The sequence below is a fragment of the Talpa europaea genome, assembly GCF_964194135.1.
Source record: "Talpa europaea genome assembly, chromosome: 7".
NCBI classification, from domain to species: Eukaryota; Metazoa; Chordata; class Mammalia; order Eulipotyphla; family Talpidae; genus Talpa; species Talpa europaea.
The window spans coordinates 109160884-109232972 of NC_140074.1; the positions used below are offsets into that span (position 1 = coordinate 109160884).

The following is a 72089-nucleotide window of genomic DNA, read 5'->3' on the forward strand; positions in this document are numbered from 1 at the left end:
TTCCATTGTGAGATGTATCTACCCAGAGATTTGTGCTACAATGGGGCTTTAGTTGGAAATAGACTCTATAGTGGTTAATAATGAAGACTCTCAGGTCACATTTCCTGGGTTTAAAACTAATCTTTGACAAAATAAAATAAAATAAAACAAAACTAAGCTTTTCCATCTGGTAGCAGTGGGTCCTTAATAAGTCACCACCTCACTAAGTCACAGGTTTCTTTAAAATAAGCTGAGTTAATAATAAAACCTACCTTACAGGGTTAATGTGAAAGTTAACAAAAAAAAGTACATGTGGAGCCTTTGATGGCTGGCACAGAGCTAGTGCTCAATCCGCACAAGCTATTATTAGTAGCTATTTTCCTGACAGCTTCATTTGACCCCAATGTGTCACCATCACTTTTTAAACCAAATGTCTGTAGTCTGGTTCTCAAATGTGGGTACTCAATCTCAGCAGGCTTTGGGTTTGCCTTACTAGTGGGTCACCCTGGATACAGGGCCTTGGGGAATATGGATGCACATGGTGTCTAAACCAAGGGTAGCCTTTTGCTTGTAAATCATAATTTGTTGCCTAGAAACTAAAAGTAAACATTGCCAACAAGCCAGAAGATTACTGAATTCTTCAAAATTCTCACCCTTCTGGACCCTGTCTCTCCTTTGTATTTGGTAAAAGGGGTGATCGGTACAGGCAAATGTGCAGCAATTTTCCTCAGAGGAAAGGAAGCCGGATGAAAAAACTCAGGGAAGGTGTAGGGTGTTTTGTTCCTTCTGTTGACTGTACAAAGGTATACAAGAAGCAACCTCAGGTAAACATAGTTCCCAGTGTTTCCCACATACAGCTGGAAGAAATGCCTTCCTTTCAACTCTCACGCACAAGGAGAGGGTTGTAATCTCTATTTCAGACTCGAGTTTTCAGATCAGGATTCAAACAGCTTCCTTTAGAGGTCTTAATAGCCTTGAACTAAATGGCCAACATTATAAATTACAAGATTATCCTCCAAATGTGTGTGCCAATGAAATGAATGAAGAGTGACATGGAAAAGAACAAGATGATTCTTCAAAAGGATTCAAAGGCTCATATCAAATCACTTTCTAAAGAATTAAGAAATAACATAATTTGAGGTCAAGGGTAAGCTCTTCTTTTGACTGTATGATCCATTATAATTATTCTAAATGCGGTTATTTTAGCAGTGCTATCATCCTGGACACTTTTCTGAGGGAGCTGGCATTTCTGGTTTAAAGGAATGAGGTTGGACAACAGGTGTTAACAAAAAAAGAGTTGATTTAAAACACAGCCCTACCATCTGCCCAGGAGCAGATATGATCTATGCCAAAAGCAGAAGTGGGTTTTCCAAATGGATTAATCAGAAAATTTGGCCACCTAGGTGGGTGACAAAAAGAATCATATGAGAAAGGTTATAGTCCCTCACCTAATACCTGCACTTTCACTTCATTTTTTAAATTATTGCTTTTTTTTAAGATTTATTTTACTTATTTTATGCATGCAAGAGCTGGGATGTAGGCCAGAGGTGTGGGCAGGGTGTGTGTGTGAGAGGATTCACCAGAGACAGAGTTAGGAGCAGAACAGGCAGATCTACTGAAATACACAGCTAAGGGGAGCAGTGGGTGGAGACAGGAGAGGTCTGCTGTGCCATATCGGTTAGCTCCCTGGCAGGGGATCAAACTCCTTGTGCTACAGTGGTTGCCAATAGCTTCATAGTGCTGAGACTTAACCCCTTGCACCACCAGGGAGGACTTCCACTTCCCTTTTTAAACAAACATTCCCTGAGAGGACTGAGAAAACTCCTTCCGGGCAGAGACCTTGCCTGTTTACTGCCAGCTCAATGCCTGGTTCATTAAGACTTGCTGAAAAATGTTTGCCAAATTTAATATTTGCCAAATTCCCTGGAAAGAAATATGAAATGTTTAGAAAGTGCATACAAGATAAAGGATAGTTATAATCCATCCATCCTACAAATAATCCTCTTCATTTGCCACAGAGTCACATGCATTTTGTTACTTTGAATAACAAATATCCATGCCTTGCCTTCACCATAGCTGAAGCAACATTAGTCAAAGTTTCTTTAGCTCTGTGGTTCAGGGTCTGGGCACTTGGTGTGCATTATCTCACTTAGTCCTCACAACAACCCAGCCTTCTTTTATAGATGAGAAAACTGGGTCAAATAGGTCACAAGAGCTTGGAAACCTGTTATAACCCCAATAGGTCTGTTAGTTTCCCACCCACAATCTTGAAAGATATTATTAGGTATTTATAAGTGGAGTACATCCTGTTTTATCAACTCTGGCTTTTTCAGGTGAGTCTCCCTCAGGCTAACCTCGGGTCTACCCAAGGCAAGATGGATTATCTGATACATTGGACACAACAGGTCTAAACCAGTTATCTGACCTTTTATTTGCAAAATGACTATTCACTCCCCCTAGTAAAAAAAAATTCCCTTCTGTTCCTCCTATAGCTAGTGCCCCAGAGGGTCAGTGGCTGTCCCTTTCCTCAGTCTTCTCCCTGCAGATGGCTGGCATTCTCACTGGCAAGCTCTTTCTTTTATAATATCATTGAAATATAAAATGAAATGAAACCTGAACCTTGGGTATGACTTGTCACCATGGAAACAACTTCAAGCCTGAGTGCCTCCAAGAGCTGTAGAGCTTTTCTTCCAAAGGCTCTGGAAATAAGGGACTGAGAGCTGGAGAAAGCTAAAACAAGCTCTGATTAGATTAGTGGCAGTTTTGCTAATAAATACAGAATGTTTAATATTGGATTATGTCATCAGCAGCAGCACTGTCAACCTATATTCTCAATTTTCAGTAGTGTGCTGGCTTAGTGCAGAAATACCAGCCAAGTGAACGACAGCTCAAATCACTCACTGTTGGGAGGATCATTTTAAACTCTATTAAGGTGGCTCAAAGAATGTGGTGGGGAAAAATACATAAACAGTAATAAATTTCAAGAACATTCTGTCGAAGCATTTTTTACTTCTGGGAATGGGAAACCAAAATTTTCCCAAGAGGCTCCATTATTAAAGCCATAAATAAAACATCCCTGATTTGACTCCTTGGTTTCTTAACTTTGGAGAAATGGCTCAGAAATGGAGGCAATGGCCCAGGAAGTTTGAGGGCGAGTGAGTCTGAGGGCGCTCTGCTTCCCTTGCCACTTGTTGCCTGCATATGAGACCACAATATCAGGATAATGAGCAAATTTTACTTTATTGAAGATCAGCAAAGAGGGTTACTCTAAACATTTCAAACAGGATCCTAAAATTCAAGGATGTTTTTCTAGCTCACACCCTTCCTTTTTTCTTTCCATGAAGGCACACACTCTCCTCTACAAGTTAAAGCAAGCAGGGTGATGCAGGGGATACTAGCCTGATTGCTTAGGTGCCCCGGTTCCAGGTCCAGGTTTTGTTATTTACTTGGTTCATTACCAAGAGTTGGTTATTTAGCCTCCGGGGTGTCAGTCTCCTCCATAAAGGTGGGTTAGAGGGATGAATGTTGGATCCTGACTACACTAAGTCCATTATACTAAGTTCCAATCACTCAGCAAAAGAGAATGTAATGTCACTTGGTAAAGTCTATTTGATCTGGGCATTGTGCTTATATGTGCTTATGTGCACCTTATAATTTGTGTGGTTGCTGGTATCCACAATTCACAAATGATAACTAGTCCTTGAGAATTGTGGTGAATTCCTTAAAGTGATCAATGCATAAGCATGCAATTAGGCCTCCAATACCCATCTATCCAAGTCCAAAGACAACTTTCTTTCCACTTGACCCTGTTAATTGCTGAGCATGATAAACCATTAACAAGATTTTAATTTAAAACAAATATACCTAAAGTTCTAATTTTCATAGAATGCACTAATAATGCCTTGTAAAGTTCAGTTTCTAGTTATTTCACTCCTTAAAATGATCCCACATCACTTGGGAATTAGAAGTATCTTCATGTGACATGAAGTCTGGAACTATCTCCAATGGCCCCATAGAGAGTCATAGTTAGGGAGAATTAGTTACTAACATGTGGGCAATTCTTTAAATTTTTGTCTTTTAAATCAGTCTGAACTAAAAGTAACATCATTTTGCCCTTCAAAAGTAATATATAATAATAATATTAGCAATTAACAGGCCTGAAATCTTCTAAAATAAAGTTATAAGACAACAACTCTTTCTCAGTTCTAAATTCGTGGCTTCCAATGGAAAAGCCAGGATTTCCATTTCATGAAAGAAAGAATAAAACATGAGAGAACAAAATAGCCAGCATTCGTGGCATTTTGGGTGTGTGCTTCATCAGATCTGCCAGAAAATTTCCTATTTAGTAGTTATTCCTATTTCCTGAATGGCCAGCTGGGTCCACAGATAGGGCTGTGGGTTTCGGAATCAGAACAAAGGTTTAAAAATCCCCAGCTCTTCCACAGGCATTTTATTTATGCATTCTGAATCTCAGTTTCCTTTTCTGTGAAATGGGGTTATTTGCTTCACATGACAGTTGTGAAGTTTAAAAATTAATGTACATAGAGCAAGTACAATAGTCTTCTCTACTCCACTCCCAGGTCAAGACCCGAGCAAGTGTATAATAGTAATCACTTTATTATTACTCCTTGCTGTGTGCCAGGCACTGGGTTGGGCCCTTTCCAAAGATGATCTTTCATGAAGGGAAACCAATATTTATTTTTTGTTTTTTTGGTTTTTTTGTTTTTATTTTTTTTAATTTAAATTTTATTTTTATATTCCCCATACAATTGCAACCCCCTTATTTTGACCCCAAACCCTCCTTTCCCCACCCCCACCCCCCATAGAGTGTCTCTGGTTCATAGCTGTTTGTTGATTTTGATTTTTACTTTCTTATAGTTATTCTTTTTCCTGGTCTCTTATTTAAGTTTTCTAGATTCCTGCTATGAGTGAGACCATCCGGTATTTTTTTCTTTCTGGCTTATTTTGCTGAGCATGATCCCTTCCAGCGCCATCTATGTTGCTGCAAATTGCATGTGTTTATCTTTTTTGAATGCTGAGTAATATTCCATGGTGTATATGTACCACATCTTCTTGATCCAGTCATCTATTTTTGGGCATTTGGGTTGGGGAAACCAGTATTTAAAACTGCTGCTCTATCTGCAGAGTTTGCCCCTGTGCCCTGCTTTAGGCACGAGCATTTATTGGGTTCAGATTTAAGGATTTATGAGCAATTGCTTCTGCAGGAAACAGCTGCCTGGGAGGGTCAGGGATGATGTACCAGTATATTTGGCCAACAGAAGGGTGGGCCATGCATAACCTTTTGTTATCCCATTGGGCACAATTAGTACCTTTTTTTTTTTTTTTTTTTTTTTGCTCCCTAGGGCAAGTTTCCTGACTAAGCTAGGCACATAATAGATGTCCAAAAAGTACCTGCTGCAAAAATAGTAATCTGATCACTCAAGATGTAGCCATTTGCCTTATGGAGGAAACATTTTCTGCTAATCTCTACTGCATTCTCCTTTTAGGGATACTAGTACACTAAAGAGATTTTTTTTTAAGTTGCTAGCATTTCCACCATCCACATTTATTCAATGTCCACCAAGCATCTATTAAATATCTACTATTGAGACAAGGAATAAATGTATGTATAACCCACTACAGACTATTAAAAAGCAAAAGAAGCCCAATGTATATTCATCTATGGAATCCACAATTTTTCAGGCAGCATTGACCTTTGTGGATTTATGTTGATTTTCTACTTTGCATCCCCTGAACCCTTGCTTATTTAGCAGTCAAGGTGAGCAGCCTGGAGGAGACAGACTGACTGAAATTTGGAACATGTATAGGGAAAGAACACCGGGCTATGTGACAAACTATGATTCCTGAAATTTCAGGAATTGCAAAACCTCTATTGCATCATCTATAAAATGGGGATAATCTATTGCCATTGCTTCCCCATAGGGTGGTTAGGATCCCTAGGATAATGTATGGAAGTTTATCACTGAGAGGATCCTAAGTGGTCATGTAGGCAAAGCACCCAGTGCAGGGTCTGGTGCAAACCAGGCATTCAGGGAGTATTAGTGCTTTTCTTTCATTTTCCCTGGCCTAATCCATCTGGACAGCTACCCTGGGGCATGAGAGCTTAGAAGGATGGGGATCCAAGGATTGCTGGTTTGAAACTGGTAGTCTCCAACACAGGTTATCTATTCTCTCCTCCTTATCTGCCAGAGGCAATGAATTAACAGGCATATCCACAGAAGCAAAACAGGTCATGGGAATATACTCAAGGACAAATAAAAGTCAACATCAGCTGGGCCCCAAATGGGCAGTAAAAATTCATGGGAAATAGAGAAGGTATTTTACAGGGAATAGGCTTTGAAGATATCACCAATGTGAAAACACAAATATATATCACTTGTGTGGTTTTCATATCATTTTTCTTTGCTGGCTAACTTCTTACACATGGTAGAGGCAAGTCTTTAAAAACTACTTTAAAATATAGTACAAAATGATGTCTAAGCAAAAATGTTTAGCTGTGAAATAAATGAAGGCACCAGAACAGAAACCTCACTTCTATGACTGACTCCACCAGACTGTGCTTACGGACAAAAGGAAAGACGCTTGGAAAAGTAAACAGTTCATTTACTAAGATTGATTCCCTCTCCCAGTGCCTGGAAACTACTAGACATTCAGTAAGTTTTTATGAGAGAAGACTTGACTTTCCATACATTAAAACAGAATATCTGTTTCCCTTCTCCCTTGTTAGCCATTATTCAGAGATAATGTTGCCTCTTTCTGATAGTTGTTTTCATTTTTCCCCTTCACTTACTGTAATCCTATTTACACCAGAGAAATTAGTGTAAAAATAAAAGTTCACAGAATCTAAGAATATGAACTTATTAGGCAGCAGTCATAAAGGTTCTGATATCTAAAGCAAGAAGAAACATTTGTAGATTAAAGCAGCAGAGCTGGCTTTTATTCATCAATTGGCCAAGGGTCCTCAGAGAAAATAATCTGTAGGGTCTCAGTTGACAGATCTGCGAATGGGAATATACAGATGACCTCCTGCAGGCATTTCAGTTACTTCAAATGTTGAAATGTCAAGATGAAACATGGTAGATCAATTAAGAGAAGAGCCTTCCAAAGAATATTTGAAAACTTTATTTTCTCAAATGAGCACCAACACAGATTGGAAATATGACAGAAACAATGCACTTTTCTCTAATACTGAATTACTATGTACAAATATAGGAAAAAGATGAAAACAAATTACTTGAAAATAATTATCTTTGTTATTGAAGCAAAGTGACCTGAAAAATGCCACCCTCCCCCCAAAAGTAAAATAAAAATAACAAAACCCAAACCCAACAAATACAGTTTGTAAACACAAGCATAAATAGACAGATTCTGTATTGAAAGATAGTCTCTGCAGGTTGGAAAAAGGGAACCAACTCTCACATTCACCAAAATGTTGAGAGAAAAACATACGGGCAGATAGAATTTGGTAACATGAGAATAGTTTGTATCTTCTTGGTGTTACCTTTCACTGCTGATAGAATTCATGACTTTATTTTAATTTTTCAAACTACACCTGTCTTTCATCTACCTAGACCACTAGCATGTTTTCTCATCTGAGGCAGATTCTTTAAAAATGTTGATTGTGTTCAAGATTTGATTTCCCAGCCCCTACCTGAACCTGGGACAATCATATTCTTTAAAAAAAAAAAAAAAAAAAAAAAGCTGTTTTATACCTACAAGGTATGTGTATTACTTTATTAATCTTCCTTCAACCCAATCCAGTTCATTTTTAACATGATGTAATAGCTATAACAACTGGAGGCCCGGGGTGTATGATGAATACATTCACATTTCAGAAACACAATTTGACTCTACTTGATCTTTACAAACAACAGATTTCCTCACGGCCTGTAAAAATTGAGCACACAAAGAAAAAGGAGCAAACTGGCAACAGTTCCATGCGCAAGAAAAAAATCCTTGTGGTTTACGCTGTTGGTCCACTCAGAAGCAAAACAGCCAGAGAGAAAGAAAAAAAACTTATGTGCCCAAGGTGTAAACTGTAGGTAGAGTGTCCCCAAAAAGAAAAAAAAAAAAACAAAAACCCCAGGAGGCACAATTCAAAGTGACACACATACACACTCTCTCTCTCACACACACACACACACTCTCTCTCTCTCCCTTAAAAATAAAATTCTAATTTGTTGGACATTATCCCAACAAAAGGAATCTAAGTTGTCACTAAATTTAACTTTATTGAATATATTTTCTAGCCAATACTGGTGCAAGAAAATATTTCGATTTTCATCTTGGTAATGTACTGCAGAGTCTGTTTTATTGGGAAAAAAGTGCAGGGAGGCATTGCTTTATAGTCTCCATCCAGACTAAAATTATACAGATCTTCTTTAAAAAAGAGTATATTGGTGATCACTGTTTCCCTTAAAGTATACTTCAAGAAATGCAGAGGAAACTATAGTATTTAAAAATCAAAATAAAAAGTGCTCTCAGGGGATCTGAGAAAACAGCACCAAATATATTATTTAAAAAATTAAATATTATTTACAAAAGTATATTTCACAAGCAATTGTTTCTTTTATATATTTCCACTTGAAAATCTTTTTATAAAGGGGACACCTTTTTCACACACTGATACGTCAGTAAGGATTGATGCGATCCTATCTCCACGGTCCTACTGTCACAGGTTGGGGCAGCGCTCAGTCAGGTCCAAATGACCACCTGTGGGCATCACGTTCGGCTGCATTTGATTCAAGTCAAGTCAACCCATCAGCAGGCCAAGACGAATATCCTGGGGGGGTTGGGTGTAATCCAGGGCAGCCAAGGCCGTATGACCGAGGGTAGCACAGGAGAGTTGAAACTAGGGAGTCTGCCAGCTGGACTTCAGTTAACAATGAAGGCAGCTACTGGCTGAGGTATAGAACTTCATGCCTTTCCCTTTGTCATTTCTCCCTTTCCCCTTCCCTGCTCCCCACACCCTGCCTAAAATTTACCATCAAACTCTAATTCCTGAACCTCTGGAGGGTAAACGGGGTGAGGTCTTTGGTTATGCTCTGAGTCAATAATTTGGTGAGGAAATTAAAGAATGAACCGACTGAGAACATGAGTCCCCATCGCTCAGCTGTGGATGATCTATTACCGCTAGACATCAGACAAGCCATAAACGAAGCTAAAGTTGTAAGAAGCACTTTTGGTTTCATTGACACAATGGGAAAGCCTAATGAGTTTTCTATTTTCCTTGTGGTTGTGGAAAAACCAATGCTTTACTGAGATCTCTTGCACCAAGTACGGTGACACGCACCCACTGGATGCTCAGATGGATAGTAATTGAAAAATAACAGAACCCGGGTCTAATTGGTGCCTGCTCTCATCCATGCAACACTCAGAGAGGTCCCGCCCCCAAAGAAGAACAGTGGCACATCAGTTTCCTCTGCCCCTTGAAAATTCTGGAGCACCCATGTCTGGTTACTGTGTCACCACATTTCAGAGATAAAACACTGACCCATATTTAATACCCATTAGCAATAGCCAGGATATACCCTCAGCCAAGGGGCTCATCAAGATCTATAAATGAAAGCCACTGCCTTCTGCGGGGAGAGAAGAAAATCCATGATTTCTGTGCTGGCAAACCAACATAGGAATGTTAAAGTTGAAAATGTTTTGCTGTTTTTTTATATAAATATAGATAGATAGATAGATAGATATCTTGGGTCTGGGTCTGGGAGTTAGAGGAACTGTTTCTCTGGGAGCAAAAATGAAATACTTCTGAACCTCATTTCACTTTTTAGTAATGCAGAGAGAATAATTTATCTCCCTGGGCTACTAAAGCACCAAAAGATGTGGGCAAGAAGCCTTTGGAAACATATTTGATTTCTAAGAATCATTCAGTCTTACAGAGGTGGTCGACTGCGAAATCTGGAGCTACCCTGCTTTCTGTCAGTCTTGCTATCCTTCCACCACCATTTCAGGTCTCCCAATCTTCAATGAGTACCCAGAGACACAAAAAGCAAAAGGTATTTCCATCTTGGACTCACTAACTGAACTTGGTTTAATTCTTAGATGTCCTAGGTTTGCTACTTCAGTCTTGGTTAACCATGAACTCTTTTGGTGACTTTTCCTATAGGATCAGACTATTTGGAGAATGAGATGCTGAGAATTACCTAAGGTATCCTACATAAGTCGTAACAATAGTAATATATTCAGTCTAAGCAGTGAAATGAACTCAGCTGAATGAGTTTGGGTCATGCACCATGTACTGGCTGAATTGCTCTATGTAGAACAGACTTCACAGTGTTGATTAAATGTAACAAACTCCTCTCTATATATCTTTCTCTCTCATGAATCTTACAGGGATTTGATTTCCAATTCCCTAATATGATGGACTTTAGATGGGAACACGAGGGGCAGGGGAGGTTAATACTGGAATTTATAACTTTAAGTTTGACATCAAACCTGAGCCCTCCCCACTGCTGGACCACACTAACAGATTTCTCCACACAAAGCATTCAAATCCAAAGAGAACAGCTAGGGACATGAGGAGCCTACCTGCCAGGTTTGTGACTTTGTTTTCCATAATCTACAAAGATAGAACTAGAGAAAAACACCTGCAACTTTATGTACAAAGAATCGCTGATCACCGAAGCCACTGCTAAAGAACAACCACCGAACCTGTAATGGTCCGCGTCTAAACTAATCCCAGCCATCACCCCACCACCCCCTTCCTTGCCACACAATATTCTCCTCTCACTAAGTCATTTTTTTTTTTTTAAGATCAGAATTTTTGGCATTTCTAACTGCTTCTACTTTTCTTTTTTCCTGGCCCAATATCTGTGTCATTTCTACAGAGACTCCAAAACTGCAGCCCCCTTTGCTTCTTGTTTTCCTCATTTCCTGATTTTACTTAGTTGCTGGTCAAAGCCTTTGGGATGTTTGGATCTTGCACCCACTGCAAATGACAGTTCCCTCTCCTCTCACCTACAGTGGCTGGAGAGGCAAAGGTCACCCAGAGGAGCTGGGAGGCATCAGAGTGATCAAACCCCATTTGGAACTTTCTCAAGTCACTCATTGCTGCCAGAACACTCCCCAACTCAGCCCAGGAGAAGCAGGCTCCTGCCCTGCCAGCTAGAATTAGGGTCACTTCTTGTGCTCATTTGCTAACCTGGCACATCTGGTGTCAGGAACAGAAACTTCTGGTCAGAGAGAAGGCAGTCATGAGGTATATTTTTCTTTGTCCTTTTAGACAAGTCGATTATTTCAAGCCTAAGTTACCAGGTCTCCAGGAGCAGCACAATTTTGTTCCTATTCTACCCTCCCACCCCCTGCCCACCCCTGGGGCCCTTAATGTTTCCCCCCCTTCCCCTCTTCTTCACACCCCTGTGCTGTGCCACTGCTCTCCTGACAAGAGGTCCTCAAGCAGCTCTTGCATGGGCCCTGGGACCCTTATCAAGGTGGGCTGCCCCCATGCGGTCAGGCATCTGTTCCTTTTGTTGTTTTGTTTTCAGCCAACACAAGAACAGAGAGAGAAGCCAGGATCAACTCACAAACGGATACAAAGCAAAGAGACAGAGAGACAGCGATTTAGAGGCCGGTCACCAAATAGATGGTGTCAGGGTGGGAGAATGCCCAGATGGCAAGGCCCCTAAATGGATGGAACCGAGTGTTCAGTCACTCTCTCACGCTTGGGTAGAATGTTCAGTTGGATGGCGTTCACATAGACACTGGGTTGGGTGGATGCTCTCCAATCAGTCCCAGCCATTATCCTTGATCATGTGTGCTAGCTCAATGATGTATTTGCCTTCTTTATATTTCTGGCTGCTCTCAAAGGCATGTTCCTGGGAAACACAAAGGAAGAGAAAAAAAGACACTTAATGACCAGAGATAAGCAGGTGACTTTGTAGCTCATTTGATTCCTCTCCCCACCCACCCCTCCTTTTTTTTTTTTGGCTTTTTCTTTATTTGCGTCTTTGCCCAAATATCACCATCTCAGTAAGGTCTTTCCTGGCTATTCTACTGAAATTCCAATTTCCCCTGCAATTCTCCCTCATCCCCACTCCTTTTCCTGTTGTCTCTATAGCACTTATCACTTTCAAACATATCATACCTTGCCTATCAACTTTGTTTATTATTTGTCTTCCACTACTAGGATATAATCTTCATGGAAATCAGAGATTTTTATTTGTTTTTTTCATTGCTGTATCGCCAGTGCCTAGAAGACTGCTTGGCACATAACAGGTCTTCAACATAAGTGATGAATGAATAAATGTATATACTTGGTTTCTGATCCTAACCAGAATCTACCCTATGGATGTATCTGTAAAGTTTGTGTGTCATTTCTGCTAGTTTCCAGGAAAACAGGGAAGTCTGATAATAATGTGAAACAATATTTTGTTAGGCTTACAGAAAGAAAAAAGAAAAATATGGGATGATTTCACTTATCTGAGGAATATGGAGGAACCCAATAAGGGATCAGGAAAAACAACAATAATAATAAAAACAACAAAATTATCAGGCAACCATAAATCAGAGACATTTTGTGAGGGGGGGGGGAGAAAAAGGGATCAAAACAGGGGAGAGAAGAGCACAAGGGAATATGGTGATGGTTTACAGGTGAATTAGTGATGGGAATTTTACAAGGAATACACCTAAAAGGAGAAAGCATACAAGCATACATTTACGAAAATGAACAATGATGTAAAAGATATAAATAAAAAAAGGAAAAAAATATTTTGTTAGGCTTAAAGAAAAGACAATTGGAGAGAGAAACAAAGTATTGTGAGACCAAATGGGTTTCCTTCTTATTTCATTTATCTTGCTGTTTTTATGCCAGATGTGATGTCTGTTTTTCCTTCACTGCTTTTCTCCAGGGAGACAGGAGCTGTATGGACTCCAGGCTTTAGAACCTGGGCGTCTACCAGTCGTACCCAGCTACCTCACCTCTGGAGGGAAAACTCACTTAGTAGGTTACCATTCTAAACCCAGCACTGTGAGCTCTCCCAGCTAATAAGCCCCACAAAAGTCCTGCACAGGCATAGGATCAAAAGGTCATTTTATCTGCAGACACAGATACACAAAAATATCTTGGTGTATCGCCTGAAAAATACTGGCACTAGATGGCTGAGCCTGACACGCAGCAGAGATGGCATCAGCCCTTTCTTCCGAGTCCATCACATTAGTAAGTGCTTAAATTCAGCTAGCAACGGGTTCTTGGCCGCATCTGCATGAACCCTATCTTCTGCTCTAGAGCTCAGGGATTCTAGGTTTCAGAACAAGTATTCCAAATTGAGTCTCTTGTTGAGAGAAGAATTATTCCCCAGAGTAGAGAGGGGAGGGGGGCAAGGAGAGAGAATGTGCAAATGCTACACTCACACAAGAGCTGTGGGCTCAGCAGTATTTTTCCTGACACTTCATTATTCCCCAGCACTGTGTGTGCGTGCGTGAGAGAGAGAGAGAACAGAGGAATGTGGTTCAGGAATAAGACCTTCTGTTATTCTACACTAGTATGTTCAGGGCAGGGAAGGGGGGGCGACAAGGAAAGTAAGGGAAATAAGAAAATATTAAAAAGGCAGAGGGGGAAAAATTCAATAGCTCCCCAGTCACAGGACACTTGCAATATGTCACAGCTTGACTCCAAAGGACAGAGCAGTGACTCTTGAGTCTAAAGAAACAACCCAGATTGAACGCCACTTCTATTGCTTCTCGACGTCAGAAGCAGCACTTTCCATTTAATCATTTAACGAAACTGAAACAATTATACCTACTTCAGGTTTACAGTGAGGATCAGAAGAAATAACGGAATGAGAAGGGAGCACTTGGCCTGGCATATGAGAGGTGATCAGTAAGGATTTGGGGATGTTTCTCTAGTGTTCGGTTCATGTCTCCATAGTTGCCCAGCTCTTTTATCTATTTACTTGCATCTTTTCTCCCTGGTATCATGACTGCAAACACCCTGAGGGCAAGGACTAGCTCTCCCTTACTTCTGTATCCAGCAAAAGAGCTCTGAATAAAACTTTGCCAAAAGAGTTTTACCAGTAAGAAGCAAAACCATGGCAAAAGACAACCAAGAGGCAGAGAAAGAAAGAAGGGGCAGTCCATTTCTGGATAAGCAAAAGCAGAACTCTGGCACCCAGGAGGACCCAGAGGGGGCCAGTGGCTGTTACAAGAGGAGCAGAAAGGCCAGTTTTACCCAGAAGGAAATAACCAAGGCAGCCAGAGGAAGCTGTGTCTGAACCCTGCTGGCATCACAAAACACATTGTCTTATGTTTTCTTTCTCATCCTAAACATTCTAAGGGAAATGTGAAAAATGGAATCTAAATTCAGTGCTGTTCCACTGCAGACCACCTGCAGGACTTAAGATTTGCACATTTTTCCAAAATTTAAATGGAACCATACTTGGGCTTTGTCTTCCTTTATTCAACACATCATCTTTTTTTACTCAACATCCTCTCTTAAATAGATTTCATATTTTTAGAGCAGTTTTAGGTTCACAGCAAAAAGGGCCAGAAGATATGGAGATTTCCTATGCACACCCTGCTCCCACATACACACAGCCTCCCCCAGTATCAAAATTCTGGAGTGATGCATTTGTTACAATTAGCTTGTTACCTACAATGACACATCCTTATCACTCTGTGGGCAGTTTTGACTACTCCTCCAGCTCCTTCCAAAGCTAGCTAAAGGCAACTGACAAGACAGGGAATTTGAGGCACTTTGCATGAATAAACTGCCCCCACCCAAGACAAGATATTTTCGACATCACTATAATGACAGGAGGGTAGAGGAAAGAACTGTGTGCTATGTACACATAGGCACACACAAAAGTGAGGAAGGTCTGCCAATAACAACACAATTCAGGTTTGCTTTCCAGTGGATGTATATCCCTCCTCTCACCCTGGCAAAAGACTGCTCTCTCTCCAAAGCCCAAAAGCAGATTAGTACCACCTGGATTTCTATTCTGGTTTGGCTATATAATGTAGACAGCATTGGTATACCATTCACCTCCTGAAACCCCAGTTTCCTCATGCATAAAATAAGGATTAAATAAATAACTACCCACTAGAGAAGACATGGAGCGTGAGTAAAATAACGTATGGCTGAACACAGTAAGCTGTCAAGAAATGTTATGCTATTATTTATTACTGTTTCGGTGGTGGCGGTTTGTTAAAGGCAGGGGTACATGTTTGTGCATCTTAGGAGTGGGTGTGAAGGAAGAGGAGGAAGCAGGGAATATCAGCAGAAAGGGAAGAATGAGTGGCAGCAGATGAGCATGGAATTGCTCTTTAAGCTCAATGTCTTAGATTGGTCTGAGACAATCCACAAGGGCATGGGAATCAACTAGAAGAAAGCATTCTCCTGACTCAAGGCTGCCTTCCTGGCCTTCTCTCCACCAACCAGACTTCTCAGTACTTACATATTTCCAGCCCAGAGTGGTTTTGCAGTTTTCACAGTAAATGTCTGCGACTGCATGCAGTCCTGTGAGCAGCACTCGCTCTTCTGCAGGCCCGCAGCCCACGTTAACTCTATGCCAAGGGATAGAGAGAGAGAGTGGGTATTACTCACATGTTCACCATCAGTCGTTCAAGCTGAGCTTCCAGCAAAATATTAACTGAGATCAGCTACCTCAAGTGACGCCAAGACAGAGAAGGGCAACGTTTACAGTAACAACCCTCAAGAGGTAGCAAGGAAATAGCTCTAGTGAAGTGAATTTCAGATTTGCAAGCTCTGATTCACTAAGTCTACTGAGAATAGTCTTTATGGCTGGTAATTTACTTGGTATTTTTCTTACAAATGCTTTTAATTGTGATTTGAGGTGACAGGCTGACAATCACTCTGAGAAATCCATCGTACACGTCCTCAGAGTTTACTAAGGACTGACTCCAGCCAAATACTTCAAACATTATGACAGTCTTGTCCTGAGCAAGCCCTGGGTATCAAATACACCAGAGTGTACATTATCATCTCAATCTGAACATGCTAGGTCTCCATCTTCACAGTTCAGCAGGTCTGTGTGAGTTGTGCCTTCCTTTCCCAAGGAAGGGGTTACAGATGATGTGCCCAAGGACAACTGACAGTCATACCTGATTTTTTTCAGGAGGGGATGGAGACTCCACGCACTGGACCTTCCCTCTAGCCTTAGGTCCTTCAGCAGATCTTGGTGTCTTGTTTATCTACTTTTTTTCCCAGTAACATCTCAGATTTGGTTATAAGACCTCCATGGAGAGGTTTCTCAAAACACTCTGTCTTCTTCCTTATGCAACTGCAGTCCCTGATGTTCCTTCTAAGGGTAATGAATATAGTACTTTTATCTAAGATGCAAGCCCCCCACCCCCAAACTCTCCAAAGAGAACTGGCTACCAGTTGTAAAGCCTGATGGGCCACAGTGTTTATATTATGGCAGAGAGGGAAGGGTCTCTGAGTGTTGCTGGTCCCCGCCCCTAAAATGTGTACCAAATAAATGTTCCATTCAGAGACACTCACACTGAGTTAAAGAGGTATGCTCGTCCTTGACTTCCTTGGAACGACTGAAATGTAAGAAAACAAATCAATAGTTAGAAATCCATTTCACCCACCCATTCAGGAAACCAGTCCTAAATGACAATAATTATGACCTTCCAGAATTGACATAGCAAAAAGGGTGCAGTGAGCTAGTTAATAGTCCAGCTGGCAGATGGCATGGGGGCGTTGGTGGGGGGAGGAGAAGGCAAAATAAACAGAGCTACAGAGTTCAGGCCTGCCCCCATTTGGGCTGTCTTCACCAGATCATGTGAAAAAAGATATATATATATATATATATATATATATATATATATATATATATGTACACATAAGCCAAGCTCTATAACATCATTTAAATCTTCTTCACTCTTCACATCAACTGATGTAACTTATCTATCTCAGATAATTAGTTTTCATTGGCTTTTCATTTTCTGCCATCTGTGCTGGCCATAACTTTTCTCATGGAAACTAGTGCAAACACTTTGCTTGTCCTCTTGGTTCAGCTCTGCAGAAGACAACAAAGAATCCCCAGCATAAGAATAAACTGTCAGACCTACATTTCTCACTAGTCTTGTCTTCTTGTAGATCCTCATTACTTTTTGTAGATTCTAATTTCAGTAGATCCACTGAAAGGGGAGCATGGGAACTCCCTTTAAGAGATGTAAGCAATGTGGCCTCTAAATCATAGGGATACTTATTAAGCAGTAATCCCATTTTTACTTCTAGCTTAAATATGAGCTTCTTTCCTTGGCTGGAGGGTGGCAGGGAGCAGGAGAAACAGGAGCCAGGGCTTGCCATGCAATCTGACATCTACTTCCATTAACTTGGGCCCTATCTGTGTTCCCTCCTCTGGTTACACTGAAACGTCTTAATGACATGAATCAGCCATGTTCTGCATTGCTGCCTGCATTTTTAATGTGGTCTGACAGTAGTACCCTGAAGTAAACATCCTACTCTGCTCTGAAAAAAAAAAAAAAAAAAAACCAAACTCTAAAAACAAACAGGGGACTCTCCCATGACCTATGTTACTCAATGACCACAGAAATCTGGGGGTGACTGGTTAACAGTTGACCAAAAAGGTAGGTGAGAACCAGACAGGACACAGGTCATTACACATGGAGCAGTCACTGTTAGAAGCACAGGATTTTCAGTATGAGGGCCGCCAGCTGGAGAAAAAGGCAAAATTCTTCACTTATAGAAAAACTGTCTTTGGAATAGCTATATATATATATTTTTAAGATTTATTTATTTATGCATACAAGAGCTGGGGTATAGGCCAGAGATGTGGGGGGGGGGGTAAGAGGATTCACCAGACACAGAGTTGGGAACAGAACAGGCAGGCAGACTGAAATATACTGCTGAGGGGAGCAGCAGGCGAGTCAGAAGAGGTCTGCTGCACCATGTGGGTTGCTCCCTAGCTGACCGGGGGATCAAACTCGTGCTGTAGAACCTGCAGATTGCTTCACAGTCCAGTGCTTAACTCCCTGCGCCACCAGGGAGGCCCCTGGAACAGCTACATTGTTGGTTGAATCCAATATTCAAACACACTAGATACCTTCACTCCCCGTGCAGCACCAAGGAGCAAGCAGATTTTCCACAGCTGCTGCTCAGACCTAAATCCCAATTCTTGCATTTCTTTGGACTTGGGTAACATGGGAACTCGCAGACTAGAAATGAGCACTCAGCTCTATGATGCTCTGAGTGTCCTAGCCTTCAATCTTGGAACCTGCATTTAGGTGCGACAATGTTCCAGTGACACAAACCCTAGATTTAGCCAAGGACAGCCATGGCAGCAAAAGCTTCACAATCTAGACCCACCAACCACGAGTAGCAAGTCCCTTCACTTGCTACTTTTCCACTGTGTCCTTTGCTCTAGTCCTAGTCAGGTGGAACCACATGAAGTTCCTGGAACTTGCATTTCATAACTTTGCCCATCAAGTTTCCTCTGATGGGGAGGCTCTTCCCCTGCCCAATACTAAGGCTTGGCTCAGCCTCCTCTCTTTCGTAAGGCTTTCCCTAACCTACGCAGGAAGGTGCACCCATTGGCACCTATGTTCTGGATTCCTCTGGTTTCCTAATTTCTTTTTCTTAGCACAAAGCATAGTGGAATGAAACTATCTAATTATCTAACTCCCTTACTGAGCTGTGCTCCCTAACGGAATGGGCCAAATCTTTAATGTCTCTGAATCACCTGCACATAGCACAACAATCTGGCATACAGGAGGCATGTGTTAAATATTAATTCAATGAGTTGGTATTCCACTAGGAATTGCCTGTAATTTCCTTTTCCTCCCCTTAGGATGGTTTTATAACTGTCCCAATCTCAACTGTACACAACTTTCTGATGAGTTTTCACATCTATACAGACCTATGAAGCCATCAAGGTTATGGACTATATATATACCACATCCCAAAGTTTCCTCATGCTCTCTTAATCCAGCCTTCCATTTTCTCTGCACACTCTTTTCACTCATCAAAGGTAGTTACTGCTTAACCGCTTACTATCACTATAGTTTGCATTTTCTATAACTTTTAATCTATGAAATCATTCAGTATATGTAGTGCTTCTTGTCTGGCTTCCTTTATGCAGTATAATCCTCAGATTCACTCATGCTGCTGCATAAGCTCCTTCCGTTGACTCATATTCCATTCTGTGCATTTACCAGTTCATTTATTTTTGGTTTGATTTTAATAAGGGGTTTGGACAAGTTGACTTCCAAGTCCCCTTTTAGTTCCAAAATCATATTCTCTTATGAATCCATGGTCCTACATTATGGATAATGGGGACTGTCGTCTTCTAAGAAACATTTATCAAGACATTCAAGTTTTGTACTTAGGAGGAAGTAGCTGTGAGGAAAACTCTAGAAGAAAGCAGAGAGGAAAATGACGACACAGAGTGTCACCATTTATTTCTCAAGCACTTATAGATCACGGCTAGCAGTCAGGAAGAAATTGGAAATGCATGGAGAGAGGCTGCATTGTAAGACATTCCAGGACAGTGGTATGCCCAAAAGGTACACAAGAAAATCCCCCCCACTGTAGGGTAAAAATACTAGAAATTTTATCTTTTTTTACTATTTTTTTTTTTTTTTACTAAAGAGTCATAACATACAGATTGCCAGTGGGATCTTTCCTGGGCTCTACTGTGTAGAGAGGCACATGGGGGGGCGGTTTGACCATGGTGTCCTTCTGCCACTGCTTTTAGCATATCATGAATACTGTTGTTTAGAGCTACAGAATGTCAATAAAGCTGACATAAAATCAGGATCCTTAAACAGCACAATCCTTGCAATTTTTTGTAATGGGATAGAATGCCACAAAAAAGTTCACTTATAGCAAAGTACTTTAAAATGTAAAGATAAGTTGTATATTTTTCTTTTGCAAAAAGATGAGCATTCTAAACTAGCTGACCTTTGTGGCAAAAAGTAAATTATAGCAGTGTGCTACTTCATTATATTTTCCAAAAAATAAACATACTAAATCTGTCCCTTCAGAGTAAAGGTAACATTATAACAGGGAATGTGAATGTAACTCATTTTCCAAAGAAATTAGCGCTATTAGCGCTTTGGAGAGAACTGGTATTAGACAATGTTTTAATATTATGTGATGGATGATATTTAGAAGAAAATATAGAAGAAAGTCTTTGTGACTGTATTAGAAAAGATATCTTAGAGGGCCTCCCCAGTGGCGCAGCGGTTGAGCGCTGGGTGGCGAAGCTGCCCGTGGCCTCTGCGGCGCCGGTTTGATCCCCGGCTGCTCCCCGGCCACCGGAGGAAGGTCCCACATGGCGTGCAAACCTTTCCTGCCGCCCGCTGCTCTCCTCAGCAGTGTACTTGGGTCCTTCTGCCTGCTCTGCTCCCCGCTCTGGCTCTGGTGAATTCTCTCACCCTCCCGCGTTTCTGACTGTACCCAGTGCTTGTATAAACAAACAAACAAAACAAAATAAATAAATAAAAAACATGCCTCTATTAAAAAAAAAAAAAAGAAAGAAAGAAAAGATATCTTAGATACGACACCAGAAACACAGTTTATAAAATGGAGGGGAGGAGAAAGGGGGAAGACTGCTTAATAGAACTTCATGAACTTCATCAAACTTTAGAACTTTTGGTCTGAAAAAGACAATGTTAAAAGAATGAAAAGATAAACCATTGTCTGGGAGAAAACATCTGCAAACCACATATCTGCTATGGTCTTGTATCTAAAATTTATAAAGAACTCTTAATGATAAGAAATAAGAAAACAAATGAAATTTAAAAGAGTTTTAAAATGGGCAAAAAGACTGCAATAGATTTCAAGACATGTAAATAGGCACATGAAAAAATGCTCAGCATCACGAGTTACAAGGGGAAATGCAAATTACAAGCACAATGAGATTTCTACACACCTATTAAAATAGGTATTAAATATTTTTTAGCTGACAAAACCAAGTGCTTTCAAGAATGTGTAGCTGCTGGAATTCTCATACACTGCAAATAGGGACAGTCACCTTGGATAAGAGTTTACCAAAGCTAAATGAAAACTGACATTCACACAAAAATCTGTATGAAAGTGGTTTTTAGATGTTCTGTTCATAATCATTCCACATTGGAAACAATTTAAATGTCTCAATTCGTAAATAATACATCCATATAATCATACTCTAATAGAAAGGAATAAACTACTGATACATACAACAATATGGATGAATAGGCAATGCATAAAGAGATCAGTTGTTGCCAAAGTTTAAGAGTGAGGGGAGAGTTTTACTAAAACCAGGTAATAAAGGAGATAGAACTTTTCTATTATCTCTATTGTAGCAGTGGTTACCAGACTGTATTTGTCAAAATGCACAGGATTATACACTAAGGGGGCATTTTACTATGTGTAAAATTAAAAATAAAGTTCAATAAAATGTTATCAAAGAATATTCTCTGAAATTCTCTGTATCTGTACACTGTATTCCTATACAGCAGGTCATGGAGATTGTTTAATTGATGAGAAAAAAAAGAATAACCCAGTGGATGTTGAATGAAAATTATCTGAGGACCTGGTTTCATTATATTTCCTGTCACTTAAAAAGGTTCTTTGTAAGAATCTATCAATGATGATAAGTGGAGACTCACTGTACTTATTCAACTGTAGAAATTTGTAAAATTGCCAAGTTTCCTAATCTATTTAAACATATTCCAAACAATGAATTTCAGAGGGGTTTGAAGCCTGTAAATCAACAAACTGCAAAGTTCAATAAAAACCTTTGTGGGCCTCCCCGGTGGCGCAGCGGTTGAGCGCTGGGTTGCGAAGCTGCCCGCGGCCTCTGAGGCGCCGGTTCGATCCCCGGCTGCTCCCCGGCCACCGGAGGAGGATCCCACATGGTGCGCAGACCTCTCCTGCCACCCGTTGCTCCCCTTAGCAGTGTACTTCAGTCCTTCTGCCTGCTCTGCTCCCCACTCTGGCTCTGGTGAATTCTCTCACCCTCCCGCGCTTCTGACTGTACCCAGTGCATGTATAAACAAAACAAACAAACAAATATAATAAATAAAATAAAAAAGCATGCCTCTATAAAAAAAAAAATAAAAAAAATAATAAAAAAAAAAACCTTTGTATAGGGGCCTCCCCGGTGGCGCAGCGGTTGAGCTCTGGGTTGCAAAACTGCCTGCAGCCTATGCAGCGCCAGTTCGATCCCCAGCCGCTGGTCGAGGGTCCCACATGGCACGCAGATCTCTCCTGCCACCCGCTGCTCCCCTCAGCAGTGTACTTCGTCAGTCTGCCTGCTCTGCTCCCCGCTCTGGCTCTGGTGAATTCTCTCACCCTCCTGCGCTTCTGACTGTACCCAGTGCTTGTATAAATAAATAAATAAATATTAAAAAAAAAAAAAAAACACCTTTGTATAATCTGATGGATAGCCTGGAAAAAGGGATTGTGATTTTCATAAGCACAAAGATGCTAATGTTTTATAATTGACTCTACCTTTCTAAGGAAGTTTTCAGCCAGAGAAACTGTTAAAATGAAGTACTCAGCCCTTAGGACATACCTTTGAATTGCTGTTTCAGAAAGTGGAAAGCCAAGAATCTTTTTTTTTTTTTAAAGAACATGTTCAATCACATATACCATCAATAAAATAAGATTAAAAACAAATCTATGATAAAATTTAGTTTTCCTTTCATCTTTTAAATGATATAAATCATTAAAATTTTCTTTATTCCCTTGTACAATGTACATGGCAGCACAGGTACACCATTTATCACTGTCTACACAGATGTTAGGAGTATATGCTCACACATTTTACTGATAGGAGTGTGTGATTTTAAAAGTTTGGAGATGACTATTTTGGGGGGGCTGGTAGGCTTAGGGCAGGGCCAAAGAGTAACTTTTTCTAGTCTGCCACATCTTAGAATTCCTAGAAGTAGGGGTGGGGGAGGGTGCATGGCCCAGGCAAGAGGCCAGCCAGGCCCAGAGGTGCCTCAAAGGGCCACCACGGTTGTTCCTGCAAGCCTGTTCTAAGAGAGCTGGCACGGGTTCACACTCTGCAAAGGGTGTCAAACCCAATCACGGTTGTCTTGGTGGCAATACCTACTCAGATGCCCCCTGAGGGACAGTATCTAGGAACCTGTTTCCTCCATCTGGCACACAGAACCAGCTGGATTTCCTAGGGCAGGCCTCTGGAAGCTCCTCTATCATAACTTTCACACTGGGCCCCTGCCAAGTCAACATTTATGATGGGGAAAACAGGCTCTGAGAACAACAGGCATCTTGCAAATAGACACAGACAAGAATAGCCCCGGCTGGGTTGCTATATCCTGTGGGGCCCAGTACAGCCTAGCCTGGTGTAACCAGGCACAGCCTGGCACTCCCAAGAGTAAGGGTGGTACCGAAGGTGGGGAGATTGAAAGGAAGTTAAGGAAGCAATTAGAATGAAACAAGCAGAATTTCAGGCCAGGAGATCCCAAACAGACTGTCAGAACACATTTGTTTGCTATCATTACTCCCAGGCAACAAGGCAGCTCTTTTCCATGTTGTGTATCAACCAAGGCTGGTATTCAGGACTCCAGGAAAGGGTTGGTTTTTTGTGGGTTTGTTTTTTTTTTTAATTTTTTTTTTTATAAATTATACAAAACTTTTCTTCTATCCTTTAAAGTAATAGTTCCAGACCCAGCCCTTCCAGCCAGCTCAAAGGAACAGAAATGACTTTGAGTTTCCTGTTTAGTAGCCAAAAACCACTGATTTCTGGCCCCTTTGAAAGTCTGGAAGGAGCAATTCCTTTTAAAAGGAAGACCACTGAAAAATGAATACTTCAGGGTGGGGAAGTAGCAACAGAGGAACCATATGAGTTCCTTCACCTCAATGACAGGGACAGTCTTCACCTTGGAATCTTGCTCATTTGAAGAGACTCAGGCAGAGCCTTTCAAATTCAGGTCCCCCCGTCACTGGGGTGGTCAACCATAATCAATTTGGGTGTGTCTCAGAAATTGCACAGAGAGATGAGGGTCACAGAACCTGCCAACCTAGCTACGACACCTGCGAGCTAGACAAACCCTTGCGTATCTGCACAGGATAAGAGGATCTAGTGCTGGCATCAGCAATTCAGAAGCAAGTCCTGGTTTTACAACTTCAATTGACCAGCTACTTCACCTTAGGAGAATTATTTGCTTTGGTGACTTTGGTTTCCTCTGCTAGAGTGACAGAACCCATAACTGGGCCTCTATGTATGTGTTGGTTTTGAGTATCCAAAGATTATCCAGAGATTATTTACCCATGTAAATTACATGGGTTCCAAAGAGGCAGACTATCAGAGTTTGAGTCCTGGCTTTGACATATAACTAGTTAGTTTACTAACTCAAGTTAATAACCTCTGAGACTCAATTTCCTAATCTGTAAAATGGGTACAATAAAACAGTATTTACACATACCGTATTTGTATCAGAAATAGATACCATATGTGAAAAAGTACTTCATAAACTTCAAAACATTCTATATATTATACATATATATGATGATACATATACATTATATATATTATACTATATATATATATATATATATATATATATATAAAGAGAAAGAGAGACAGCGTGTGCCTGTGTGGGTGTGTGTGTGGGGAGAGTCATTGTTTTTAGAATTTGCTTTTATCATACAGCTGTAAAATAATCTGTCAGAAGAACAGTGAGGAGCAAACTCTAAGCCAACGATTAATGCCGTCAATGGACTCCACCCCCACAGGGTGGATGAGATGATCAGAAAGATCGCATCTTACTGATGTGATCTCATGCACAGAAGACTAAAAATCCCAGCATGCCACGAACCTGACTTCCTAAAGAGGGGAGCACTGCTAGGAAGTACAGGTGGAGCTAAGTGGCCAGTTTGTGTTTGAAAGACTATGCCTGTTCTCTTGCTTTTCTGGCATCAGCTCACACCCTGGTCTCAGCTTAGATAGTGCTGCTAATAGGACAGATGGCATCTAGTCAAGTGCTTGCCAATTAATATCTCCCTCCCTTTCTTTTTACTCTTTCCTTTTAGTCCCCTTGTATATAAACTTTTTTTTTTTTATTTCTCTCTGCATGTCCACTTTTAGGTCTTGTCCTGTGTTCTTAAGCGTGCAGGTAAGGACAGAAGAACCCAGATCACCCCTGTTTACCTCAATCCCTGTTTACCTCAAGGTTATCTTATAACAAACTTACTGGTATAGAGTTTTTTGAAAATCAAAGTGTAGCTTGCATTACCATAAAAACCACCTTTTAAGCATACTGTACTGTGGGTCTTGGTATATTCACAAGGTTGTACAACCAAAACCCTATGTAATGTTTCACACCCAAAAGAAACCTCTTATCTTTATTATTCACCTTCCATTTCCCCTACCCATTCCCCCAAGAACCACAATTCTACTTTCTGTCTCTATGGATGTGCTCAAGACACCACTATCTACCATAGAGGATGGCTGTAATGATTTCTAAAGTACCTTCAGGGAGCTCAATAAGAAAGTAGCACAAGTGCTAGATAGAGCTATGGACAAGGATTAGTAAAACCCCTTCCTTTGGGGTACTGGCTAAATGCCTCAACAGATTTGACACTGGACAGAAGGATCAGATCAGTCCCCTTTCCTTTCTCTTTCTTTTCTCTATCCCTTGTTAGGCCTTGTGGAGTTTTTTGTTTAGGGTCAAAGTAAGTCACAGGATTCATTCCAAAGAGCTGAAACACAAGCATACTGGCTTCTGTTTGGGTTTCTACCCTTGAGGAAGCATATGGAGAAAGTGGGAAGGGTGATAATAAGGAACAATGAAGATGATGAAAACTTCCAGAATTAGAAACTGAATGTAACTTAAAGAAACAGACTATTTAGCTGAGAGAGAAGAAGATTAAAGGGGACTTCTATCTTATTTGGAAATCCCATAGAGTCAGGAAATTCTTCCCTATAATTAACCTAAGTCTCTCTTATTTCCATCTTAAGTCCATTTCCTCCTGAGTCTGTGGGACTTCCAAACCAGGATACATGTCACCAGGAAAGACTAGGGAAAAAACAAAGCCATTTTTATATGCTTATAGTTCACAGAAAGTTTTTACAGATCCATTGCTATACCTTGAGATGGGTGAAAAGATGTGTGCTGCCTGGGGACAGAGGCGGACTCTGACAGCCCTCCTCCCATAGCTGTGAGGATGGTCTATCTCAAATTCACTCTCACATTCCCTAAACAGATGGAGGGAGGGGCAGGGAATGGACTGGCTCTAAGGAGGAAATATCTGCTGTGTGGAGTCATAAAATTCCAAGGGCATGGGAGCACACACTCATGCAAGGAACTAAGGAACAGCAAAAACAAAAAAGTGGTGAGGGGTCTGGGTGCCACATTTGCTGAAAGGGGAAAATTCTGGGACCTAAGCTTCTTAATGATCAGTCCTTTCATACCAGCTGCTTTCGGGAATAGACTTGGTGAATAGAATAGAGTAAGATTCTGCAAGGTCTGCTTCCCATGGTGTGATGTCTGCCTGTTGTTCAGTGGAAAGGACACAGGATTCAGAGCTAGGCAGGACTTGGGCTCAGCCCTTACTAAGCTGTAACCAATCCTTATTAGGGCTGTTCGTAACCTTGGGCAAGTTGCTTTATCTTTCTGAGTTCAGGGTCCCATTTATAAAAGGGAGAAACATGCCTATTCCATAAAGCCCTGTTACAGAGGGATGGTCTATTAAATAAATGTTGTGTTCATAAAGCCCCATGCTTCGGCTCATAAAAAGTATTTAATAAATGTTTGTTTCCTTTCACACCACCACAGAACCAGGATTTAAAATGGGAGTTGCATAACTAGTCTGGCAGGGCTGGGTTGTTCTACCAAAGCTTCCCCAGATTCTTTCCCCAGTCTCCTTATAATTACAGACCCCCACGGGTCTTCTACCCTTCCTAGCTGTCCTAGAGGACTCCACTGTGGCTTGGGGCTGTGTGGTTGTTCTCTGCTGAACCAAGAGCAGGATAAAGCTCTCTAGTCTGTGGCACAGAGTTAGAAGGGCAGATGCCAATGTAAACAGGCAGCCAGTGGGAAAACAGATGCTGTCAGCTCTCAACATACTACATTCCCTCCTTGTTCTCCACAGAGTGAGGGAAGCATGGAAAATATGTATTCTCCAGAAGCATAAAGGACATGGCATGCCCATAATCAGACAAGCCCTATCTTCTATGGAAGAAAGACTGGGTGTCACTACCTTTAGGCATGCTCAGGAAGCTAGACTCTGAATTAGACTGGAAGTAGTGAAACCAGGACATAAGAGCAGTCAGTCAGTCATAGCTGGGGCCTCAGCAGTTCAAATATAGAGCCAAAACTTTAAGGGGGGATGAAACAATGGAGCTCGAAATTCCCCTCAAAACCATCAGGCGTCTGGGTCTCCCCTGGTGGCACAAGCAGTTTAGCGCAGCGCTGTGAAGCTGTCTGCAGCCTCTGTGGTGCAGGTTCGATCCCGGCTGGCTGGCGAGATACCCACATGGTGTGGCAGACCTCTCCTGTCATACCCACTGCTCCCCTTAGTGGTGTATTTCAGTCAGTCTGCCTGTTCTGTTCCCTGCTGTGTCTCTGGTGAATCCTCTCACCCTCCCGCACCTCTGGCCTGTATCCCAGCTCTTGTATAAATGAAATAAATCTTTAAAAAAAAAAAAAACAACCATCAGGTGTCAGAAAGCAATTCACTATGTTTAAAGTTAAAAAGATAACTAGAAGATAAAGCTAAAGTTAAAAAGATAATGCAAATTAATATACCAAGGAAGAACAATACCAACTGCTGGCTTTATATTTTAATTTACACTTCTGATCCCAAGGCCCTCCAGGGGCACTGGCGAATGTAAGTGTCCTTACTCTACAAAGGATGTCTCAAGTCAGTGGGCAACCATGCTGACAACTATAGATTTTCAAGGTAAGTCCTCCCCTGCAACCAGTCCAGGCAAATGACCAGAAAAAGTTTCCCTCCAAGATTAAAATCACACATTATAGTGGGGATTACTTTCAAAATAGTTTTTTTCTTTTTCTTTTAAGATTTATTTATTTATACAAGAACCGGGGTACAGACCAGATGCACAGGAGGGTGAGAGGATTCACCAGAGACAGAGCGGGGAACAGAACAGGCAGACTGACGAAATACACTGCTGAAGAGAGCAGCGGGCACAACAGGAGAGGTCTGCAGCACCATGTGGGACCCTTGCAGGCTGGCCGGGATGGAACCAGCGTTGCAGAGGCTGCACAGACAGCTTCACAGCACAGTGCTCAACTAGCTGCACCACCAGGGGAGGCCCAACTTTTGAAATATTTTCTAACAAGCTATCACTATATTGAAATTGGAGAGCTTATAAGATTGAGGTGGTTCATTAAAATAAATTTGTAAATTGTGAAAGAACAATAAATTCACAGGTATTAAAGAGTATGTATTATAAGCCAGGCAGGATTCAAAGTGTTCTAAAATAAGTAATTTCATCCTTTCAGCAATCTATGAAGTAGGCGCAATCATCATCCTCCTTTTACAGATAAGGAAAGTGAGACAAAGAGTGGTTATGAGATAACCAAGGTTAACCAGTGCATGACAAAGACCCAGGCAATGTGAATCCAATATAAGGGAGAATGAAAATGTGGTAAAAGAGTGGTATCCAAGTGACTTTCTTTAAGAAAGTGGCCTAACAGGGCCTCCCTGGTGGTGCAAAGGGTAAAGTCTCAGCACTATGAAGCTATCAGCAGTCACTGCAGCACTAGTAGGATCCCCCACCAGGGAGCTACCCACATGGCGCAGCAGACATTTCCTGTCTCACCAACTGCTCTCCTCAGCAGTGTATTTCAGTCAGTCCACCTGTTCTGCTCCCCACTCTGTCTCTGGTGAATCCTCTCACCCTCCACACTTCTGGCTTGCCCCCCAGTTCTTGTATGCATAAATAAGTAAATCTTTAAAAAAGAAAAAAAATGGAGCCACCAAAAACCCCGAATAGCCAAAACCCTCCTAAAAAAAAGGAAGGGAATGGAGGCATCACTGTCCCAGATTTCAAACTATACTGCAAAGCCATAATAATCAAAACTGCATGGTACTGGAACAAGAACAGACACATGGACAATGGAACTGAATAGAAAACCCAGAAATAAACCCACAGATCTATGGTCAACTAATCTTTGACAAAGGAGCAAAGAATATGCACTGGAACAAAGAAAGTTTGTTCAATAAATGGTGCTGGGAAAACTGGGTCGCTACATGCAAAAGAATGAAGCTTGACTATTACCTCATACCAAGCACAAAAACCAACTCAAAATGGATTAAAGAACTAGGTAAGACCTGAAACCATAAAATATATAGAAGGAAATATAGGTGAAACACTACATGACATGCACCTCAAAAACACCTTTACAGACGCATCACCCAAAGCAGTGATAGTGAAGGCAAAGATCAACAGCTGGGACTACATTAAATTAAAGAGCTTCTACACAGCAAAAGAGACAATAAACAAAACAAAGAGAAACCCCACCAACTGGGAGAAAATTTTTGCAACCAACACTAATGATAAAGGACTGATCACAAAAATCTACAAAGAGCTGATGAGACTCAACAAAAATAAAAAAAAAAAATCCAGTCAAAAAATGGGCAGAAGAGCTAAAAAGAAACTTCTCCAAAGAGGAAACATGAATGGCCACCAGGCATATGAAAAAATGTTCAACATCACTTGTAATCAGGGAAATGTAAATCAAAACTACCATGAGATACCATCTCACACCAGTGAGAATGGCACATATTAAAAAAAACTAGCAACAACAAATGTTGGCGAGGATGTGGAGAAAAAGGAACTCTCCTGCACTGCTGGTGGGAGTGCAAACTGGTCCAACCACTATGGAAAGCTGTGTGGAGATTCCTCAACCTACTAAAGATAGAGCTTCCATATGATCCAGAAATTCCACTCCTAGGTATTTACCCAAAGGACACAGAAACATTAATTCCAAAGAGCACCTGCACCCCTGTTTATAGCAGCACAATTTACAATAGCTAAGCTTTGGAAACAACCCAAATGCCCAAAAATAGATGACTGGATCAAGATGTGCTACATATACACAATGGAATACTACTCAGCATTCAAAAAAGATGAACAGGGCCTCCCCGGTGGCACAGCGGTTGAGCGCTGGGTTGCGAAGCTGCCCGCAGCCTCTGCAGCAACAGTTTGATTCCCGGCCACCGGGCGAGGGTCCCACATGGTGCGCAGACCTCTCCTGCCGCCCGCTGCTCCCCTCAGCAGTGTACTTCGTCTGTCTGCCTGCTCTGCTCCCCACTCTGGCTCTGGTGAATTCTCTCACCCTCCCAAGCTTCTGACTGTACCCAGTGCTTGTATAAACAAAACAAACAAATAAATAAATAAAACATGCCTCTATATAAAAAAAAAAAAAAAGTGGGAAAAAAAAAAAGTGGAAAAAAAAAGAAAGTAGCCTAAGAGAATTAGATAAAAAACAATAAGATATCAGATGTCGGAATGTACAAAGTACTTGCTATTCAAGTGACTTACCTACTTTCACACAGTTTATAACTCAAGGTCAGAATTTAAACATATAGCTTTTCTAGAGCCCCAAGATTTTCTACAGCACACTCCCTTGGAAAAATTTGTCTCTTTAAAGAAGGATGGCTAGAGCCATTAGAACCAATGAAATCTCAGGCTATTCAACTTCCTTTGCTCTGTTTCCATATTTACTTAAAACAGCCTAAAATTAATTATCTCACTCAAGTGGGTTTACCTTCAAGGAAGATAACACACAGTCTAAGTTTAGGATTACCTGTTCCAATGTATTTAATGGATTAGAATTCTGTTCGATCAATTAGCTTCCTGTGAGTTAGGCTAAATTACTTCACCAGAGCTTAGTCACCCTTGAGTGATTGGGTATAATTAAATTTGTAGACCTGGGACACAATGTGAAGGACCACCATGGGAATATTCTCTGCAATCCAGCCTGAAAACAGTCTCCTCAGTTCACTACTGAATAAATGATTCTCATTTCACAACTCATGAAAAAAAAACAATTAAAAACATTGAAGGCCCTTAAAATCTTTTCATTCTTTAATACCTTGTCTTTCATGGCAAGAATGCTTGGGGAGTTCAAAAAAGAACTATTAATTGCAATCTGTAGGCATCTCATACACTGGTTTGCAATTTGGGACACAGGAGGATCTTCAAAATAAAATATGTGACTACCCAGTTTTAATTTCATAGACCACTGGAATTTGAAAGAACCCCACAGATAAACCATTCACCTGATGAATGGCTCTTGTCTATCCATTTCTACCAAACCTCTACTTAGGTGTTTTCAAGAGTAGGTACCACCAGAAGTAGTAAATTCTACTTCCAGTAGTTCTAACAGTATCAACATTCCTTATAGGAACTGAACTATGTCTCCCAAGAGCTTCCTGAATCCTCTATCTTTATGTACTTTGGCACCAAATAACACTAAAGGTTTAACTTGATGTGTTATCTTGTCCACATCACAATTTCCTTCCACGGGCTAAACTTCTCAGTTTAATAGCATGGTATAATGAAATGATTATGTAGTAGGATGAACTACCTTCAATTCCTAGTTCTGGCACTTTCTCTGTGTGTTCTGGATATGTTCACCTTGTTGATCTCAAGTTCATCACCCAAATGTGACGATAATGCCCACATCACATAGAATAATGCATCTGGCACTTACCAGGCATTCAATAAACAGCACTCATCCTCCCACCAGTTCTTTCAGGTTTTCTGGTGATAGCATGGTTTTATCCTCAAGTTTACCACTGTCACCTATACCTCTTCAAAGCTTTCTTCTCCAGCAAAAGTTAATCAAAGCACAAGGTCTTACTTAAACAATTGGGCCTCAGGTTGCACATGAAACTAAAACAGCTTCTTCCCTATCATGGCAGTTGTCCAGCATTGGGCATAAGCATATTAGTATATATCTACCTCTGTATTATATTAGTATGTATCGACCGCTGTATTTGTATGTTCCTAGGGATTAGGTTTAGGAGTAGAGTTAGATGAAATAATTGTGACGAATTAGACTATGCTATTTAAAAGGGTCATGGTGGGGCTTAAAGAAATTACAGCCAAAGTGTTCTTATTAAAGAGACATAAGCTGGGTACAGGTGACTCTCCATATTCCTTCTACAAACAGAACATGACTGGGTCAGAATAACCAGCCCACTCCACCCTGTCAGGCAAAGCTAGATCATCTGTCTCCAACTAGCATGACATCCCTGGGCAGATCCCTGATCCTCTCAACTGGGAGTTGCATCATCTGTGAAATGAGGGGGTTGAGTAAAGCCTCTTACAAGGGTGAACATTCTGTGAGTCCTTATTCTCAAGAGAATAGACGCTTTCCACATTAAACGAACGTTTCTGACTCAGAGCTAGGCCTCTTCTGTCATGTTTTAGACTTCCTGTTTATCTACAGAAAAGTGCTCATGGGCAGGAGTGACCTATCTTATCTGACTTTTCCTTGCTTAAGACTCATCCTCACATAGATTCTGGTGCTGGACCTTCTTCCCTGGCTAAAGTAAAAGCTGCAGGCACATTGTGAAACATCTGGCACTGGAAAATCATCTCCCAGGCAAAAGTTTTGTATTACTCTAAAGTAGTCTATAATTGTTAAAAAAAAAATGTTGTGGGGGTGTGAAGGGAAGAATCTAAATGTCCAATAATAAGCATATGTCTCAGAATCTTGTGATATTGTTACATGATGGAATACTGTGCCTTCACAATTGCAAATCAACAAATATTTAATGAGCAGTTGTGTCCCAGACCTTGCTGGGCACCAAGTGAGTTGGGTCTGCCTTGATGTTGCTTACGATTTAGCTAACTAAGAAATGGGACAAAAATACATAAAATGCATGTCACTGTAACACATTTTAGATGTTATAGAGGAATCTGGATTGTTTTGGGAATCTGGATTGGACTGGAGAGAATGAGAACATTCTAAGTGGACTGATTACAACTGAGGGCTTTCCTTGGACATAAAGTAAGGTGAAGTGATCAGGAACCCTTGGCACAGCCTCACTGCAGTCTAGCTACATCCCCATCTCTTTCCCAGGGATAATTTCCTAGGACAATAACTCAGAATAAGTCAACAGTGGTCTCCAGATGTTTGCAACATATGATAACAAAAACAGTATCTTGTATCATCCATAGTTTGATATCACCTTGGGGCACTGTCATGAGTATTATCCAGATTTTATTAAGTAAAGAAGGACCACAGCCAGTGGAGATAAAGCTGGTCCTAAAAGTCAAATCTCAAAAAGCCTCTGCCTCTAGGGTGCCTACTTTGTTTTGAAGTGTATGTGAGCACTGTCTATTGTGCATGTCTAAACACAGAATTCTTGTCACCGCTCTATTCACTGATTTTTCCTTATTGATGGGGGTGGAGAGGGTGTGGGATCCTTAACAGCACTGGGCAGCAAATCTGAAAGCCGAACTTGTTAGTTTTTAAACAAGGACCAGCCAGTTGGACCACAGAGTGGGTGTTTCCAGGCAAATTCCATCACTTTCAAGTTGTTCCATGAACGGAGCCCAGCCAGGACAGCAAGCAGCCAGCCTTTGATTAGGTCTAGAGAAGGACTCAATTAGCATCATGGAAACACAGAGCAGATTTCAGAAAGGAAAGGTCAGCTTCGAGCCCTAGCATTAGCTATCAGCCATCTGCCAAGCAGGAAGCCCTACTCAGATCTATTTTTAATCATCTTCCCTAGGCGAGGGCTCCTGGGAGAATGTAGAGGCCAAGCTTATTCCAAGACAAACATCTAATGCCTACCTTTCTATATACATTCTTAAATAATCTCCGGATACTCAAGACCAACACATACATAGAAGCTCAGTTCTGGGGTTCTGTCACTCTCGCAGGCACCTAAAAGGTAACCTTTGGGGGTCACGGTGGGGGACCTAACTCCACAGACCAAAACAATTCCTACAGTAAGGTTTCAGGTAATATGCTTTGGTTGCAAGTGATAAGGAAGAGAGAAGAGGTGGGAGTTTAATTCCAGAACATATTTCCCAAAGCAGTTAACACTGGCTAAGATAACTGTGCAAACTTCCTAATCACCCCCACTTTTATTTTAAGCACATCCATCACTTCAGAAACGTAAATTAAAACCAGTTTATCCAGCAGTAATTCATTTGTTACTCAAGATATGGATGGGCTTAAGAAAGGAAAGATCTCAATTCCCAGGGATCTGGCCTGTGCTATGGCCGGTCCATGCAGGCACAAGAACATTCTGTCCACTGGCTTCTTCCCATCCTGACTCGCAGCAGCACTCATGTCTCAGTTCCACCCAACCCAAGGAATGAAACATCTCTGTGAGGTCTGGACAGGGAGTCTGGCACGGTCATGGCAGATTTTGCAGAAACAGAGCCTGGCTCAGGAGGAGGCCCCTGCATTCTCCCAGCCCACACATTGAACAGAGTCTCCTTGTCTCTAGACACGTTCAGCCTCCAGTTTCTACCCTAAGGTAAAGTCTAAGTATATGTACAAATCTGTGCCTTAGCCAAGTCAAGATATATCTGCCAATAAAGGACTGGGGCCAGGGAGCTAGGCACCTTCCAGAAATGGCCCTGTCAAACACAATACTGGGGAGGTACAGGATGAACTGTGTCCCCTAAAAAAGGGGTGAGGGAGGGGTGTTATCCATCTATCTACCCTCCCTCATCCCTCCTCTTAGGAGTTTATCTGTCAGTGAGTAGTCAGGCCATGGGAAAGCTAAGCTGAAAGGGCACCTTGGCTGTGGCTGTGGGATCTTTGCCTGAAGACATGAAATAGGAGACTAGGTATTTGGGGCAACTTAACACCAGCAGGAGACCAGCCAGAGGACCAGGGAGGTAGGGACAGGTAGCCATGTGCTTCACAGAAGATGTAATTCCCCTTGGGAGCTGGAATCCCTCCTCCTCTCAGCAGCATGGAACTCTGCTCTAGTGAGCTGGGGCACACATGTCCATGAAAGAAAAAAAAAAAGGCACCACTGCACAGGGTCACCCCCCTGACCCAGTTGGACTACAAATTAATTAGGACTTCTGGGTCCTGCTGACTCTTAAGTTCCTCTTCTTGTCTGGTTTCAGAAGCAAGGGGAGTAAAATACCTTAAGAATTAACAATTTTTCAAGCACCCAGGATGGGCAGGAAAGATTAATTTTTCTGCCCCATTGAGGATGCCTGGACTCTTCCTCCACTGCCCTCCTGTTTGCCAAGGTTCTATGAATCAGAAAACCCTATTTTTAAAAAAAGAACAGCAGAAGAAACCTGGCTGCTCTGGTTGGTCCAAGTTCAAGACCCCAGGAACAGGAGGTGACCCAGAGTTTTTGGAGTCAGTCTGAGTAGGAAGAAACAAGAGAGTAGGCTATGTTGCGTTCCTCTGCTAATTTAAAGCAAGAAATAGGCTGTGTGGTAGAGCACTTAGATGGTATGGATTGGAAGTCATCAGACCTGAATTCCAATTCCAGTTCCATCACTTCCTAGCTGGGTCCCTTTGGAGAACTCTAATTGTTCAAGCCTTACTTTCTTCATCTGAAAATGGAGTAATAGCATTTTCCTCTCTGGATTGGTAAGACAAAAGAGCCATCACAGTAAAAGTGTCCAGCACAGGGCTGGCACTTGGTGAACACTCATTAAAATGACATCTGTCATGATTATAAGAAATTTTCACAGAAATCCCTTACTTTTTAAAGAATGTTAGTCAAAAACATCCTGTGGGCTTTCGGGGAGTCATTATGAGTAGAAAGAGCTAGACAATAGGTAGCACAGACTATGTTTGTACAACATGTGTAGCTATTTTCCAAGAACAGAGACTACCATCTTAGAGCAGTGGCTCCCAAGTATTAATATTAGCTAGACCGGAATGTCACAGGAAGACATTACACCTCCCTGGTGGCACAGGGGTTAAAGTCACAGCACTATCAAACAACCGCCAGCCACTGCAGTGTGAGTTCAATCCCCGATTCAGATCCCTGGCCAGGGAGCTAACCCACATGGCATGGAAGCCCTCTCCCCTCAGCAGTGTATTTCAGTAGATCCGCCACTATTGTTTCTGGGGAATCCTCTCACCCTCCAGCCCCCCTGCACTGCTGGCCTACACCCAAATTCTTGTATGCATAAATAAATTATGAAAAAATACAGATTCCCACTAGGTCTGGGACCAGGGTGAGGTGAGCCAGAAATCTACACACCATTTAAGGAGGTACTCACTCTGCTCTGCTGCCCCTATACATAACCTTATACAACCCTGGGTATGAGGGACTCCTTAAATCTTTAATTCTATGTTACTAATAAGTCCTTTACCAAGCTAGGGCCATGATTCCCAGTCCTACTCAGACCTACAGAATAGGAATCTCTGGCGTTGGCTGGAGAACAGATTATTCTTATGTGCTATTGTTAGGGGGAAAAGGATGTCCTAAAGCTAATTCCATACAGGCTTTGTGGACTCTTGACATATCTACTGTCTTGTTTTGGCTAATGCCTCCAAATGTTTTTTTTTTGTTTGTTTGTTTTTTTTTGGCTTGAACTGATGAACTGTTTTTCCAGTAATAGAGGACTTTTGCTTTCCACAATGGACAAATACCTGGAGGGACTGGTTTTCTTTCACACTGGAACCTGGTAAAAAAATGTTCATCTGAGACTACATCCCAACATCCATATATTCGATCTTCATCACCATGGAAATGGTGGCAAAAAGTGAAAGGGGGGAATTGCTAGGGGGAAAAGGATGTCCTAAAGCTAATTCCATACAGGCTTTGTGGACTCCACCCCCACCCCAGGCCAAAGCCAAAGACACTGGGAACTCCAAATCCCATCACCACCAAAGGGAAGGTGGCTGGGACCTGAGGATGGGGTTAAACAGCCAGGTTGGTATAAAGCCAGACACGTGGGCTTTGGAGGGCTTCCCCCATTTTGGCCCTCCGCCAGCTTTCAGCGTCTGGCCAGCTCTGAGAGTGCCTTTGGGTTTCCAGGTCGTCGGATCGGATAGGACGCATTAAAGACTTTATTTCCCTATTTTCTCCCTGAGTTGTACATTTTCCTTATTTCCTTTTCCCTTGTAAATAAACCTTTTATTAATCTTTTGTGTGTGCCTGTAGTGGAGTATTAATTGTTGTGCCCAAGGTCAGCAGACTCGGCGAGCATAGCCTCCAAGAACCCAAAGACAGCTGATGCAAACACAAAAGGGAGTTTATTTCAGACTCGAGTCCGGATTCACGGCACCTACCAACACAGTGGCAGATACCAAGAGCCCCAAACAAAGGAAGCAGAGGTCTTTTAATAAGGTTAAATTATGCTGGCAGTTACTCATTGGCTACAAGGATGCATTCTCCAACTTTGCCCGGCCATCATTCTAAGCTGACTGGCCAGGCCAAGATGCAGCTCCAACCTTCAGCTCCAATTACAGCAAGTTCGCCCTCATTGGTGACCAGAGAGTAAGGGTGGAGTGAGGGTCCAAACTATCTCTGGAATGCAGTCTTTACCCAGCAAAACCTTAAATTGTAAAATGGCAGTTACACAAAGCAATGGCTATGAATACTTATGCTTGGTTCCACATTAATAAGTCCCTTTTAAGCGCGCGGGTGAGGACCCACAGCCAGGCAACCCGTTCAGTATCGGGGCTGCCCTATAACACTATCACATTTGGGAATTACTGCCCAAGAATTGCCATTTTTGAAAGGCAATTCCTAAATTTAATTCCTAAACTCCTAGGCAGACCCTAAAATAAACACTGCAAAACCACTTATTTCCTCCCTTTCAAACCTCATCTTATCCCAAACTGGTTACCTATATCAAAAGTCCTTCTGAATTGCACAAATCAGTTCTCCCTTTACAGAAATAGAAAACTCATAAATTTGGGGTTGCAACTAGGGACCTAAGTTGACAATGGGTGCCTCAAGAAGCCAGGAAGGTCCTATCTGACCAAGGAAACAAGAGAACCCAGACCCGAGGGAACTTTGAAAGGCCCTCTCAGTTTAAACTGCTTGGTGTTTGCCAATGATTTATCTGGTTGCTGCTTAGCTGAAGGCATCACTGCGTAGGACTCAGCACGGTTACTAATTACAGCCACTGACTCAATTATTGGTGCTTATTAACTTTATACAATGCCAACATTCCTATTCCAATAATCTTGTGGATATATAATTTATGGAAGCTGGTAAGAAGTTGATTTTCCAAAATAGGCAATGTTGTAATGTTCTGATCCAATTTCAAATCAAATACTATCACACCCGTGCATGAAACATTTTAGTGGCTCACCACTGCATACTGAAAGATTCTATATTCCTTTGCTGGGCCTTTGGGCCCACCTGATCCAACCTACTCCTTCCCTTCCATGTGCCTTCTCAGTCTGTAACCTGTGGTTCCCTGGAGTTGCTCTCCCCTAGAATGTGCTGATTTAGGATTCCTCCTGAATTCACATAACCCATTTCTCCCACACCCATTTCACTACAGACATTCCAATCCTATAGGCCAGGGGTTAGCAAACAATGCCCGAGGGGCTAACTGGGCCTCTCACCTGTTTTGTAAATAAAGTTTTACTGAACATAGCCATGCTCATTTGCTTATTTATTCTCCATGGCTGCAGAGTTGAGTAGTTGAGGCCATATAGCCAGCAAAGTTTAAAATATTACTATTTGATTTTTTTAAAGATTTATTTATTTATTTATACAAGCACTGGGTACAGTCAGAAGCACGGGAGGGTGAGAGAATTCACCAGAGAGGATAACAGAACAGGCAGACTGACGAAATACACTGCTGAGGGGAGCAGCGGGCAGCAAGAGAGGTCTGCGCACCATGTGAGACCCTCACCCGGCGGCCAGGGATCGAGCCAGCGCTACAGAGGCTGTGGGCAGCTTTGCTACCCAGCACTCAACCGCTGAGGCACCGGGGAGGCCCTACTATTTGATTTTTATAGAATAAGTTTTGCCAGCCCCAGATCTAGCCCAAGGAACAGGAAATAAAGACTCCAAACAGTCCTTCTCCAAGAGACCGGCTGCCCCTACGCTGAAAGTTAGTAGACCAACTGGCTTTTGCATGATGTCATTTCTCTTTTTAGCACTGGTTACAGGCCCGTGATCCAGGATGAGATCTGCCCTCTCAGAAGCACAGAGGGGCCTAAAATACCTAGCATATGGCCTGGTATTTAATAGTGCTAGAGATATGCTTATTGACAAAGGCAGGGGAAGTCAGCCAGTCTGTGCCCTCACCAAAAGTCCATCCTCCCTCCTGTTAGTTTCAAGGTGACCAGTCACACAGGTGCCTGCCAGCAGCCTGGTGACCTAGATTTGTCAGACCTTATCTTATCGGCTTTCCTTCTCCTTCCTAGTGTATTTACTTAGCACCTTCCCCCACAGTGCCCAGGGCAGACTGGCCTGTTATTTTATAAAGAGACAGACTGGGAGGAGCTCTCCTCCCCCACATTTATACTTTGCCTTTTTTTTTTTCCTCCTGAGGGGAGGATCAAAAACCTTAAGGATTTGGAACTTAAAGGAGAGCACAAAGAAGTCTGGTTTCTCTCCTTTTCTCTCTCCTTTGGTTTCCTGGGTGAATTTGTTTGGGGTCAACCTTAAAGGAGTCCTCAGAACCCTATCTGTCATTCAGAAACTTCCACAACAAAAGGGGAGGGGCCAGCTGTAGGTAAACAAAATGGCCATCCCCCAATGAATGGTGAGAGGCCTAGTTCTTTTTTTTTTTTTAAGATTTATTTTATTTATTTATTTATTTATTTATTTATTTATTTATACACGCACTGGGTACAGTCAGAAGCACAGGAGGGTGAGAGAATTCCCCAGAGCCAGAGCAGGGAGCAGAGCAGGCAGAAGGACCGAAGAACACTGCTGAGGGGAGCAGCGGGTGGCAGGAGAGGTCTGCGCGGAGAGGCCTAGTTCTGAGAACAAACTTTCCCTCCAAAGACACAGGAGGCTGTGGGTTTCATTCGCTGGCCAGTGCAGCTGGTGGTTTTACTAGGCTGAGCTAAGGCAAGGGAAGAAAGAGACAGTGGGGATGGGGAAATGCTGTACATTTGGGTATCTCATGAAAATCAGGCAAATTGGATGGAAAACAATACGGAAATGCTGGTTTCTCAGCTGTTCCACACAACTGCGCATACCAGGCTCAGGGTGGAGATCCCCACTTCTGCTTCCAGCTACTCCACCAGACAGTGTGCTTTCCAGAAACTAAAGGGCACCTGGTACAAGTTTGATAAAGGCAACACGTAACATTTGTTTGTCATTGTATCCCCAATACCTGGCATGTAAGAGGTGCTCACTAAATGTGGGAGAAATGATAGGACTTAACATAGGGCCTAGTATACAGTTTTTACTCTGGGATCTTTTGTTTTGGCAAGGAAATGCTTTTTAGTCCCTTCATTGAATCTGTTGGAAAGCTGAGGTTAAAACAACTGTTCTTGGTGTGATTAGCCCTAACAGGGAAGGAAAGGAGTTCCTGTGTCCCCAGTGATGTCGTTTTTGGAGTCTTTGTGCTCCATCACCCAAAGGTTGATATTTTTTCATTTTGTAACAGGGTGGTCCCCAGGAAAGGGGGAGGTTCCCTGCCCCACCCAAGAGAGGGTGGAGCTGAGTAGGAAGAGGAGAAGCTGCAGAAGAGACTAAGGAAGGAAGCAGGATGGAGCCAGAAGGAGACCTGGAGGAGGCGCATGGAGCCTAGAGACACGTGAAGAAACTGCGCTTGTCTTTTGGTCGTGGACTGGGTGACACAGATGTGGGTGAGACCCGTGGGGAGGTGACAATGGCAGCTTTTATCTTGATGTTGATTTTGCTCTTTTTCCTTCCGGACTTGTCCGGTTGTTTGTGACCCTTTTCTGTGGGTCCCCACTGGAAGATGCTTTAGACTTTTAGCAGGCTTTGGGGCCTTGTTCTGGGCCGATCCCATATGGATGGACTTTTACCCACGAGGGGATGGGTAACTTTGGGTGCTTCATTTAGAAACTAGACTCTGACTTTCCTGTATTGTTTCCTAGTTTCATTAAAGTTCCTTCCCATTAAAGTCTCCTATGTTTTGTGTTGATGCGGCGGATGGCAGAACCCATTTAGAATAGGCAGGGTTGCGGGGTTTTGGGCTGCCCCTCTCCCTGTCCTATAACAATTTGACAATCAAAAGTTGCCCCTTCATTGACGTAAGAGTATTGGTGGCTGGGGTGAGGAGAGAGCCAGTGCCGCCTGCTCCATCGCTTGTCATCATTTTGGTCTGGACGGGAAAAAATTCATGGGCTGATGATGAAACAGGGTGGTCCCCAGGGAAAAGGGAGGTTCCAGGTTTCCTGCCCCACCCAAGGGAGGGTGGAGCTGAACAGGGAGGAGAAGAAGCTGCAGAGGAGACTGGGGAAGGAGGAGGATGGAGATCCAGAAGAAGACCTAGAGGAGGCACATGAAGCAGAGACATGAAGAAACTGCGCTTGCTTCTTGGTCCTGGACTGATGGAAACAGATGTGGGTGAAAAACCGGTATGGAGGTTAACAACGGCAGCATTTACCTTTACTTTGCTCCTTTTGTCCCAGATGTGCTAGGTCCCTTCTGCCCCTTTCCCATGGGTCCTCATCAGAAGGTGCCTTGGATTTGTGGCAGGCTTTCCGGCCTCAGTGGTCCTGCTTTGTGCCAAGCCTGTTTGGCTGGGTATTTACCCACGAGGAGATGGGTAACTTCAGGTGCTGGGTTAGTAAACTTTATTCTTTGTCTTCTCTTTGTTGCACACTAATTGTATTAAAGTTCCCTTACATTGAAGGTCTTATGCACTAGGGTATGTTTTGTCTTGATGCGGCAGATGGCAGAACCTATTTAGAATGGGCAGGTTTGGGGGTTTTGGGGTGCCCCTCTTCCTGCCCTATAACAATTAGATATTCTTGTTATTAGCAGCAGCAGTTTACTCCAAATCACTGTCCAGTCATGGGTAGTAGACAAGGGGGAGTGGGAAAAAAGCTAAAGTTCTCCTTGGCTGGGCAGCCCCTGACCCTAGAGATAATACTCTGGGTCACCAGGTCAAATCTTTCCCCCCCTCAGGAGCCAGTTGAGTGCATTGGACATTAGAGATTCTTTTCGTTTTTGCTTTTCAAAAGATAAGGAAAATGGCTCCTTTCAAAGAACCTCACCCCACATTGAAGCATCAGGGTGAACCAAACTGACAAACTACTACACTAACACCCAGGCCTAGATTTCCCTTCCAGCAGCCTGGAGGTCTGTTACTGGTCAATAAATAGTTCTGTGGGAAAATCACCATTTGACAGACAAGAAAGGAAGGGGGACTTTCCCATTTAAATTCTAGAGAGGCTTCAAAGCTACTTGTAGGTAAGACACCGGTCCCCTGCCCCCCTCCCCTCAACACACACACACACACACACACACACACACACACACCCCCTACCCCCACCCCCAGCCAGACTGGAGGCTGCTGATGTTATTTAACTAGCTCTGGAGACCTGCTGGTCCCTCTGGAATTATAAGGAACAAGAGACTCAATGATTACAGACGCCTCAGAAGATCACTGAGGAAAACTGTAGTTTAAGGACAATAACAGACACATAAAAAGGAAGGTGCAAATATACCTGGCTTGTTATATGGGTGTCAGAACCTAGGTTTGAGTACATTTTCTGTTTGGTTTTGCTTAGTGAATATTCACTGATAATAACTACTAATACTTACTGAGCATTTAGTAAGGCACTTTGACAAGTGACTTCACATTGATTTTTCACTTTAATTTCCACAAAAGTCTCACAGGTATCTACTATAGGTATTCCCATTTTCCCAGTGAAAGCCTTAAGACCAAGAAGTTACCCAACTTGTATAACTATTAGGTGACTATAAGAGACTAACTATTAAGAGACTATACCATTAAGTTATCTTACCAAGCATCTGTTGCTGCTGTATTAGAATCAGATGGCTGAGGTGGAAGGAACCTTTAACGGCAGTCTAACAAATGCCTCGTTGGATGAAGAATAAGGAAAGCAGTCTTGTCCAAGATTGATAGGCTTATTCTCCTTGACTGCCAGCCCTCTCCCCAGAGCTGCCTCCAACATTTACAAGCAAGGCAGTAGGCAGTGTGGCAGGGAGGAGGTGGCAAAGTACAAAGTCAAGAGGCCCTCAGTGTCTCTCAGCCTTGCTTTTCTAATCCCTAAAATGAGGAGTTGAACTAGAAAACCCGGGTTCAAAGGCCCCTCTCTGGCTCTGACATTCTGAGAGTCTATGACCCCAGGCATTTGGAATCTTGTTAACAAAACAATTACACATAAAAAATGCAGGTAATCACAATAACACAGACTACATTATTACAGAATAGCCATTATTAATTACCAAGGAAGCAATAAGCAGGGAGTTCTATAGATATTCAGTGGAGAGAAAAGAATTTTATACACCAGGAAGATATATTAGAAAACAAATAAGCTGGTCTCAGTTGTAAGAAAAGATGAAACTTTGCCATTTGTGGCAACATGGATGGAACTGTAGGGAGTTATGCTAAGCAAAATAAGTCAGGAGAAAAGACAAATACCAGATTTCATTCATATATACTGAGATTCATATGTGTAATACTGAGAAACAAAACAAAGGAACAGAAATATTAAACCAAAACAAACCCTAGAAATCTGACTGTAGAACTGAAGTTACCAGAGGACAAAGGAGGGAGGGCAGCCCCGTGGACTACAGTAGATTGTGGGTGCTTAGGTGGTACATCTGAAGTGTGACCTCTGCCCCTAGATCATATACGATGCTGTAAAACCACTGCTACCTCAATAAATAGAATACAATAAAAAAGTAAAGCTAATACCTTGATTCGAAGAATAATTAAAGAGTGGATAGAGAATGAATACAAGAAGAAGAAAAAAAAGAATTCCCAGACAAGGGAAATGACAGGGAGTAATTTGGGATAGGATTTAAGATGAATATTACTGAGAGAGGCCAGAAATGGTGAGTGCCAAAAGGGGCTGCCAATTGGGGTGGTGACTGTCAAACGATGGTAAAACAGGTACGGACCATCTAGCTCTGAATCTCATCCGGCTTCTTAGTAATCTATGCTATTAGGCAACTCACTTGATCCTCACCTTCAGGGAATGTTGTAAAGTCAGTGGAGTAAGAAAAATGATTGAAGGAGTCCCTCAGCAAAGAACAGACATTCAATAAATAGCGGTTAATAATAGCAACGTCAATTTTACTTTCCAAGTATCCCAAAGATCACAGGCTAAGTACAGGAATCACACTGGTTTCATCTCTCTATCCCTAAAGTCCAGCCCCAGGCTGAGGTATGCTGTTGGAAACACACACACACAATATTACTGACCCTAACAATCGGTGTATGATATGGATTCTGGTCAGGCCTCAAATACAAATGGTCAAACCATCAGCAGTGCAGCTTTACCTCTCAGAAGCCAGTGCTCAAAAAATATAGGGGGGCAGCAAGTCCTACCACTTTTCTTGTTTCCAGGGAAAACACCCTATCAAGAAGAAGTTTCTTGGGATTTTGACTAGAACACAAACTTACAAACACCAGAACCCTTACGGAATGCTGAGACTATGTACAAACCCAATGACTGGAAGCTTACAGACATGCAAACCCGAAGAGTTAATTTTCAGGGTATGCCTCATAGCTCAAGTCAATGTTTCCTCTTGGTATTTAAAGCAACCACACAGAAAGAATCACATTTGAGCAGATTTGTGCTCCAGCTGACTGAAATCTGCAGCAAAAAACACAAATAATTCACCAGACTTGGTCCCTGGCTGCTCCCTTGATAATAAATTGGTGAGCAATTTTACTTGTGCCCAGATCATTAATTTTCACAGGAAGCAGGCATGGCTGTGGTACAGGTCTGTTTCTCATCCAAAATTGAGTCCATTCCTGAACTCAATTCCTCTTTTCATGGCTATAGTGGCTTTTCATAATTTAAGAAATTTTTAAGACCCTAGAATGACTATTTCTTCCCCCAGCAGCGGTCAAATAAGTATTTACTGAATGATCACCAAGTCCATACACCTTCAGGTCCCTGCAGTACACATACACTAGTTTCTCCATTTACAGTCTCTTGCTCAGTAGTTCACCCACATACCATCGCAACATTTGCCATCTCAGGGCAAAGCTCTGGTCATGTCATTAGTTCCTCATGAGTATTCAGTATCAACCAACTGCCAGCAGGACAAGGTTCAAGCTTCTAGTCTTCCAACAATCTGGTTTCAACCTACTCTTTCAATCTGTTTTTACACAGTTCCTCGAGATCCAACCCAAAAGAATGGCTGCTCCCCCACATGCTTCCTGCCTCCACTTCTTTGTTCCTGCTGTTCTTTTTACCAGTCCCTCCCCATCCAGTTCCACAAGTCTAGGTTATTGCTTCAAAGCACATCTCAATGTCTCTGTCTACTAATTCTTCCCAGAAATTCAGTTTCTAGACAAATGGATCTTAAAAGTTTATTTTACCAACAACCCCTTCGAGACCTTGATGAAAGCTCTGGATAGAATCCTACCTTGAAAAATATACAACGTTAGGGAACCCTTGAAGCCAACTCATGGACCTCAGACCCCTGATGTCTGTCTCTTGCCTGTCTTGATCTTAAGAGTACTAATAGTGATTCACTTATTCACCAGAAATCCACATAGACGCTGTTTTAGAGATACAAAAAGACAACATGAAAAATAAAGTGGTTCATGGTTCATGGGAGACGTGCATTGTTACACTGTGGTAAGTGCTTTAAGACAAACATGATGGAGTACAAACTTGCAGTGATGACTTATGAACCTATTTTTTTCCAAATAGAATCAAAGTTCCCTGAGGATAAAATTCTTGAGAATAGTTGCATAACATCCAGTATACTGCTGTATCACACACACACACACACACACTCTACATGTTTAGTATTTATGCAATGACAGAAAGGAACAAGGATAGGCACACTTCCTATTGCTATCACCTACACACCAGAGGCTTGTGAAATCCAGTTAAGGTGGTCCCATTTAGAAAAATTATGCTATACAAATTATCCCAGTCTAAATTAAGGTTTATCTCACCCCCAAATAATTCAATCTCCATCTCCCTGGAGGTAGGTAAGGTAGATACCATATGTATTTTACAAGCTTCATATGGTTTCTTTTCACTAAGAAACACTAACCACATCCCTTTGGAAATTTCCTACATAGATATAGTTCAACTGTCACCCCTTCCTGGATCCTTTTCCACAGTTCTGGAAGAGGGCAAAGGAAGTAACACTTCACTAGGCTTTCAGCCAAATAATTAAGGAAGAGTAACTTTAGGTTGGATATATGAATTTCTTTATACAAGCTAAAGTGGTTGAGCATGTTTTGAAATTGGGCATTTCAGGCTATGTTGGAAATCTTCCACTTCTGCCTCTGCTACGCTTCAGAAGTGCTCCTTAAGAAACTCAAACATTCCACAATGCTTTGCAAACACTGCAAAAGAAGAAAAGGGCCCCATTATGTTTGCAAAGGAAGCAAAAGTACCCACCATGATATGGGTGATACAGTGTGTTTGTTCTCAACCTTTTGTTTCTTTAAAGCCCATCAATCATTCTAGTAAAGGGCCAGGATCCTACTCTTTTAGCAATAAAAAGGCTTACTTTTTGTGAAAAGCTTACTTTTAATGGGATAGACATAAGTTCATGTGCAAACTTTTTTTTCTCCCTCCTGCTAGGATAGAAATAGATTTTATTGAACTAGGTTTTTGATAAAAATCATTGTCATATATATATCCATTGGATACCAAAATTCTCTCAATGAATAAAATTAGAATCCAACATTTATTTTGCAAGTTCTATAAGCTCACAGAATTATCTAGAGGCATAACTTATTGTGCATGTTCTTTATGCACCATGATATTTCATGCGACATAGCAGTCACTAATATTACTAGTATAACCCAATGCTCACCGTATCATACTCCAGGGCACCTAGAGGAAAAAGAAATGAATGGATTTTTAGAAATCTGTTCCTGTTTTTTTCACATGATACTTTCAGGACATAATTTATATTAATGTTTTTGAGAGCTGTTTTTATTACACATTAAAGACAAGCTGGTGAGCAGTGGGAGTCAAGAGAAACAAATCTCTGATGGGTAAAGTAGACAGGCTGACACAGCTATACACCTCCATGATGGCACATTCTTGATACACACCACCTCTAAGTCATCTTGTTAAGGCTACAAGAGTTTTAAAGAATTGCCGGTGTAGAACACAGTGTTCAGAAGCAGAGGTGGGATGCCAAAGGACAACTGGACCTCTCAGTCAACACAAAGCTTTAGAACCTCCTGCGCCCTGCTACTCTTCTCAGAGTTAATGCTGCATCTGAAGTCTAGGCAGGAAAGGAAAACCCAAAGGTCACCACTAAAAGCCCAATGCAGCCCCATAGGGAACAAAAAGAATCTGCCTCCTAAAAACTCTCAGCCTCAAAAGGACTGGCCCCACTTAAAACAACCCAAGTCAGAGTTCCTTACAGAAAGCACAGTTGAGGGGTGTGAAGTAGAGAGGCTGTGTAACCTGAAGCTGATCAATGGGTTGCCCAAGGACTGCTTTCTCATGCAAACAGGCTGAGCTAGATGATTTGCAATTCTGGAAATTCTGTATTTGTCACCAGAAAATAATCTGGCCTGAAGATATGACATAGTAAGATGGAAAGCTAAACATGTCTTCCTTCCACCTGCACTGTCACTCTACTGCCTCCTACACCTTCCCTCCAAGGAACCAGTGCAATAGAGCAACCTGTCCCTTTGCCTGAAACACTGTCCTCAAAGTGGGTTCATGACAGATTAATCCAATTCACTTTCCCTAAGTGATCTGCTCCATAATGCCATTTAAGGGCTAGCAAGAAGGAGGCAAGGGAGGTCTCCAGACAATACAGTTTCATAGAAAAGCTTTGTGAAGATGCAGGCTTTTTTATAATAGATAGTACCTTCTGGAATGAGCAATTAGATTGTTCTTCACTCAGGACAACTAACTGTTCCAACTGAAACTATTATTATTTTATAACCAAAGTATATTTTTATACTGGGGCTTGCACCATTAAGAAACAACAGCATGAGCAATGCTTCATGCCAACTCAAAATACTTTTGCGGGCAAACACTCCAGAATTTAGACCACAACACCCCCTATGAAAGAAATTGTAGGATGCCTCAGCACATTCCCTAGATAGCTCTGTCATCAATTCAAAGAATCACTGCTCCCCCCCACCATCCTACAGAACAAATGCTGTGTTGCCTTCTGAAAACAAATGCAACTTTGCTGTGGTTTTCTTCTATTGTTCTTACTCTTATACCCCATCCTGTGTTCCAGGTTCTAAATTGAAACTCTTGGCTAAACCAAATTTGCTTGATGTCAGAGAGTAACAATCCCCTCTACCCTTCGCCCTTTTTCTTTTTTTGACAGCAAAGCCAGGAGAAGCAAAGACACTACTTTATATTTGCATAAAGCTTTGTGATTTGCAAGCCACCCACACATCCATGATCTCATCCACTCTCATAATAACCCAATGAGGTAAACCTGCCTCCACTCCCCTTCCCTCCCCACCACCCAAAAAAGGTGTGCCCACCTCATGGGACTAGCATGGCAACAGCACATAGTCAGCATAAAATGAGTACTAGCTAGTTGCCATTAAACACAGCAAATACTATTTTGCTCATTTTAGAAGTGAGAAACAGACTCGGAGGTTAGATGGTAGATTCCAGCAATCAGGCCTCTTAGGAATCTACAGCAAGCCCAGGACAGGGTTCTTTCCACCAACATATCAATATATGTCCTAATTGTTTAAAACTTTACAGCTATGCATTTCCAAGTAGGTTTAGCTACAGTGATAAGAAGGGAGCCTGGAGTCCTGATTCTGTTCCCAGTTCTCTGCTAGTCACACACTCAGAGCTTTCCTTCTTTGGACCTTTGTGTTGCCTTCTCCATAATGAAGGCAGACTCACTTTTTTTAACCAAACAACAGAATGTCAAGTCCAGATGAAAGGCTCTATTACAAGTACAAAGTATCATTTAATTACACTGCTGCTCTAGTTATCTGCTTCCCAGCCCCTAACTCCCACTGGGTGGATTCTGAAACCACATAGGAGATTATGTCAAGAGGGGAGAACAGGAGAGACATTCTCTCCCTGAACTTTCTTAATGGAAGAGAGAAGCAAAATGAAAAGAAAGACTCATTTTACAAGGAGGGGGCTGGAGCAAAGATCTCTCCATTAAGCAGACCTGCATAAGAATCTATAGATTATTTAGTGCCGGGGGTGGTTGTGGTGTGCAATAAAGGAATCTTTGTGCAATGCCAGCCACAGTTCCCTCACTCCCCACAGCCAGGCATTTAACCCAACTCTAAATCATCAAGCTCTAATGCACCCCATCTGTGCACCAGTTGTAGCCAGTGAAACTAAAGCCTATGCTGACTTTGGCCTGGACTTGTGAATGAGTCTTTCTGCCCCAAAACGGGCAGGAAGGAGGACAAAAGGCCAGCTAAGTCTTTTTTTGCTCATCGCTGTTTTCTCCCAAGCTCCATCCGTTTACTTCCTCATGTACTGAAACTTCTGCCAAAGATAGAAAGCTGGTAGGACAAGGCCCCAGGTAGAATAGGATGTGGAGTTGCTCCTGTGAGAGAAGGGAGGTGAAGTGAAAGAGCTACTCTTGGCAAGGCACAGGGGCCTGAAATGCCCCTACCAGCCATGTTCAGGGAATGTTGTTTAGTTCTGAGTGGCTGGAACATAAAACAAAGAACTGGAGACCTAACTCAAAAGCTGGGTTCTGCCAGATCATCCAAGGCCCGTGCAACAAGCCAAAGAGATAAGACATCAAATTTGATGGTCTTGGCATCTCTGCAAATTCAATTCTTCCCATCTTGTGAGGCCCAGCTCAAACACCTCTTCTTCCAGAAATCCCTGAATAAACTCGAAGTAATTGTTCTCTGCTTTGAGACTTGAGTTCTTGGACAACATTTATGAGGCTCAACTTTTCCAAGTATATAAAACATGACTAATATCACCTATCTGGAAAGCTTCTTAAAGCCTTCTGATGAGGGTTAAATGAGATAACATTTATAAAACATCATGCAGCAGTTTTTAGTATGTGGAAGGTGCTAAAATACATTTTTAATTATATTTTTATATTCCCCATACAATTGCAACCCCCTTATTTTGACCCCAATTCCTCCTTTCCCCACCCTCCACCCCCCATAGTGTGTCTCTGGTTCATTATTGTTTGTTGATTTTGATTTTTTTCTTTCTTATAGTTATTCATTTTCCTGGTCCCTTATTTAGGTTTTCCAGATTCCTGCTATGAGTGAGATCAACCAGTATAAAATACATTTTTATTGATACCTCTATTTCTATGATACATAGTACTTATTCCCTGTAGTCCACTTTCTCTGGAGATTTCCAGAAATAGGACAACTCACATTTTCCCTCCAAGCTTGCTGGCCCCCTTCCAAAGTAAGGAAGTCTGACTCCTCTCTTCCCTCACTGATAAAGCCCACATCCAACCTTCCAAATGAAGGTTTCCCCCAAAATTCAAAAGGAATGAGACGAGATGCGTCTGCTGATAGAGAAGGCAGCTATAGGCTGCTAAACCATAAACAGCACAAAGGACAACATTCAACAGCACGTGAAGAAAGGAAGTGGGCCAGAAGAAAGGATACTGAATACTCCAAGGTTTAATTCTGTAGCAACCCTAGATCCTGGAATAGGCTTAGAAAGAATTCAGTCCTCTGTCCTGATTTGTGAAGCTACACTATCATAGACATGATTGTTCGGGCAGCCTTCTTCAACTTCCTGTCAAATCAGCAAGCTGGAAGGGACTGGCCCAGAACTGTAGATATTTTACCCTTGTCTGTCTGGGGCTACCAAGCCAGATCCAAAAAAAAGTGAGACACCCCCCCCCCCCACCTTTTCTAGCAGTTCTTATAAACAGATTAAGAACACTAAATCTTTAAAACTGTGCCTGAGTCTACATAAAGGTTTCTTCCTTCCCCCCAATTTTAGAGGAATGAGGTATAGTCCCTAAGGAAGGATGCTTTTGATAGGGAAAAGTCCCCTCTGATGTCTTTCCCCTTTTCATGCAGTCTAATAAAACCTGTTTCTCCTCCCCATGGAAATTGAGGACTAAGAGAGGGGTAGCTACCCTGAGAATGTTGCCTGAAGGGGCCAGTTCTTGAAATGCACTAGTGGGGTATTGGGTTCATTTATTTATAACACAGCCCCAACTTGAAAAAGCATTTGCCAAGGCTCCTCAGGGAAAATAGGGTTCCATTCTTCTGATTGTGATCAAACATCACACCTATTACCTCATGCAGAAGCCCTAAAGGTACCAACATCAGTGGGTCAACTCTTTATCAGACCTCCTGAAAGACCACCTATTTAGTCATTCAACAGTCTCACAAGCCTACCTGGGGGCTTTGCAGGCAACATCTTTTCTCGCCTCAGCTAATAAGCCCCTCTTATAACATATCTAGGTTCCACTACTTTTGTTAGAATTTACATTCCAAGCAGGCAGCACTCTGCACACTGTTCATCTGCCAACCTAAATGAAGCAAGCTGAGTTAAAGGCTCCAATCTCTTCTCAGCCCCTGTCCCCTCCAGTCTATGAACCACCAGCCCTCAAAGTCCCCCCACCAGGGATGGCACTAATTTCCAAAATAAATCTAACTAGTACATTTTCACTTCAACTCAAGAGTTATTCCTCAGTTGAATGAGTCAGTCATGAGGTCAGCCCTCCCTGTACAAAAGGTAGGGCTCTGTGAGAGCTTGTACACCTCTACAGCTTTAGGGGCAGGAATATTATCCTCCCTGGATGTGAAGGAAGGCAAGGGAAGCCTGCAGGAAACATGTACCTTGGAAATGAGTTCATCATGATTGGCCAAGTGGGCTCTGCAGTGAATGCAGCTGTAGGTCCGATGGCAGGAGGGCAGATATGCCTGGAAAGTCTTGGATCTTGTCATCTTCACCATTGGCGCTGTTGAGCGTGGAGTGAACTCTGGGGTGGCCCACGAGGCACTCCCACAGGATGGATCGCACGGGAAACACCGGAAGACACAGGTAAAGGCCGTGGTTTGGCAGGGGGTGGGTGTGGGACTGGCTCCACACACTGGTGATGTCTTCAGAGGAAGGACCCTCAAGTAGAGGTCTAGGGCTGGTTCTCAGCAGCCTGCATGGCCAAGATAAGAGGAATATCATTAGCTAATGGAGCTGGGCTTCCTGATTAGGAAATAGAATCCAATTTTGAACCAAGAGAGGGGCCAACACTCAGGATAAAATGATCCCCTCTGTTTCTTGCACTGTGCAAAGATGCCCAATGAATGCGAAAGAAATCACTGGAGATCTCATTATTGGTTTTCTAGATTCAATACTAACTCAGGGCTCTCAACAGTTACCCCAGCAAACTGCACTGATCACCATTCCTAGGGGGTCCTTGAAAAGGTCAGGCTTCAAAATGTTACTGTTAGGGGAAAAAAGGATGTCCCAAAGCAAATTCCATATAGGCTTTGTGGACTCCACCCCCACCCCAGGTCAAAGCCAAAGACACTGGGAACTCCAAATCCCATCACCACCAAAGGGAAGGTGGCTGGGACCTGAGGGTGGGGTTAAGCAGCCAGGTGGATACAAAAGGCAGACACGTGGGTTTTGGGGCTCTCCATTTTTGGGCTCTTGGCCAGCAGCAGCGTCCGGCCAGCTCTGAGAGTGACTTTGGGTTTCCAGGTCGTCGGATCGGGTAGGACGCATTAAAGACTTTATTTCCCTATTTTCTCCCTGAGTTGTACATTTTCCTTATTTCTTTTTCTCTTGTAAATAAACCTTTTATTAACCCTTTTGTGTGTGTCTGTAGTAGAGTATTCATAAGTCCCTTTAAAGCGCGCGAGTGAGGACCCACAGCCAGGAACCCGTTTAATATCGGGGTTGCTCTATAACATTACCACCTATAACCCCATGGAGAGGAATTCCATCTCCTGAGCCAACCTAGACAAACGGCTGAAGGAAAATTGATTCAGCCTTCCCACACTGACATCAACAGCCGCATATGGATTTCTCATTCATGGGGCATGAGTTCCCCAACACCTGAAACCATGACCTACAGAGGCAACAAAACTTTAGCAGGCTAGTCAGCTTTCTAGGAAGAGCTGATTTCCTTTGGAATACCTGCCCAGAGACAGGTGCTCAGTAGTTTGTTTGTTTGCTTAAAGCAAGTGAGTGAATGAAATCAATGACAACATCAGATTCCTAAATACACAATGACAGTGAATTTACCAGAATTTCTCCTCAAACCTCAAGCTTTCCATTATTCATTCCACACTATGAAATATCTCCTACCTAGCTCTTTTATTCTACATGGAGCTAATGACACTGAAGGTATCGTGGAGCTCCCAGAATAAGTCCAAGTTCTAGGGCAAAGCCCAAGGTCTCAGACTTACTCTGCTTCTCGGTAGCTTACTACCTGAGGCTTCTGGACCTGCCTATTCCCTGGGCTCCACCAACGGGGGTGGTGTTCCCACTTGCCTACCTCCCAGGAGAGCCAGAGTGTTAATTAACGCCTGCGTCATGCTTTGAAGATAAAATTACTTAGAGAGACGGGGGAGGAAGACAAACAAAATCAGATTTTCCTTGCTGGATCATGTCTGGGACCCATCTGGATGTTTAGAGAAAATCTGCAAATCACAGTTCTCCTTTTTCCTCTAAACCACAATGGAACCAAACCTTTCAAAAGGAAGCTGCCCTCTCATCATCCTCCCCATCACAGCAGTCACCAAATGCCACTATATCCCGGGGACTCTGTCTTCCTGGTAGCCCAGACTACAGGTCAGCAATAAACTAAAGGGCAACAGTGGTCAGTACTCCTGTTTCTTCAGCCCCCTATGCAGGCCTGAGTGAAGCAGACTTGACACGGTGACTAATTTTACACATGAGGTACCCAAATGTTGAAGGTGCTCAGACCCGCGGGGCCCAGGAATAAGGTCTTCCCTCTTTAACCCTCAACAGCTGTTTTTTTAAAAGATGTGATACCTGGTTAAACTGAACAAAAGAATATTTGATGTGATATGCAAAGAAATACTTCCCCAGCTTTGCCTTGCAGTTAGGCCTGCTCATATTCTGGTAGTGGGTAAAATGAAGTGGTCAAGACAAAAGACCAGAGCAGAACAGTGTTAGGTGTTTAAGTGTTACAGGTAGTAGAAAAAGGCAAGGATCCCCCTTGGGGTTTTCTGGAATACCTCTGAATCTCCCAATGTGCCTGTTCTACTCTCAGGAATACCAGCATCTCCAGGGAAAGCAGGGGTAGTAGGTCAGGGTGAGGAAGAGGAATGTCAAGCAGGAGGAGTGAGCAGGAGATTAGCCCTAGCCCAGTCACTTCTGAAGCCCACAGCCTCAGACACCCAGTGGGGAGCACAAGGAACACTGGGTCTGTCTTACACAAACACTGAGGGAAGAAAAGGCAACAATAAACCTCGGCTGCCAGTCTGGGTTTACAGAGCAGCCACAGAGTCTGTTTTCTTATCCATGCAGATGGTTTCTAAATTATGCATTTCCCCAGAGTAAAATTATTTCTTCTCTCATTTCTCTTCTGCAGGAAACCCAAAAAAAAAAAAGTTCACAGACAGGGATTCTGGGTTATGCTCAGCTTCAAATCTGAACCCCAAAGCTTATTCAAAGTTACTTTCTGAGGAATAACCATTTGTGGTCTGTATTAAATGTAAGTATGTCACATACAAAGGCATACCCATGCACACACAATCACTGCACACCATAGCGCTAAACTGAGAAAGACCAGAAAAACTGACCATATAAGCAATATTCCAGGCTGCCTGGGCCTAGAACAGCCCCAGAGAGCCTAGACAGCAGGTGCTGCACTTTGCTGCTACACAGTCATTCTGTTCCTCTTGCTCTTTAATATTTTCTGGCATCCAAACCTTAACTTCTTCCCTGAGAAGAAAGGAATGAAAAGAGTGGCTTGCTGAAATACGGATTTTGTTCAACTGGTACAGGGCAAGCTAGAAGGAATGAGAAGAGTAAGTAAAAACAAGGCGAAGCAGGATCGGGTTCTTGTGCCTGAGGAGACAGAAGAGAATAGGCTGAGGGGGAAAAAAGATGAAAGGTAGGGACCGTAAATCGCCTGTTACTGTCTTCTTCTATCTTAAGGGGAAATTTTAAAGACTGCTCCTTTTAAGTTATTCTTTGGAAGGAAGATAAAATAGATGGATTTTTTTTAAAGAAGAAATTAAAGGCAAGGGGCTACAGAACTCACATTTTAATTGTTAAACTTTGGTACCTAATAATGGGGCCACAGGCTCATGACTAACTTGTTGAACATATTGAAGAGTCCAAATTGATTTCTAACAATAATTCAAATAAAATAAACTTGATATTTAAAAGCCTTAGGGCACGTGTACAAATTAAACACCATTGTAAGAGAAGGAATAATCCATTACAGTGGAAATTAAGGGAAGATTTGCTACCACCCCCCCTTCACTCCTGCTGATCAGCATGGAAAGAAAAGATGTGAACTATTATGATTAAAAACAAAGACTTTAAATACACCACTTTGAGAGCCAAATGCATAGGGAGCACACACCAAACCCGGCTGGCCCATCTGATAGGCCGACACCACAAGTAGCCACAACTGCAGCTGGAATCAAAATCGAATCTTCTAAATGTGCCCAGAATGGAGAGTTAGGAGGTACACAATTCTCAGGTAAGCCACAAAGGAACCCAAAGAAATGTGTGGGAAACACGCTGTGCTGACACACTGAGGCACACAGCGAGAAGGCAGAGCTCACTGGGGAAGTTCCGCCAGCCACAGAAGGGGACCACCCCTAGGAGTGTGTGCGTCTGGTGGTGCTGTTTCTGTGGGATATTTCAGTGGAGGGGAGGCAAAGGCTGACCAGGAAAGAAGTGAACTCTTGAACCACCAACCAGTTCACCTTTCTAGTGGGGTGGCCACTGGCAAGTTATTCAATCATTCTGATTCTCAACTTCCCCAACACCAAATACCAAGAGACACAGTGGTTATGAGGATTGAGTGAGATGATGTAAGTGCATATACAATGCTGGCAAGCAATGCATACCAAAATTGTAGCTATTATTATTGTTAGTGGTCAAGATGAAAAAGACACTGTTGTTTAAAAAAAAAAAGGGAGGCCTGGAGGTTTAGAAACAGATACAAAATTTGCCGATTACTGCCATAAGTTCTCTAACTTGTCTCCTAGGACTGCAGAATGGTACTTCTATGATAATAGCTCTCCAAACCTAGGAGAAATATCAGCAATTATAGTTTGTTTCCTATATAAAATAAAAGCATCTGGATGGTTCAGGATACAGAAACAGGTTTTCTGAAACATTTCTCCTATGGATGGTCATTGAGACAATGAATAACCAAGTGGACATGATCCCCAGCAAACTCCAGCAGTGCCTAACATGTAATCCCTTGCAATGCTTTTTCTTCAAGGTCCCTCCGTAAAGGGGGCCTCCCAGGTGGCGCAGCGGGTTGAGCGCCGCACTGTGAAGCTGTCCATAGCCTCTACAGAGCCAGTGCGATCCCCACTGGCCTCGGAGAACCCACATGGCTAGCAGACCTCTCCTGTCTCACCTGCTGCTCCCGTCAGCAGTGTATTTCCATCGTCTGCCTATTCTGTTCCCTACTCTGTCTCTGGTGAATCCTCTCACCCTCCCGCACCTCTGGCCTGTACCCCAGCTCTTATATAAAAAATAAATAAATCTTAAAAAAAAAAAAAAAAAAGGTCCCTCCATAAAAACAGATGACTTAACACTAAAGGGCAGTTCAGTACAGGGATTGTACATGAGGTCAAATCAGGGAGGCCTAAGAACACGGCTTTCTGATGGCCTGACTGGACCTAGTGATAAAGACTCTCCAGAGGAATGGAAGAGTTACATAGAGTCTTCTGGCACTACTCCATGAATTATCATTTATCACAAGCAGGCTTTTGAGCAACAAAATTATAGACAGCCTCCAACATACCAAGTCTAAACACTAATACTTTCTAATGCTAATACCACTTGGCCCTGGTGTTAGTCACTCTCTTGTCGGCTGCTTTCCCCCAAACTCTTGCTTACAGGCCTCATTGTGTCTCTCCTGGTTCTTCCATCTCTCCATGACAGAGCCTCCATCTGCCTGGCTGCTCTTCACTCCTATTCCTCCTTGGAGGTGCTTCCACCAGGTGCCCGATGGCCTGCATTCCGTATCCACCCACCCATCCAGCCCCCTGGCTCTCATTCACACCCTTAAGTCTTCTAAACCTCTTCCTTCAGCTCCTGGATTCCTTTCCAAAGGGTGTCTTTATCTGGCTACTATCACCCCAATTCTGTTCCTTCCTCCTGAAGGCCCAGCTGCCTAAACAGGAAATATCCTTATTTTCTCTTCCCTCTTTGTCATACTTCATCTATCCCCTACAGAGCTGTTTAGGCCGCTGTAATCCACCCTCCCACTGCCATTCTCAGAGTCACAGCCTTATCCTCCCTTGTCCTGAACTACTGTGATAACTTCCTAATTGGTCTCCCTGACTCAGCTCTTACCTTTCCTGCCCATTCGCGAATTCTATTTATATGACAAGGTCTGATCACATCTATCTCATATTTCAAAATCTCCAGAGGTTTCCTAGCAGCCTATAGGACAAGGTCGAACCCCTCAGGTGGCACCAAGAACCTGGGCTCAATCACCTCATGAAAGAACATCCCCTTCCCACCTCACTTCAAGCCTGTTTTCCCAGCACACGAAGTTCATTCACTACCGTTTCTCAAGTTGTTTCAGACTTCTTTCAAGTTTTACTTAACTTGGCCTGCTCGATGCCTGCTCATCCTTTAACACCCTGCTCAAATAAGGCCTTAAACAGAACTGGTGGTTCCCTTCTTCCAGCATGCAAAAAATGTAGAAAAGAAGTGTTCTTTTCTGGAATAGCACTTTATCATGCTGTTTCCACACCAGATTGGGGACTTCCTGCAGTCTGTCCAGGCTTTACCTCCCCTCCCCCACTACCACCCTTGGTTTCCCCAGGACTCCCAAGTGTCTGGAACACTGAAGAATCTTGAATAAAATGAGTCACCATCAGTAAAACTGCTGCCCTAAAAGTTGATATTTTTTAAATCTCCTTACTTTGTCACTATCCAATGTGTTTAAAGTAGGTAATTCTCAACATTACATGGGACTCATACACTATTAATGCTTCACAAAGTTAAAAAGCAAACAAACTATTGTGACATCCGCTCACTTGGATTGGCAGATATAATCTGAAACTCAGACTGTGGAGCTGTATCTCTGATACGCCACACATCACAAAATTTTTGATGATTTTGCCCGATGGCAGAAACATTTCCCATCCCACCTCCCCAACCATTCACACCCCTGTGTGTGTGCCACCTGGGTCACTACCCAAGGCACTCTCCCCAGGGTGGCACTGACTTTTGGACCCCTACAGAATATACCCAGGCAGGCTACAACACAGTCTGAGAAGTCAGGATAAGAGATCTGGCCAATCTTCAGAAGTTACTACACCAGGAATGCCCTCCCCACCCTCCTTAGCCTCCACCAATAAGCATAAATCAGGTCCCCTGTTCCACAAATGTAGCACTTCTCACAGCTGTAGTTTTACTTTTAAGGAGGTGACTCTTTATCATCTGTCTCTCACACACTCAAATATCAAATATTATTTACTGAATAAATGAGTGTCTTTTAGACAATGGGAACTGTGACCTTGATTTCTCTTTAACTACTGTTCCCCCAGGGCACAGCTGGGGCCCCAATTAGTCACAAACCATCCATCCCAACTCTGCCAATACAATTCCGTTGTTCAGCTGTCAGCATGCCTTTGGCTTTCTCACTTTAATCTCCCAATTCAAATAAATCCAAACTCTAGACTCTGACATTTGTGGCCGGGCTCCCTGCCTTTCCACAATTGGAATGTGGAAATTGAACTTAAAACAAAAAGGGGGAGGGAGAGGCACTGTCAAAAGGATGCCTGTATGTCTAAGTCACAGCCATCACCGGCCTAATGATGGATGTATTTTTTTCTGGGAATTATTAAACTGTCATCTAGTGCTGCCATTTATTGAGGGAGCAGGAAAGGAGTAGGTTGGGAGAGAGAGACTGACTCTAGAGCAAACGTTAGCATTTCTTCTGTATGGGAATGGCAGACAGATTTTAATAAGAATTACAGCCTCTTATCCCTTTAGGCCTGGCACATTCAGGAGAGACAGGCATGTATAGGGAAAAGGTATTCACATACATAACTACAGTCTTGAAACTAAATATCATATTAACAAAAGGTAAAAACTTTTTCTTGTGCCTATAATTTCATATAATTTTAGAAAGCTCCACAAGTGATTTGTTTATGGGTCAGTCTTCCCACTAGATTGTGAGCCAGTCCTGGCCAGAGACCAGATCTAGTTAATCACGCCTCATACTTTGCCCAAAGCCTGGCTTGCAGAAAATGTTGAAGGAAGGTGGGAAGTGAAAGGAGGAGGTTGGAGTAACTGTCAATAAAAGCCTCTAAGAACCTAAAATTTATTAATTGTTCTATTACAGGTCCATGAGGGACCAGGTACTTGACGTGCATTCTATTAACCTTTACAACAATCCAGGGAGGCAACCATTATGATTACCCCTGGTTTCCAAGTGTGTGGGGGTGTGGGGGGAAGGAGGAGACTCAAGAGAAGCTATTTGCCCAAAGCCTCTCACTTGAAAATACCAGAATCAGGATTCAAATCCTGGGACTTCCCCTATGGATCCTTCAACTGAGACAAACCAAAGATTAGTCTGAAAACAAGTGACCTTGGTCCTCTGAGTCCTCTAGAGCTACACGCAGGGTATCTCCCAGACACTGAATCTAAGTCAGCTAATTATAATGCAAAACAAAGATGTCAAGTTATCTTAAAACATCTTTAGACTCTCAGGATTGACTCAATGTTTCAACTTATAATTGCAGAAAACTAAGAAAACAAGATGAGGAAAGGGAATTACCTGAAGTGGAAGGTGAGGCAACAGATTAGGCTCTAAAAACAAACTAACAAACAAAAAAAAACCAACCCTAGTTTTCAGTTCTGATCATAATCTTGTCTGCAGATGCCCTGCTAATGGGATATTTAGTTTTAAGGTTTTAGTCATGCTTGGGTCATTTTTTTCCTTCAAACTCCAAAGGAAACAAATTAAGAATCATATAATTAAAACTAACCAAAAGTTCTATTTCTTTTATACCATGATACACACATTTATACCATAAATACCACAAATACTGATTTTATTTCTACCTTATGATTCACAAGAGACCAAAGTAGTAAAAAAAAAAGGGGGGGGGGCAGATGTAATGGATGACACACAGGAGAGATACAAAAGAAGAAAAAAGAAGAAAAGTAAAGGAAATGGAAAAAATAAAGCAGGGAAAATGGTCAACGGACAAGGATGCTTAGTAGTTGATTTCTGGCACCAAGGATCAACTATCTCAGTGATTTCCAAACCTCAGACATATGTGAGGTGCCTGGGAAATATTTCTGGGGTTGTTACTGTTTGCTTGAATTTACTAGCTTCCCCATCCCAAAAAATTCTGATTCTATAGGCCTTTGATGGGGTAAGGAATTCTATTCTCTGCCAGGCTGCAGAAAATTTCACCTTTGAAAATACCTATCATCCATACCAATTAGTCACTGTTCACAGTTCTTCGTTCTCAAGAATTGAGATATAGGGGCCTCCCTGGTGGTGCAGGCAGTTGAGCGCAGAGCTGTGAGGCTGTCCGCAGCCTCTGCAGTGCCAGTTCCATCCCGCTGGCAGGCCACGGAGCAACCCCACAAAACACGGCAGATCTCTCCTGCTCGCCCTCTGCTCCCCTCAGCAGTATATTTCGGTCAGTCTGCCTGTTCTGTTCCCCACTCTGTCTCTGGTGAATCTTCTCACCCTCCCGCACATCTGGCCTGTACCCCGGTTTTTGTACACATAAATAAAGCTTTAAAAAAAAAAAGATTGGAGGTATAGAAGTGGGCTTGCATACAGCTGTTCTAAACTGCAGCAATGGTGACTTCAGCAATGTCCTAGTACTCTTCTTCCCACATCTCACATGCCTAACGAACTTCAGTCATCATCCCTTTTATGTTCCTATTTCTGTGCCTTTATAGAGTTTCTGCATATTTAAATCCTCTTCATAGCCCACCTTTCTTTCTGGACCTCTGTAATGACTCTCTCTGTAACACTTACTACTTAGTTCTGTGGTCATTGACACAAATGCCTTAGTCACTCTTATTTGAGCTTATGCTCTTGGAATGGGGGGCTGGGAGTGGGGTGACATAACTCCCAAGTCTTCTCTATTGAATGATTACAAAACTAATGTTGAGTTTCATTTCCAGGCCAGAGTTCCTCTTTTCTACCTCAAAATAGGAATCAAAATTTTCCTGACTCTGGCAGGATGTATTCCAAGACTCTACTCTCTGGCCCAGGTACCTCCATCCAGGACATCATGGAGACACAAAATAAATCATTAGGGAAGGTCAATATTTCCTATTACCAAGTTTTATATTAGATTAAAAAAAGAACTATCTACTTCAGTACAACCCAACTCAGCCACTTTTGATACCCAGGAGACCCTGGTTGAGTTTCAGTGGCACCCATCTGCCATACAGATACCCAACTTTCCTGGCACAAAAACAGATATGGGAACTCCAGACACTAGGAGTTAATTTCATTCTGAAATGGCAATTGAGTTGCAGATCAAAGCCATTTAGTCTGGACAAAGGGTAAGTACTGGGTACTCTGTATTTCTGGAAACAAGAGAACACAAAGTTGCTGACCCAAGGAGGAAACAGGAACACGGGTGGCACTGTCCCACCTCACTGGCAGAATGCTTCATGCTCCTTGGACCATCACAGAGAGGAGGTGCCAGGTTGGCGAATGTGACATTATGTATTATGAAGGTGCTGGTGAGGAGCTGTTATTATTCTAGAAGTACAGGAGTAGAAAGAGCCCTGGGCCCAAGAAACAAAAGTTAATGGTTTCTAGTTTGGATTTGCCCTAGCCAATTACATATCTGAAGCAAATCCTTTGTCCGTGCCAGAGCTCAGTGTTGTATTTCTAAATGTAACACATAATATGGATTTTAATATCTAATCCAGCATGTTATCTAATAGCTATAAAGCATCAATTAGTATTAGAGAAAATAAATATTACAAGGTTAACACTGGAAAGAACTAGGATGCAGAACCCCAGAGTTACTTAAGACAAACCACAAAATTGACTTTGCATCCTGCAGCCAAAGCAAAAAGAAACAAGTTATAAATTTCCAATTGTCTACAAAGAAAAATCATACCAGTTCTTTGGGATAGGCAAAGCATTTCCTGGCACTTAGTTCTGAAAGAATTTCTCTAAAAAGGAACCCTCATACACTGTTGGTGAGAATGTACACTGGTCCAATCCCTTGGAAAAGGGTATGGAGGTTCATCAAAATATTAAAAGTAGATTTGCCATATGATCCAATTGTTAGAGGGGAGAATAAGGAGTACCTTTGGACCCCCAAACTTGCCTCCTCTAAAAGGGTCCTGCCATCTGCCAAATAAGAACAAAACATACTCTTGGTGTGTAAGACTACACGCCATAGGAAAAAAACTAATAAAAATAGTCTGCAACAGATAAAAGAGAAAAGAAAGAACACAGTTTCCAAACAAAGCACCCAAAGTGACCCATACCCTTGTTGGTAAATGCCCAGCCAAACGGGTTGGCCCAAAGCAGGGCCTCTGAGGCCCAGAAGCTTGCTGCATCTTCTGATGAGGAACTGTAAGAAGTCTAAGGTACCTTCTAACTTCTGGTGGGCACCTTCTGGTGGGAAACCATAAGAAAGGGGCAGAAGAGGCCAAATTTGGAAGGAAAGAAACAAAATCAAAATACAAATCAAGGCAATGGCTGCCACTGTCAGCCTCCCCATGGGTCTCAATCACATCTCTTTCAAGTGTCTCCTTCTATGTTCTTCCCCAAGTACCTGGTACAAGTCCAAGGCTGAGAAGCAAGCACGGCTTCTTCACATGTTTCTCTGCTTCATGGGCCTCATGTCTTCTCCCAAGTCCTTCTCTCAGTCTTTTCTAGCTTCTCCTAGCTGCTCAGCTTCATCCTTCCTTGGGTGGGGCAAGGAACCTGGAACCTCTCCTTTCAATGGGGATTACAGTGTTACACAACTCCACTTCTAGGTATTTACTTGATTAATATAAAATCACCAATTCAATAAATAAAATTGAAAAACTAATTCATATGCACTCCTATGTTCACTGCAGCACTGTTTACAATAGCCAGCTTTTGGAAACAACCTAAACGACCATCGACATAATGGACATATACATAATGGAATACTACTCAGCTACAAAAAAGATGAAGTGTTGTCATTTGGAACAACATGGATATAACCGAAAGGAATGATGCCATGTAAAATTATTAGTCAGAGAAAGACAAACATTGGATGATTTCAATCATAAGTAGAATATGGGGCAGGGGGGAAATAACTCACAAAATTGAACCAAAATAAATCCCAGATATCTGACTGCAGAACTGAAGCTATTAGAGGGGGAAGCAGGGAACACAACAATACATACTGAAGGAATATGGGTGCTTGGATGCTGGGGGTAGGTTTGCAACATTAATCTGAGGAGGTGCGAACCTATTCCTCTAAATCATTGTGCTGTAATCCAATCTTAAATCAGTAAAGGAAAAAAATTTTAATTTCTCCTATTAATTTCTTAAAGATAACATTAAGTAAACTTGTAACAAAATCTTCAACAATATAGAAACATAGTAGCAAGTTATATAAAGCAATTTTAGATAGTGTCTCCTTGAAAGCCAAAGGACAAGGAAGTTCATCTCAGTGAAAACAATTCTGTTGGGGCTGCGATAACATGGTCCAAGTATGTAGCTTTCAGTTGGCCCAGTTTAATTCAAGGATAAAACTAAGAATGGCCTGCCTGAGGAACTGGTAGCCCACATGTCCTTCCAAAAATTTCTATAAATATTACTTCTTTTGTTGTAGAGCAACCCCGATACAAAACGGGGTGCCTGACTGTGGTTCCTCACCCGCGCGTGCTTAAAAGGACTTATCAATGCTCTACTGCAGACACACGTGAAAGGTTAATAAAAGGTTTATTTACAAGGGAAGGGGAAATGAGGAAATGTACAGCTTTGGGAGAACAGTGGGAGACAAAGTTTTAAATGAGTCCTACCCGATCCGCTGATCAGGAATCCCAAAATGGCGCTCTCAGAGTTGGCCGCCAGCCAGGAGCGGCGAAGCCAGGAGGCGAGCGATCGCGAGCCAGAGAGCGAGCAAGGCCCACGTGTTTGGTTTTTATATCCAACCTGGCTGCCCAACTCCACCCTCAGATCCCAGCCACCCTCCCCTTGGTGGTGATGGGATTTGTCTTTCCCAATGTCCTGATGGCTTTAGTCTGGAGAGGGGTGGGGTCCACAAAGCCTGTATGAGATTATCTCAGGACATCCTTTCCCCCTAACACTTTCACATGGTTGTTCATTAAATTGTTGGGCCATTAGTTTGTAATTAGATGATCTCTAAGTTCCATTCCAGATCTGACAGATCCAAATGACATTTTCAGTCTTCATTTACTTACATAAAACTTGAGATTTGGTAGTTCTCCCCATCTAACTGCCCATTTTCAAATCAATACAATGGGAATTCCTGCCACTCCAAGAAAAGGGGAATCTATTCCTATCAGTGTTATTAACAGCTAGCACCCAGTGCCCGTCTCTGCCTGGTTTTCAGTGTATTCTCTCACTTAATCCTCCCATCAAACCTGTGTGATAGTATTCACAATTAGTTATATTTTACAAATGAAGAGACTTAGAGAATCTTAGCAAATTGCCCAAGAAAACTGTCTAGATCTTTCTGGTTTCAAAGCCCAGCTCTTAGCCCTACTTTTAGTGCCTATTAGTATTAATGAAATGTGGTTAGAAATGCTTATATTGGTCAGGAACCTAAAATAATGCTACTGGCAGGAGGCAAGAGCTGTTTATTAACAAAAAATGGAACTTTTAGAGATTTTAGTGACCTATAAAAGGAAAAAAGGGTTGAAAATCTTGTGAAAAACAGAAATCCCAAAAGAAAGTCATTCTAAGGGAACAAAATCCTATTCCAGGAAAAGGGAGAGGAAAAGGGAGGAAAATATTGTTTCCTACCCTAGAGACTCTTAAATTGGCTCTTTAGTCATTCACTCATTCATTCCATCAACAGATATTTATCCAGTACTACTCCATGCCAGGTACTGTCTGCAGTGAGCAAGACAAAGAAGCTTCCAATCTAGCAATCAAGTATTTCCAGATGGGATTAAAGTGCTTTTTGCAAATTAAATTAGGGAATTAAGAGAGGCTGAGGGGCAGGGAAGGGAGAAGCTCTGTTATAGATAACCGGTCAGGGAGAGGTTCTCTGGGATCCAAATGAGAGAAGTTAATCGTGCAAAAATTTGGGATTAAAAAGGCATTCTGGAAATAGGAACCATCAGTGGAAAGGCCCAAGGACAAAACAAAAAACTTTCATGTTTCAGAAACCTCAGGAAGGTTGGTGCAGTTGGGAGTAGAATGAAGCAGAGTGGACCAGGTGGGAACTGGTAAGAGGGGAGATGGAAGAAGTTGGGGAAGGGGTACAGGTCATGCAATGCCTGCAGGAAAAGAAAGAGCTGGGTTATGTTTAAAGGGCAATGGGAAGCCAGTAGAAAATTATAAACAGAGAAATAGAGTAATCCCATTTACTTTTAATCCCTCCAGAGATATGTTCATCGCTCCAGGGGAAACTCAGGTAGGTGCAATTCCTTAAAGATACAAGTATGTATCACCTTTTGTTGAGGATAATATAACTGAAAACTATCAACTCTAACATAATACCTTTAGCCTGCAAACTCTGACTTTGTCATTGGAGGCTAAAGTTTAAAAAGATGCTTCCTTTTCCAGAGTTTTATACCCTTTCATGCTAAGGGAATGTAATTTCCAGAACACGAAAATGATTTGACAGACCACAGGGAAATGCCATAATTTACAAAGGAAATTGATACTGATCCTCCACATGAATCCCAGCTGAACATCTCTTCCTTTTGCTTTTCCTGTTCTAGGCTATCCTATCCTTTGCCATCCTTTTGTTGCTTTCTTTTTCCAATAGGCTCAAAAAGCAATCTTCTAAATGTGAGTTACTTAATCAAATTGAACATTATTGAGTAATTTCAACAACCCTACAGTTAGCGTTTCCACATAAAGTATACCTTTGACACGGACTCAACCACAGCTGACTTTGAATTTGGGTAATTTAGAATTCTTTTTTTTTTTTTTTACATTTTTATTTATTTTTGAACAGAAGAACCGGGGTGTAGGCCAGAGGTGTGTGTGGGGTGGGGGTGTGTGAGAGGATCCAGAGGCAGAGTGGGGAGCAGAACAGATGGAACTACTTAAATGCACTGCTAAGGGGAGCAGTGGGAGAGACAGGAGAGGTCTTGTGCGCCATATGTAGGTTAGTTCTCTGACCAGGGAAAGAACTCAGGTCGCAGGAATGATAGTGCTGAGACTTAATCCCTAGATCACCAGGGAGGCCCCTTAGAATTCTTTTTGAAGCTAAACTGCAGTTTTGATTAATTCAAAGAAATTTATTTTACCAATATTTGAACACAGTAACTAAGAAAAACACTGAAGATGTGAATATTGAGGTATGTGTATGTTTGTACTTGAAGGCAGAAATAGAGGTGATAACCTCAGAGACTAGGTGACTAACTAGATCCGCCTGCATACAGGAACAGCCTGCATACAGGAACCAGGGCAGAGGTAGGCAAGTCAGTGGTGAAATTGTGCTTAACAGTTGATTACAGTCCTGACTCCCTAACACCCCCAAACAAAAGTAAAATAACCAGCCTGTCTTTCTCCTAAGCTATAGGACTATAATACTCATATATTAACAAAAACCAATTTTTTCTTCTGCTGACCATTTGTTAGATCCCAGGAACATTGCTACTTCCTCAAAACCATGAAAACAATGAAAATTCACATAATCTGAGAATAGTATAGCAAATATATCATTATTCATGACTCCAAGCACCTAGACATGCCCAGTGGTATATGATGGAGGACAAGAATAGGGGGGGCAGAAGAGATTAGCATAACCATCGACACAGTTGCGGAAACTAGGATCCCGAGGAGGAAACTAATCCCAAGGCATAGATGACACTAGTATCCCGAGGACAGGTGCTATCCCGAGGCTCGGTCTCAAGATTTGGAGATTGAGCCCACTGTAGAATCTCCAGTGCCTTTCAAATTCTACATAGTTATCCAAAATTAGCAACCAACTGACAGTTCACAAGGAGAGAGCCCCTCCAAACAGAAGACTATTAGTGCAGTTCTCTGCACAGGCCCAGGGCAGCACTCCCTCTGCCCACCTGTGACTGTGCAGGTGCCTCTTTTCACCAACTCTCTCCCTCTGCAGGGCAGCAGCCTTCCTGCCTGCCAGTGACCTGTCAAGGCCGCCCACCTGCAACCATGCAGGCCTCTCTTAGCAAACCTGTCCCTTCTGGGGCAGCTCTTCCTGCCCGCTTGTGTCTATGCAAGTGTCTTTAACTGTTTTATCCCTTCCCTAATAAACCTGCCCTTTTAATATAACTAATGTCTCTGTCTCATGGAGAAACTCACCCGGTGAAACTTGCCACATGTCGCTGAAATGGAAGCTCTGGTGAAACCTTTCCCAGAATGAACCCAAGGACCCTTCCCCCATCCCCACCCTCCAAACCCACAGACTCAAAAAAAACGACAACAGTATATAACAGTGAGCAGCAGCCCTCAAATGTGCTGGGGTGAGGGGAGCTATCTATTATGGACAAGGCTTCATGGCAGCTGAAAGCAAATACTATGCAGTTAGACTCTAGGCTAATGTGACTGGCTGGTGAGAGACGTTGGGTTTGCACTGAATGCAAGTCACATATCTGACACTCAGGCTTTGCACTTCATACCCAAGTTAATGCCTTTCATTGTTCATTGTCTCCAGTTCCCACTAGATTAGGGCTTCTTATCAACCACCTGTATCACAAACTTATGGTCCACTTCTTTAAAATGTATCCCACTGAGAATAAATGTCTCCAGAGTTAATTGACAAAATGCATCTGCAAATACTACTCAGGTCATCTTTATACACGTTTAAATTTGAGGACCTCTGCCCTTCTTAAATTAATTGGGCATTACCAGCAATTGATTTTTTTAATTAAGTAGAATATATATATATATATATATATATATGCACAACAAGTAGTACCATTAATTGTGTACTAGAAGTTATCTCAGTTGTGGACATCTGTGCAGATGTAAAATGTTTTCCTTACTATGGATCCCCCTCAAAAGTTTGGAAAGCACTCTCCCAGTGGAGGAAAAGAGTATTCTCGTGCAGTGTCTATTTTCCATTTTCTACCCCATCTCTAAACTTCTTGGTCTCAGTTCAAGCACAGAGATGTCAAGACATATCCAAGGAGTGGTTATCGAATCCTAAAGTGATACGACAACACCAAAACGAGGAGGGAAATGAGCCCAAGATCTCCCTGAGATCCTGAAGGGATCCCCTCTGTCTGGGATTCTTATCAAGGAGCTAGAGATAAGGGCCAGTGCCAAAGGGAAGTTTACACAACTCTTTTCTGGCTGGACCTGTTCCTTGGTTAAGAACTTGTAGCCAGGGCCTCCCAGGTGGCACAGCGGTTGAGCGCTGGGTTGTGAAACTGCCCGCAACCTCTGCAGCGCCAGTTCGATCCCCGGCACACGGGTGAGGGTCCCACATGGTGCGCAGACTTCTCCTGCCACCCGCTGCTCCCCTCAGCAGTGTACTTCGGTCCTTCTGCCTGTTCTGCTCCCCGCTCTGGCTCTGGTGAATTCTCTCACCCTCCCGCGCTTCTGACTGTACCCAGTGCTTGTATAAATAAAATAAATAAATCTTTAAAAAAAAAAAAAAAGAACTTGTAGCCACTCATCACAATTCAGAAGAGTAAAATTGTTTCTCTTCAGGAAGACTCAACATCAGTATTAAGAGCTAAGGACTTCAAGGAAAGTATGAACAGAAATCAAGCCTATCTTTTTGATTCTGTGTTAGCGGTTAGGAAAACCAGGCAAGAGTGAATCCTATCCCCCAGACCATAAGGCTCTGGGTTCCCAGAATCAGAGCACTGGAGAGCATCAAGTATGGGAGATAAGCCCTCCCCACCCACCCACCCACACACACACACACCCCAGCCAGTGAGGTGAGTTACCTTGGGCAAGTCACCCAAAGTTTCAAACCGGTAAATTCCCTGCAGGAATAATGATCTGTGAGCAAGTGGCGGTGCAGGGAAGCAGGAAGCTTCCCTTTTTGCCCAGGACTCTGGGACAGAAGCCCCATCTTGCTGGGTAAGAAGAGAAAAACAAGGAAGGGAGGAAAGGACAAGAAAAACAAATGAGTAGCAATCTGTCTTATTAACCTTTAGACTCACCAGAAACAAGACTCACTGAAAATGGCCTTAAGACTTCAGAATAACAAACTGACAAGGTCAGAAAGCAAAAAGCCCAGCAAAGCCCAGGAAGCATGTGCCATTCATATGAGGACTGTGAGAGGGTCGGCAACAAGCACAACAGAGAAAAACAGAGGACACTCACTCGTTGGTTTTTAAAGCTCTAATAAACTGAGTGTGAACTCAGAGGCGGCAGTCCCTTGGGCTCGGTTCAAAAGAACAGGTGGTTCCCCCAGCCCCAAGATAGGAGAAAAGCCTATTACTTGGGTAAAGACACCCAGGGGAGGTCAACAGCCCAAAAGGGAGAACTTGAAGCTGTGAGGTCGGGGCTGCCCTCAGGGCCAGCTCCTAGGATGTAGCAGGAAGAGACGCCCCTTCTTTCCGTGGGACGAGAGAACTCGCGCCCACCCCCTTGGCAAGGACGCCGTGCAGGCTCCGGGAAAAGACCAGGCAGGAACTCAGCTGCGGTTACCTCGACCCAGAGCCGGCCAAGAGCTCCTGGGAGTTTCGGCGTCGGCCAGTCCCCCACAGGCCGGGGCCGTCGGGTCCCCAGCGGAGACCCGGCGTCCCGGAGGACACAAAATGTCCGAAGCCCCCTGGCCCCACGCGCTCCGCACCCGCGCAACGACGCCGATCAAGAAGCAGCGGCCAGACCTCCGATCGCCCCGCCAAGCGCGCGCCCGGAGTTGCCGGCTCTTTGCGGAGGTCCGAGGCCCGGAGCGGGGCACCCGCGCCACCAGGGACCGCTCCGCGGCCGCCGCGGGGCCCAGCAGTGTTTGTAAACAAACCGGTCACGTGGCCGCGGCCCGCTCCCCGCCCCTGCGCTCGCGCCCCCGCCGGCCCCCGGCCGGCCCCGCTCGGGCCAGGCGGACGGCGCCGCGCGCCACGCGGGACCCCAGGGGCCGGGGGCCGGCGCAGCGCCCCGTGCCCAGCGCCCGCGCCAAGTGCGCGCCGCACGCCCACGCGCGCCCGGCCCGCACCGCGCTCCAGCTCGCTCACCCGGCGCCGGCTCCCCGTCCCGCCAGCGCTCGGCTCCGCTCCGCACCCGGCGCGCTGCAGCGAAGGACCGCGGGGCTGGAAGCCCGGCTCCGGGCGCGCTCTTAAAGCCACAGTCCCGGCCGCCGCCGCCACTCGCAGCCCTCCGGGTCGGGGCCGGGGGCTGTCCCGTGACGGACGCGCCCCCGCGCCTATCCCCTCGGCGCAGCACATAGCAACACGCCGCCGGTTGGCCCGCTGTGGCCGCAGCCCATCCGCCCGGAGCCAATCAGGGAAGGACGGAACTCCGCCCCCCGCTTCCCCGACCTCCCACCACCCCCCACCCCTCTGCCCCGGCCGGGTCTGGTTGCGGGGAGCGCGGCCAGCGCTGGGTCTGGCTCTGCCCGCGGAACCTGGCCAGGGCGGGCGCGCGGCCAGGGAGACGGGGAGGAGCGGTGATGCGGGTGGGTGGGGGCTCAGCGACTGCGATGAGACCGTTTTTTGGGTTTGGGGTTTGTCCCCAAGTCAAGGCTGGGGTTGCCAGAACCCGAAGTAGGAAGCGGGGAGGCTTTCTGTGCTTCTGCTTGCAGGGCCAAGGTGGTACCTCGCTCCGTGCCCCTTGGCATCACCAACCCAGAGCCTGAATTATCTGGAGAGGCTCGCAGGACCCCGGGCAGTTGGGTCTAAGGAGATAGTGCCAGCCTGACTCAGAAACAAAGGGTTTCCCTTCTCTCCGATCTGCTAGTCATTTCCAGTGTTAAAAATTGGAAAGAATCCCTAGGGGAATTAGAGGGCACCCACCTCCCTATTGTTGCTGATTTTCCAAGGCTTTTAGAAAAAGATGAGAACGGTTAGCGCCCGAGAGTAGGATGGTCAGAGACCAGAGGGGAGGAGCCCAATGTTCTGGGTCAGTGGATGTTGCTTTTCAAGGAAGGGATGGTTAAAAAATAAGCGCGGGGCGGTCAGGAAATCCAGTGAGGCACAAAGTCGGTCAAGTAGGGCAGCCTCCCACTAAGAAAATTTGTTAGTTTGAGAAAGAATGCCGGCAGAGGTCAGGGGGAAAGAGCAGTCCAGCCTTTACACTCAACCATTGAAGTCGTGCATTTCCTCCCAGAGGAACTCCCTCTTTTATTGAGCAGCTATGAGAGTGAGAGATGTTTCTGGAGGCGCAGCTGACTTCAACTCCCTTACATTACACTGGTTTGACCAATAGTGCTAGTGAATCCCCAGGTGGGTCAAATTTTACCAGCTGCTTTTACAATATATTTGATTGTGCTCACTTATAATGCATGGATGGATGTGAATCCAGTCCCAATGTTAGTAAAAACAACAAACTACCTCAAAGGCATCTATATCTTACACATATAGATATGTCAGTCTCAAATTTGCAGTTTCAGTGTAAGCAGATAATGAAAGAATCACAAACAAAACAGGCTTAACACTTAATCCTTAACCTAAGGAGATGTGGTAGTCTTAAAGTGACTGAGAACTATCTAGCCCTCATCTGCCTCCCAGGCAAATTTGTCTCCTCAGCCTTGCTTTCCACAGTTTGAAGGAAAAAAAAAAAGAGAGAGAGGATTAAAATAGGATGATCTGTAAAGACCCATTCAGCTCCAAAATTCTGTATAGGGCCAGGAAGTTAAATTTGTTACAAGGTTTCAGTGATACTCTCCTCCTGAATATTTGTTTTGCCATATCACCATTCCCAACAGTACATGCTGCATTAGTTTAACACCTGATGTATTGCT

General features: G+C 43.0%; 1 protein-coding gene across 1 annotated transcript; it reads right to left on the reverse strand.

Moving 5' to 3' along the window:
- Positions 1–11732: 11732 nt before the first annotated feature.
- On the reverse strand, positions 11733–51854 carry YPEL2 (yippee like 2; the record flags this gene model as incomplete). Its single annotated transcript, XM_084239097.1, has 4 exons — positions 11733–11822; positions 15399–15507; positions 16466–16509; positions 51738–51854. 4 exons carry the CDS (start codon positions 51852–51854, stop codon positions 11733–11735), a joined length of 360 nt encoding a protein of 119 aa, XP_084095223.1.
- Positions 51855–72089: the final 20235 nt, after the last annotated feature.